The 72,089-nt window shown below is 39.3% G+C and overlaps 3 protein-coding genes across 3 annotated transcripts in view; all 3 read left to right on the top strand.

Moving 5' to 3' along the window:
• The window catches only part of LOC145390935 (phosphatidylserine lipase ABHD16A), a 24,257-nt gene extending 17,840 nt beyond the window's left edge, over positions 1-6,417 (top strand). The window contains exons 11-14 of the mRNA XM_080265670.1: positions 1,556-1,689; positions 2,433-2,578; positions 5,107-5,208; positions 6,337-6,417. Coding sequence (XP_080121796.1) covers positions 1,556-1,689; positions 2,433-2,578; positions 5,107-5,208; positions 6,337-6,345 — 391 coding nt within the window. The 3' untranslated portion in view covers positions 6,346-6,417. The remainder of the gene's footprint in view (positions 1-1,555; positions 1,690-2,432; positions 2,579-5,106; positions 5,209-6,336) is intronic.
• A 15,114-nt stretch (positions 6,418-21,531) lies between these two features.
• Positions 21,532-28,576, top strand: TM9SF4 (transmembrane 9 superfamily protein member 4). The gene is made up of 4 exons (XM_080265669.1): positions 21,532-21,951; positions 24,255-24,437; positions 25,559-25,818; positions 26,938-28,576. Exons 1-4 carry the CDS (start codon positions 21,532-21,534, stop codon positions 27,932-27,934), a joined length of 1,860 nt encoding a protein of 619 aa, XP_080121795.1. The 3' UTR covers positions 27,935-28,576.
• A 9,144-nt stretch (positions 28,577-37,720) lies between these two features.
• On the top strand, positions 37,721-60,508 carry IntS9 (integrator complex subunit 9). The gene is made up of 14 exons (XM_080265767.1): positions 37,721-37,729; positions 38,579-38,767; positions 42,158-42,360; positions 44,111-44,312; positions 45,956-46,045; positions 47,416-47,572; positions 49,156-49,336; positions 52,231-52,363; positions 54,197-54,299; positions 54,624-54,721; positions 55,501-55,608; positions 57,242-57,427; positions 58,944-59,096; positions 60,151-60,508. The coding sequence occupies exons 1-14, from the start codon at positions 37,721-37,723 to the stop codon at positions 60,265-60,267; spliced, it is 1,929 nt and encodes a 642-aa protein (XP_080121893.1). The 3' UTR covers positions 60,268-60,508.
• Positions 60,509-72,089: the final 11,581 nt, after the last annotated feature.

The following is a 72,089-nucleotide window of genomic DNA, read 5'->3' as shown; positions in this document are numbered from 1 at the left end:
TTCTTTTCCTTTAATTTCTCTTGTTGTATCTTCGAGTTATTAAAGTATTTATTAATTAATAATACTGTAAGTATATTTATAGACTGACAGGGAATAGTCCAGGGTGCGAATTGCCCTGATAGGAAATCGTCCATGTTTTGACGGGGAATTATCTGATGGCGAATTGACTTGATGGTGAATTGTCTTGGAATCATTATCATTGTGTGCTCCACATTTGAATAAATGATGTTGATTTTCATTCTATTCTTGACACATGCCACATATGACATTAGGTTAGGCTCATACTTTTTCTTATAATTTTCTTTCACTTCTAGCATTTTGGTTTGCATCAAAAATATTATCTTTGCTTGTTTTGGTCGGAGTCTGGCCTTGAGAGCACGTCACATACGATATTAAGTTAGGCTCATATTTTTTCTTATAATTTTCCTTCACTTCTAGCATTTTGGTTCGCATCAAAAATATTATCTTTGCTTGTTATGGTTGGAGTCTGGCCCTGAGAGCATCGAAATATGCGACTTTGCATTGAAAAGTGAGGTAGGCAGACCACTTCAAAATGCATCAAAATTTGATTCATCGAATTCTAAACTGTCGAAATTCGAGAATCCACTATTTATACAGTATATATATATATATATATATATATATATACACTCAATCCTCGTAAATCTCGTGTTCATAAATCACGGATTCGTAAATCACGGCTAGGTGGCCGTCAGACTGCTGGCAACCTTAAATCACTGTTAAGTCACGAAAATCGCAGCCTTTTCCAAGGAGAACTGTAAACCACGGCATTCAAACTGAAAATCATGACCCAACAACCAATCACCGTGCGTCCCTGGTGGCATATATGCATACTAATGCCGCCATGTTGCTGTTGTTCTTTTCCCGTCAGTCCGCACACTACAGACTGTCACCGTGGAGTACGAGAGTTACCTACCTTTTCTGTGCAACTTCCCCCCGTCTCCTACCTGCCATGGCCCCTTCCGACCCCCCAGTATGGCGTCAAGAAGCTGCCACAGTTGTCGTACAGTCAACGTTTGGAGCTCATTTGTCGTGTTGAGAGGGGAGAGAAGTTTTCAAAGCTGGTGAAAGAGTTTGGGAAGAACAAGTGCTGAGAGGTTCTAAGTTCTTCCCAACACCACCCCACTCCATTCACTTAAGCAATATCATCATAGGATTAAGGTGAGATCCCTTATTACAATCACTGAGTATTCCTAAATTTGTATGATTGTGTTTGATGGTGCCTAGATAGGTGTAGGGAGGGTGCTGTGGGGGCGAGTTGGCCAAAGTCCAGACCCAAATTAATATTTCACATAAGAGTTATTATTCATTAATCACGGAATTCATAAATCACGGCATTGGTCCAGACCCAAATTGCCGCGATTTACGAGGATTGACTGTATATACAATATATATACTGTATATGTATATATATATATATATATATATGCAGTACATTCATAAATACATAAATACATACATATATACTTATATACATACTTACATGCATATCATAATCCTTCTGCATTACGTGACCATAATGTCATGTTTTCAGTGACACTCAACTGCGATGTAACAGAGCCAACAACCTGATGTTGATGCTGATGGAGTCCCGCTACCCTCAGCTTATCACAACACAGTCCACAGAAGTCTTGCTGCATTGGTTGTCTGAGGACCCAGCATTCCAAGGTATTTGTTAAAATTATTCTTAATCCATTCTTTTGCAATAAACCATCCACAAATGCACAAGCATTTGCTTTATTTGTGCTTACATATGATGATGGTACAGTATGGCCTCATTATGTTTGCTCATTTTTCTGTTTTTGCTGACAGACTCCTTAAATATTTCTTCCATTTTCTGTTAGAATTCATTGCATTGTGTAATAAACAGAGTTGCCAAGGGAAGAAGAGTGGTTTTTACAACCTCTGAACAAAATGGAGCTCACAAAAATTTGAAATGCAGTTTAGAATTGAGAGAAATAAGACTGAAATGCAGATTATAGGTTGAAGGTGAGGTACATGAGGAGGAGGACTACTGTAAATGCTGGTACCTGTAGCTCAGATGTATGGGAGCAGTGTTATGAAAGCTTGGCATACTGGTATTTAAGTTTGAAGTTAAATGGTTCTTGCTTCCGGAGAGAAGAGCCCTTGGTAAACGTTGCAGTGTTTGAAGGCTAGTGTGGTTATTTTGGATATAAAGAGGGACCTTCCAGGGAGTGTACTGCTTACAGTGTTAAGAAAAGCTTTAGCATAAGCAGGATAAATAATGTAAGCAGTTGAGATTTATGGGAGCTTTGGAATGGAACAAAGGGTCTTAAAGAGTGAGATGCAGAACAGGAAAGTGCATGAAAGTAAATACACTTTTGCACATTGAAATAAGCTCACTTTTCTTCAGTATAGTAATGTACATAATTTCTTTTGACATGTTCCAGGATCAATCATGAGTGAATGGAATGTCGACAGTGATCTATGCTCCTCCCTTCTGGCATCATACACAACACAGCATGGTGAGAGTTATCCCATGACAATAGGGGAGGATATGAACGATGATGAGAAGACAAGATTACTTCTTTATTTGGTGAGTTTGTAGCACATTTGTTAGTTTTATTAAGGTGCTCCAACCAGATACAACCGATAAGAGTTTTCATCTGAGGCCAGCTTGGGGTTTACTGCTTATATAATACCACTCAGGGGATAGGTACAGGGTGACTGACCTTAAATGTCTGGACTGATTACCATAGCCTCAGGTCACTATGCATTATATGGGCAGTAAAGGAATGGATGACAGAGAGTTCAGATCTGCATATCAAAAATGATATTTCTATATGTAACCCCCTTCAGTCTGATGATGTATTTTATATATCATTCTTCATATCTCCAGAAGATTCCCTTTAGTTTGAACTAAATTTTTAGAACTGTGATAGTTAGATAATAGTATTCATTAACCCCATCACTACAAGAGATTGTGACTAAGCCTAATAAAATCATCTGATCTTGATTAAAATGAAAAATGTATCATTGGATTGATGAGGTTAATGGAGTAGACAGGAAGATATAAAGTCTAGTTGAGAGATGAGTATTGCTTTTAACCTCAACAGTCAGAAGATGTCCCATATTTTCTTGCTGTCTGCAGATGATTTTATTCACCCTGTGGAGAGACTTTTCAAACTGTGGAGGTTAACTGAAGCCTTCATTGACTCCTACATTAGCCTACATGATGATTCCTTTATAAATGAATAAAACAGTCTGGTACCAGCAAGAATGTAAAGAAAAAAATTACATCCTGGGACAGAAGTGGCTAATAGATTTGCATAATCTGAATATCAGTAGTTTCTTTGCATATTGACTCATAGTGCCAAATCTTAGCTATTGTTGTATCATAACCCAGGGACGAGGTTTTAGGGTGTGACCTTATGGATAAGAAACTGAATAGGGAGGCTGCGAGAGATTGAGCAGAGCGAGAGCCACCATAAGGTAATCAAGGCTGATGCAGTCAAGCATGTTGGAGCCTTTATAAACGAAACAAACAAAACGATAACCCCATATTCTGTCACATGGGGTGCAAGGGCTCTTAGAAACCAGAAGAGCAGACATATAGTAGTAATTATTAGCGGAGCAGTGAGTGTGGTGGAGTATACCAATAGTTCTTCCCACCATTTTGAGCTCTTAACTGAAGACCCAGAATGGAAACTATAAAGTTAGAAAAAAGCAGGTTCAGTCCTACCATACCCATCTTTTAAAGTTACTCCTTTCGGTACAGTAATTCATAAAGTCCTTATGAACAGAATAACAACAACAAATTTGGAAGAAAACCAAGCTCATGAACAGGCAGGATTCCAAAGTGGGTATTTGAGTATTGATCATCTACACACAATGAATATGCTAACTGAGAAAACTATAAAATATAATAACCCACTGTGTTTAGGTTTTGTTGATTACGAAAAGGGTTTTGACTCAGTGGAGTGCATAGCATTTAGAAACTCACTGGGAGAACAAAGAGTAAATGAGAACATTGTAAAACTGCTCGAAAACATTTATAAAAAGGGAACTGTTACAGTTAAATGACATAAAGACTCAGAAAAAATTAAGATTGAGAAGGGTGCACATCAAAGAGATACAATTTCTCCAAAATTATTTACAGCATGCCTAGAAAATATTTTCAGAAAGCTAGGCTGGGAGAACAAAGGAGTAAACATAGATGGAGAAAAGCTAAACCATTTAAGATTTGCAGATGACACTGTCCTAATCTCAGAAACAGCAGAGACATTTCAAGAAATGTTAAATGACCTGAACAGAGAAAGTCTCAGAGTGGGGCTAAAGATGAACCAGAATAAAACTAAAGTAATGTTTAATCCACATATGCCAAAGAGCGTCATCAGAATAAGCGAAAATTCTTGAACAAGTCAAGGAGTACAGTTACTTCGGGCAGGTACTAAAATTAACGAAAGCCCACGATAGTGAAATAAAAAGACGCATTACAATTGGATGGAAAGCTTTGGTAAACATAGAAACATTATGAAAAGTAGCTTGCCAATATGTATGAAACGAAAAGTACATAACGAATATATAATTCCGGCTATGACGTACAGTTGTGAGACCTGGAAATTAACAAAATCAGTGGAAAATAAACTAATCCATTCTCAGAGAGCAGTGGAAAGGCCAATGTTGGGAATATCTTTAAAAGACAGGAAAAGATCGGCATGGGTGAGAGGCAGACTAAAGTCAAAGACATTATAGAAGTTATAAAGGGACAGAAATGGAGGTGGGCAGGCCATGTAGCAAGAATAAGTGATAACTGATGGGGCAAGAGGCTGACTGACTGGACACCAGGAGATTGTGAGCTTAGCAGAAAAAGGCCAGACAGGAGGTGGAGAGATGCGATAGAGAAATTTTTGCAAGGAAAATGTGGTAGAGATTAGCTCAGTCAAGGAATTCTTGGAGAAGGTTGGGGGAGGCCATTGTTCAGCAGTGGACTTGTAATGGCTGATGATGATGATGATGATGATGATGAATTCATAAAAAATGACTTAAAATTGATGATTACTGTACAATGCTTGTTTGCTTTTCTACCCAGTGAAGGTGTTGATGTTATTTATGTTCCTGCAGGCCAGTAAATACCTAGTGGATTTCAATAGCACTCACAACAACCCGCTAGATCCTCATCTTTTCCGCAAGCCATGGAGACCTCTCACTGATTCTTATGTCCAGGTATGTAAATGATTATATTTTTGTTTTAGAATCATAGTAGCATAGTTTATAGAAATCAGTAGACAGTGTTCTATCCTGCCAGATAATGAGGGATTGATTATATACACATTTAGCAAATTTAGTATCCATCCAGATAATGAAATTTCTTATACAGCCCCATCGTAATTCTAAACTTCGTATGTATAACAGCACACACTAATATTGATCCATTCCTGTACATTAAATATTGAGGCAGTGAGCACTGACTTTTGAAGCAGTAATGTCTTAGACGTTGGGTCTGGTTAGTACTTGGATGGGTGACCGCCTGGGAACACCAGATGCTGTTGGCATCCCTACGTGTCAAGTGGGGTTGGTGGAGGATTAGTGCCCCTCCCTGTAAAACAATTAACTCTAAGCCCTTGGCCACCCCGTCTGGGATACATGGCGTCTGGCAATGAATGAATGAATGAATGTCTTAGAAGCCCAACAAACTTTTCAGTGTATTCATAAGACTTTCGCAGTTGTTTGACATAAAAGTGGAATGATTTAAGAATTATTGTCTGCAGCTGTAAAATACTGTACAGTACTTACATACTGTATCCTTACACAGGCCATTCATAGTTTCATAATCAGTATTGTCAATTTATATATATATATATATATATATATATATATATAAAATGCAGATATGTCTGAAGGTACAGTGAATTTCTTGTTATATTCAGTAAAATCCATCTTTATATTGTATTAATTGAAATATCAGGCATACATAATAAAGAAGTTAGCAAAGATGACATAGTATTTCAAATTTCATCCACTGTTTCTATATACAGAATGCAAAAATACTGTAAAAGGAATATACAAGTATATTGTAGGCATTGTACAACGTTGTTGTAATGATGTTGCTCTCTTTCTTTCTTTCTTTCTTTTTTTTTTTTTTTTTTAATAACAGTGTTCTGTGTCCATCTTTAAGTAATTACATTTTTTCTGTTTTTGGTTATACTATGATTTTTTTTTTTTTTTTAAACTAAGTATGACATTCTGTTTTTGGCTAAATCTAAGTACAGTGTTATTAAGTTTTTGGCTGTAACTAAGTTACAGTACAGTGTTGTACCATTTTTTGGTTGTAACTGATTGCTTTTTCTTCAGGTAGATTAATATGCTTCAGTGAGCTGAACTGAAGAAGATTCGGCCCAGCACGGTAGCAACTGGGACTGTCAAGAAAGAAAAGAATTGAGTGAAAATGTTGTTGTCCCACAGACTCTGCAGAGGTTGCTTTAAAAAGATGTTGATTCTGAAAAAGTTTGGTAAATTATCATTCAGAAACAGGTTTTCAGATTTATTACAGGACCCATTTTTCCCCTTGTTTTTCAGGTAGAATGGCATTTTTTTTTTTTTTCCTCTTAATACTCTATTCTGGCTATTTTCAGATATTATATTCAGAATGAGAAATTCTCTATTATGAAGGCATTAAAAAATAGTTTATATAACCCCTTTTTTGGCTGCTTTCATTATTATTATTATTATTATTATTCAGGTTAGAAGAGATTTGTCTTATGAGAGGGATTAGTGAAGACTATATGTAATGCCTCCCTTGTGAAAAATCTCTTCTGCACTTAAAAACAAGAAAGAATGCTCTAAAAATGGCAAGAATTATAAAATAAGACATCATCAGAGAGAAGCAGTTAATGAAAGTTGGCATAACACAAGAAACAGAATGGTACAAAGTACTGCTAAACAATCATAGTGTTGTGTAACAACCAGCAAAAATATTTAAGCATTGGAATTAAACGAGAATGATATCATGACCAGTAGCTAGTTAGAATAGTAAAAGATATTGATAAAAATATAAAGCTGTATATTTGATGTAAAGTTGTATGGAAAATTTTGATAGTGATAAAGAAAAGGTATATTAAAGTAGAATTAGATGTAAAACATAGAATGACATATGAGATTGTAGGAGGTAGTTAACTTATTACAGTAATATAGGCACTACTGTTTCCCTTCTTCAGCTTCTTAAAGCAAGTTGTTATTCAGTTTACAGTGGGCTTTAACCATTGAATGCAAGGATTTCTTTCTGCAGAAAAATTTTTTCTAGTGTTATCCTAATTAAAATTCCTACATGTTCCAGTAGCAGAGAAAGAGCTACTCAGGGTAACTGTAAGCCTCTGTCTGGTAGTATTTCTCACAGTTAAATCTTATGGTGTTTGCTGAATGAAGTACCCAAGTGCACCAACTGCAGCAAAATGATTAGTACCCATAGTTAGATGGTGTTCAGTGTCTTTGAGCTTAAATTTAACCCCATCAATCCAAGAACATGTTTCTGATATTATTCTTGTATTCTCTAGATGATTTTATTAAGCTTTGGGAAGGCTGTTCAATCTTGAGGAAATAGACATAGCATTAACTAACATTCCCTATGACAGATCCCCCCTAAGTAAATTGAAAGTTGTTTGGAGTGAACAAGAATAAAATTTTAAACAATACCTCATCCAAGTGAAGAGGCTAAAGGTTATTATGACAATGTACATACAGCCGTTTTATTTAAGTGCTCCATAGACTGTTGTATCCATTGGTCTGATGATTAGAATACCCCAGATGGAGTGGTGACTGCCATTCATGTGGGTTTATTTATTAATTTCATATTTTTTTTTTTATTTTTTTCTCCAGTGCCACCAAAGGAATCAGGCTGGTCATATAGTTAGTCCTTTTTGAAGTTCCTTCTTCACTTAAAGTTGCTTGTGATTCATATAAAGTTGTTTTGAAGGTAGCGCTGAATGTATTGTTGTGCTTTTAAACTCCCCAGTGGTAAACCAGAAATATTTCTCACCTGTTTCACTGAAAATAACATTTTGCCTGCACACATCCTAGGCTTGAACTGAAGACTGACTGTGCACTTAAAAATATTCTAGATTATGGTCCTAACTTCAGGGTACTAGTCAACAGAGGGTGTAATATGGAATAGACTTTATTAATCTATTTATTTTTGTTTTAAGAACAAGATTATTTCATACATTGTAGTCACACAGATAAAGTGCTTTGGGCTGTAATTTGAAAAATTAAGAGTACAAAGGTGTGGACAAACTGTCAGTTGTGGAAGAAAATATCTGAAGTATGTGATGGTGATAGAACATACCTAACCATTCCATATCATTACTGGTAATGCATTGTAAGGTGGAATACAGGGTGATCACATCTGGTAATTACAGGCATTCTGGAAATGGAAAGTCAGAAGTTACCATAGGAGCTTGTTTTACACCTTTGCATTCTTGGTTTTCATAATAGAGCTTTTGGTCTGTAGCCAGTGTAGGTCTGTTAACTTGTAAGAGGTAGTGGACTGTGTCACGTGCATCTGGCACTAAGGTTAGCTTCAGGTGAAGCTATGTAGTTAGGTGTATTTTTGAAATAGATTAATGCACAGGATTTTCAAAACCCAGATTCAGAAGTATTTTCATTTAAATATTTCATTAACTCTTTCGCCTTTACAGACCCATTAATTTGTTTTACTCAGGTTACCACAAGGTTGTTGTGTTTAACTGAGGGAAATTCTAATAGTTGATAGGTTGAAAATGTCTTGATTAACCCTTGGACTGCTTTCATTTCCCTCACTAGAAATTAATAGTGTAGACTTAGCATGAATGAAATACCCAAATGTATAGAAGCAAAATAACTAATAGGTAATAGAAGATATTATTTATGCTGATACAAGATTCTTTTAGTCTGTTTTGGAAGATGAGCAGTTTTATCAAATTTTTTGTTATCAACAAATCCTTATTACTGTATTTGGAAGTGAAATTAAGCCCATATATACTGATAATGCTTTTATGCAAGTGAGATGAAAGTGATGTTTTAGGAATTATGTTTTTCATAATTAACGAAATATATAAGGTTGAGATGTAAACCAAGTTATTTGTTTATCATCTTACCTCATGTGTAAAGAACAAACTTTTTAAGGTGGTGCTATCAGGTTACTTTCTACTCAGTAATGTCACAAAATGTATTAACCCAATTAGCAGGTGTCTTTTTAATGTACTGTTGCTGCTACCAGACAGTTTTATCATCCATCCATCCATCATCCAATCCTACATTGCCCCATGAGGAGCGTAGGAGCCTGAGGCTAGGCAGTTGGTCCCGACATTTAAGATGAGAGTGACCAGCCTCACTCATCCCTGAGTGGCATTACATGAGCAATCAACCCCAACCACCCCATAGATACAAACCTTCACCGGCTCAATCCGATTGGAGTGCAATAATTATTCATCATGGAAAAGGCTTCTCAAATAGAAGGGGTTATTCACCCCTCCACTTCGAGAAGTCTGTCCAAAATTAAATAAAGTCATCAGGAGATGCAAGAATGAAATAAAATACAATCTTGAGTTCAGTTGGTCAAGTGTGGTATACTGTGGTGTTTTAATTATTATCATGGGGCAGAAATTTCAACATAGGCTCCGTTAAACTCCTTCATTATGGTTACATCTTTTAGTTATCTTTATGTCCTTGAATTATTTTATTTAGATTAGGAAAGGCCTCTGGTACTGAAGAGGGTAATGAAACCTACCTCTAACCTCTCCAGTTTAAGAAGTTTCTCTCGTGGTGAATATAGCACTGTAGTCTTGCGTTGGGGAGAATAAGAGAAAATGTTTGTACATCATTTAATTATAGAGTCATATATATATCATCTAATTATAGAGTGATGCACATTTTGTAGAGAAACCACAGTCTTTGTAATCAAGTATAATTTAATAGTATGGAGAAACAAGTAATATTTTTTTTTTAGTTTCACTGTGGCTCATAATGTCTTGTTTTTCTACCAAAACTTTTCAAAGGATTATTTTTTCATGTGTAATTGAGTTACTGGTATGTGAAAACTAAATTGTATTTGACATCAATAGAATATCTCCATCTGTCCATTGATAGACACCTCAGTCCCATAAGGGTGACCACTAACAAATCACCTCCATATTGCTCTCTCTCCCTCCATTTCATTGCCCTCCCCCCAGCTCACACACCCCTCTCTCATATACCTCTCCACTCCATCCCTTCATCTCCTCCTCAGCCTCCCCCTCCTTCTTCCCCCTCCCCCTCCACCTCACTCACGTACACTCTCCGCGTTAGTCTCTCGCTTTCCATCCTTGCCGCATAAATAACTTACATTATTTGATTCTTTGGGAATACTAGAATGATGCTGTGTTATCATCATCATCTAATCCTGTGATGCCCCATGAGGAGCATAGGAGCCCGGGGCTAGGCAAGTTGGTCCTAGCATTTAAAATGAGAGTGATCAGCCTCACTCATCCCTGAGTGGCATTATTTGAGCAGTAAACCCCAGCTACCCCTTGGATATAAACCTGCATCGGCTCAATCAGACTGGAGTGCCTGAATTACCCACTCAACCACTAGGAACCATAATTTTGCTATGTTGTTACCATCAGGCATAGTAAATGGTTTCCTGGTTCACAGGAAATCATTTGGCATGTCACACAGTGTAGAGTCACCTGTAGACAGAAGCATGAGGAAAGAATGAAGGAAAGAAAGAGGATGGAAGGAAGGAAAAGAGGAAAGGACAAGGACCCGAGAACAGCACTACATTGAGTGAGTGGATGGTTAGCGCCCCCATCTACCACTATGCTGTGTTATACTATTATATTCATTGTCATTGATGAAGATTTTTAGACATACAGGAACCTCCTGATTATGTGTCATTATTCAGCCCAAGTCATGTTAGATAATGATTTTTTTATTTATTTATTTATTTATTTAATTTTTTTTTTTGCCATACTACCCACAGCCCCTCTATAGGGGAGTATAACCCCCTATTGAAACCCTATGTTTTACTTCATAACTATCCAAACATAGAAAAACAACCCCAACTAGAGTTTTTTTTTTATAAAGTATCATGATACAGTACTGCATATTATACACTATTACTGTACTGTACCTGCATTATACTGTACATTCAGTAATTTTTGCTTAAAAGATAGACTTGCAGTCATGCAGTAAATGAAAGACGTGCAGTATAGTACAGTGCAGTATTTTAAAGTAAAATATACAGCTACTGTAATTGTACTCACCATACTGTAGTACTGTAGAAGATTTTGGTGATTATTCCCAATTGGTTTGTGATGTAGGGGAGATGCTGTAGTGCATCATCATGTGAATCTGATAATCTCCCACTTCTTTTCAAGGGACAGAATGTTCCATGCACACTTAGTAGGAGGGGGAACCATACACACACATGTCAGCAGAAGGGCAAACAGCATAAGCCTTTGCAGAAGCTCTGGTGTGGCAACTAAGGGCACAAAGCCCGGTCTCGGCCATGGCCTTCCTAAGGGACTTGGAGCTGTTCGGCCAGACTGCCTAGGGAACAACTACTACTACTACTACTACTCTACAACAAACTTAGTGCTCACCTGCATTTGACGTCTGACTGTATATAACTGAGACGAAGCAAGTAGGCTGGGCTTTGTTTTGGTGGGCATTGTTGGTAATGCATGGGTGACAGGGAGTGGCAGACAGTTTGAAAATCTTGGTTTCCCTTTGCACTGTCAGTTAATGTTGTAAAGATTTGATATTTGTTTAATTCAGTCAGAATTTTTGTCTTTTTCAAATAATGACATTTGTTGATAATGTGGTGTCAGATAATTGAGGGATTACTGTATTTACTACAGTGAAGGGATGGGAGAGTAGAATAAGGGGAATTAAGCAGAAAAATCAGTTGTCTGAATTATGTGAGTATCAATTAAAGATAAAGGTGCAGTAAGTAATCTGGCTTGTTTGAATTAATAGATATGTATGTACCTTGATTAAGTAGCTAAGAATATTGATGTGTGCAGAGCTGAAATAAGACCAAAGAAAATTTTTTCAGTATTTTAAAAGTATGTTTGCTCATGATTCCTATTTTCCTATAGAAACCTTGAGCAGACTCAGAGAATTACATTGCTTCTGTTGGAGAACTGTCTAGCCATGTGCATAGGTTTAATTCCCATGAGGGAACTGGAGGTTTATCTGTCATGTACTGTAATGCTGTCAAGAAAGCAGGCTGGTCATTTACCTTTTAATGTACTGGACCATGGTTGCCTGGTCTCAATCCCATAAATTTCAAAAGGGGTAATATGGGACCACAGTTAATATGTATGATGAATCTGTAAATGAATGCCCCTCTCAAGCATTGGTTCAGTGGGTAATTAAAGACATTCATGTGGTACTGACATTAAAAAAAAAAAAAAAATAGTTGTAGTAGCATAGACTCCAGAAGTGGTTCAGCGCAAGAAAAATTAAAGATAATAGCTCAGAGACAGAAGCCAAAGTTGTGACAGTAAAAAACATGCAAGAATTCAGGAAGTACTTGTAAGATTTTCTATAGTTCATTTATGTGTTTATTTACTACGCTGGGTGGTAACCATATAGCCAAATTTTGGCACCTGGTGGGTTAGTGGGTAATTATTGCACTCCAGTCGGACTGAGCCGGTGAAGGTTTATATCCAAGGGGTGGTTGGGGTTGATCACTCATGTAATGCTACTCAGGGATGAGTGAGGCTGGTCACTCTCATCTTAAATGTCAAGACCAACTGCCTAGCACCGGGCTCCTACGTTCCTCATGGGGCAATGTAGGATTGGATGATGGATGGATTTATTAAAGTCTCAGTTGGTAATCCACAGTCCCTGAGTTTCAAGGAATAGCAGTGTGAGAAAGAGTGAAATTTTTGAAGTTAAAGGAGAGAATGTTGTAACTGTTCCTCTTCGAAATGTCCAGTACCTACAAAAAGTATCCTTGCACAGGTGGCTGATGCAAATACTGTACAATTTTTCTGAATGTACAGTTTATTCCATGTTAAATAACATTTCATCTTAATAATGTGTTAATAGAAATAGCAGGCATACTTATTAAGATGAAATTGTTGGAGAATATGCCTTTATAGTGCAATAGTAGAGCTATGGTAGAGGATGCAGTACACTAACATGCCATTTCAGATCTAAGAGGTTCCTAAAGGTTTTTAATTATGTAAATAGCTTCCAAGGATGTATGGTGGTCTCTGGCTGAAATTATCTAGACTACACTAGCCTAGTCTCAAGCTGCCATCTGTTTCAGAACATAAAGATTGAAAAAACTGGGATACTTTTTGTAGGTGTTGTGCAGTAACAATGTGATATTCCATTATGAGTGCATATTTAACTCCTTCATTAAGAGTTGTATCTCAAAGAAATTTTTGTTAGCATCAAGCCACTGTTCTGTGTAGTTATGATAGTAATGTACTGTATTTTTATTCCATTATTCTTTACATTTTTTCTTTTTTACATTTGGTGAAAGTAGGGTACTAGAGAATTTTCTTTGCTGCTATGAAGCTGATAATGAAGTGCATACCTGTGTTTTTATTCAAGGTATACCGTGTTATATAGTTAATCAAGAGTGGATATGTCTGAGGTGTTTTTGGTTAGGATTTATATTTTTATTGCATTGCCATGTAGAAGTACAGTGCTTGTTATGTATTAAGTATTGTTTGAGGAATTCTGTCGACAGTGATTTTGTGTTCCTTTAGGTCTGAAACATAGTCCTAGAAACATAAAAATACAAATTATTTGTAGTACACTCCTCCTGCATATTTAATTGGCAAAGTAGTGTAAGAAAACGTATTTCTATGCAATATAATGTACTGTGCTGTAAATTTGTTGCTATAAAATTAATGTACAGTACAGTTCCAGTTACCTGGGAACCAGATTATTGAGCATTTGTTGCAGTGGTAAGGAGATTTTTTTTTTCCCCCCTTGAATCTATTTTTTTTTTTTTTATTTTTTTTTTATTTTTTTTTTTTTTAATACCATTTCCTGACTTTGTTCAGTTTAAGTTAGACTTCAGTACATGACTTTAATACAAGATGTCTTTCGCAGGTTCAGTTAAAATGTCAGGTTGCAGCAATTAATACATACATACATACATACATCATCTAATCCTGTGTTCCCCCATGAGGAGCTTAGGAGCCTGGGGTTAGGCAAGTTGGTCCTGACATTTAAGATGAGAGTGACCAGCCTCAGTCATCCCCGAGTGTCATTACGTGAGCAGTAAAACCCAACCACCCCTTGGATATAAGTCGACACAGGCTCAATCTGGTTGGAGGGCCTTAATTACCCACAAAACCAGCAGGCATCATAGTTTGGTTTTATGGTTACTACCCAGCATGGTAAATGGTTTCCCGGTGTACAGGAAACCATTTGGCTTGTCACTCAGTGTAGGGTCACTCATAGACAGAAGGAAGAGGAAAGAAAGATGGAAAGAAAGACATTAGAGGATGAAAGGAAAGAAGGAAGGAAGAGAGGAAAGGGCAGCCTCCTGAGAGCACTACATTGAAAAAAATAAAAATAAAAAATCAAGGGGTTAGTGCAAAAATAAAGAATTAAAGGCACAAGGCATGCAAAATGTTATTCTTTCCGGAGGAAATTAAGCAATAGAGAGAGAAAGAGATTCAAGATTTGTGTATCTGTACTGTATTTTGAGATGCCTGGACACATTATATGTAAACATTTTCAAATCTTTTATTTGGTTGAGGATTTTTATTCTTTTTAGTTTAAGCATGTTATGTGTATTTTGCTATATAAGACATGATATATGAAAGAAAAAATCCCATAATGTCTTGCTCACTGTGAATTAACACTTTAACACTTTCAGTCACTTACATCTGTCTCCAGTATATTCCCATATGGATTCAGATTCCACAACAAACTTTTTCAGGGAAAATCCTGTGCTCATAGCATCCACTTCAGGTATCAAGCTGGCCTGGTCCACACACTGTTTTTATTACAGACAAACCTCTGAAAACCTTGAAATTGTGAGTTACAATGCTGCAATCACTGTGAATTTCACACTTACTGCAGATGAAATATCCACACTTATGCATTCCTAAGGCTGAAAGTTTTAATGTGTTATAAAAAGATGCAGGAAGCATTACAACAGATTGCAGACTTGATAAATCAAGCATTGTACTGCAGACTGATTGTGAAGGAAATTCTAGCTAAGAATCCATAATGATGTGAAAGAAGTTCAAGTTGAGAATCCCTGATTTGATAACTGTGCAGTATGGTAACTTGTATCAAGCTAAATACGTAACTTGTCTATAACTACAGGAACAATTTTTTTTTTTTCTCTTTTTTTTTTTATGAAGGCCTGATGTATTGAATATACCTCAGTTTAACTTATCCAGAGTTGATAATGACAGGGATTGGCCATAAACCTTTTTCACAGAATACTGCTCCTTTGTTGATAGTGATGTCTGTTTAACTCCGTGAATCCAGTTGCCATTCTTTATAGATTATTTTTTCAGTTGCCAGACAGCTGTTTGCAAGTAAGGAAAGGTCTCTTATAGTGAAGGGGTTTATTAAGGCTACCTTATATCTGACTCCACCAGTTTGGACATTCAATCCTGAGCTTAATGAACTAATCAGGAGATGGCAAGAATAAAATAAATATTTATGTATGGATGGATGTTCCTGGGGATTGGCAAGTTAAAATCGAGATGACCCATTCCCCATTGCGGTTGAATGTATGAAATTACAGTAGGATAGATAATGCTGTAATTCTTTGTTGTTTCATTTCATTACATTTGGCCTTTAGTGTCACTGTCAGTCTCACATTTCCCAGTCACAGTTCAGGATTCAAGTTTGGGACCTGGCTTAGTTTTGTCAGGTCATAGTAAATGAACTATAGTCGATTATGACATTTTCCAGCAAGGTTGGGAATTAACCCCTGAAGCTCAGTGTCCGTTCCAGAACGTTTAGACGCTCTTATTTCTCAGCCGCTCCTCTACAATATATAAAACGTAGCACATTAGAACACCACTCATTTTAATGCTAAAGAGTTGTACTTTGCTGGATATAAAGATGATTATGATAGGTTTAATAGTTTTCATAGAAGCAATTTTCGAAAAATATCCTTTGTGTGTGTGTGTGTGTGTGTGTGTGTGTGTGTGTGTGTGTGTGTGTGTGTGTGTGTGTGTGTGAAAAATGCCCGCTCCTGACGGTTGATTTTATAAACAATGCCTGATTCCAAGGGCTTAATTACGTGTTGCTGGTTGTGGTGCTTGGTTTAGCTGCTGGTCCATACAAAACATCAGCTTCATTGTGGCCAACCTTAATGTGGAAATTCCTTAAGAGAAGCATAGTGTGATTTTTTTTTTTTTTTTTTTTTTTTTTTTTTTTTTTTTTTTTACTACATATGAAGTGTATAAACAGGATTCTGCTATAAAGTTTTACAGCTAATTTTAGTTTCTTACCTTAGCGAACCGTCCATTAGTGCAGGCATTACACACTTGGTAATCCATGTACATCATTGATTTAAAGATAAAAGTAAGTGGTAACAAACTACACTGAAGGTATAAATTCACTTGGTAATCCATGTATTGATTTAAAGATAGAAGTGAGTTGTAACAAACTACGCTAAAGGTATAAATTCTGCTTTTGATGTTTTGCATTTCTTATTGAGATATAAAGGAAGTCTATGAACTGATCGATTACCTGTGTATCTAAATAGAGTAGACTGATTGTAAATATATAGAGGGTGGTACAGATACTGTATTCCCAAGTGTTATGTTTCTGGAGCCTTAATGAATTATGGAACTATGAAGAGCTAAGTGTTTGAAGGTGGTGTCAGTGCAATGGGGGACTTGGGTAAACAAGGGCTGGCATTAAATGCTGCTACTGTAGTTTGCTCACCAAACTCTGTCTCTTGTACATATTAAAAAGTTCTGCTGATTCACCAGCCACAGTCTGTAGAATTACTTATTGCAGTGTGAAATAGTACTTCCATCATTGAAATGGACTGGTGGCAGAGTTACAGTCCTTTGCTTAACCCCTTGAAACTGGATGAAATCCTTTTTAATTTATTCTTGCTGCTCCCAGACAATGTTATTCAGTTCAGGAAAGGTCTCTTTTTGTGCTGAAGGGGTTAACTGAGTATCTAAGCTGTCCAGTTTGAAAATCGTGTCCAAATATAAGTATAATTACTGAATCAGAAAATGGCAAACATAGAATGAAAATGGCATCCCTGGGTTCAGTGGGTTAAGTTCCCCAGTTTATGTAAATTAGGTAACAGTTTGATAGCTCCAACTGGAGCACCTGTACTGTCTTGTATTATGTTATGGTTGTATGTCTGAAGGAGGATGATTGATGATAATTATGGTTAACCCCTTAAATCTAGTGTCCCCGTGTGTGTGTGTGTGTGTGTGTGTGTGTGTGTGTGTGTGTGTGTGTGCATGCTTGCGTGCATGTGTTTTCCTTGCTGCTTCCAGACAATTTTATTCAACCTGTGGAAAAGTTTCTGGAATTGAAGGGATTATTGAAGGCTGTATCTAACTCCTTTGATTCAATATCTCCCTTAAGATGAATGAAAGTGTCTGAAAAAAGCAAAAGTAATGTATGAAATATGTCATCGGAATGAAGGAGTTAATAGCTGTAATGAACACATTACTGTATACTGTTCCATATATTTACAGTACTTGATGTATGGTGTCGTCTCATTTTTTAAACTGATATTTTTCTCTTTTATTTATATTTCTGTAATGACTTTAAAGTTTCATATTTCCCTGTAAAATGGTTGTCCTATTTATTATGCTTTATGCAGGTGTATAGTTTATCTTTATTGGACATTTGACAATAAAAGACTTTCAAGCTACTTGATACTGTAACTGGCAGTGGTCCTTGTACAACAGTGAATTTTTCACTTTCTGCTTATTTCATCATAACTGTAGAATTCAGCATGTTGTTCATTCATTTGTTGAAGAGGACTTAGACAAAGCTGTTAGTCTGTCTATCTGTCTGTCTATTGCCAGATGCCTCAAAGCTGTTAGACAACCAGTTAAATTAAAGAACTACATCTTGTCACATCCCATCAGCTCATAACCCCTAAGATATTGGGTGTCTTTCATATTTTGCTGGTTAGATTATTTTATTCAGTTTAAAAAGGACATCTATTAATGAAAGGGTCATAAAGACTACAGCTAACTCCTGCAGTTCCAAAATTTCTTCCAAACTCACATGTTGTTGTCGATCAACTCCAGTCCGTCTGGCTGAGCAGAACCATCAACTGCAGATGAGCAGCTGCCCCTGCAGGGCATTCCCTTGTAGTGAACTGATGATCCCCTGAAAAAAGCAAAAAAAAAAATGGTAGGCAAAATCACTGTAAAGCTGTAAATCTAATGCCAAAATTAATTTTGCTGTTTACAATATTGCACAAATTGAACATACTTACAAATACATGTACAGGTATTTATACTCTTGTATTTCCTTTTCTTGTGGTAGGTGAGGACACTTACCATCCACTCACTCGATGTAGTGATGCTATTGGGTCCTGCATTTATATTCTTTCCTTCCTTCCTCTTCTGTCTTTCTTTCCTTCATTCCTTCCTCTTCCTTCTGCCTGTGGGTGACTCTACACTGAGTGACAAGCCAAATGGTTTCCTGTACATCAGGAGACCATTTACTATGCTGGGTGGTAACCATATAACCAAATTATGCCGCCTGGTGGTTTAGTGGGTAATTAAGGTGCTCCAATCGGAGTGATCCAGTGCAGGTTTATATCCAAGGGGTGTTTGGGGTTGATTGCTCATGTAATGCCACTCAGGGATGAGTAAGGCTGGTCGTTCTCATCTTAAATGTCAGGACCAACTTGCCTAGCTGGGCTCTTACGCTTCTCATGGAGCAACACAGGATTAGATGATGGATGAATGGATTGTTATTATTATGCTCCTCTTGGGGCAACATAGGATTGGATGATGGATGGATGGATTATTATTAATGTAAAGTGGGGCAGCCATCATCCACTCACTTGATGTACAATAGTGTTGCCTTCAGGTGTCCCCACTACTGCAGCCTCATCATGGGGTTCATTGAGGATTCCATAGAAGAGCATCCTTCACTCCTACACAAGACCTCATCGCACTAGTAAAGTAAATTGAAAAACAAATACATAAATGTTGTGATAGGGTTTTGGGTGGGGTTGGAGGATGCTCATCACTGGAATCCTCATTGTAGGAGCTGATGATAGAGCAGCAGCAGGATGCAAGGAGGAGACCCCTCATCAAGAGAACCCAAAGACACATGAAGACCAAATGACCAATGGGATTACGAGAACCGAAAGATTGACAAGAACCTGAGGACAGAGAAGACAGAAGACATAAAAGAATTCAAAGGCAGACTGTCTGTCTATCTATAACCAGATGCCATAAACCCGAAAAGGGTGGCCATTTGACTCTGAGTTTTTTTTTTTTTTTTGTGGGGAGGGATACTAACCCCCCGCCAACCCTCTTGTTGACACGTAGGGAACACGTTTGGGGTGTTTATATGGTTTCCACCCAGTGATGTAAATGGTTTCTTGACTTACAGGAAACCATTAGGCTTGTTACTTAATGTAAAACCACCTGATAAGGAAAGAAGAGTAAAAAAGAGTGACAGGAAAGATAGGAGAAATAAGAAGAGAGGAGGGCAGACACAGAAAATGAATGATAAAGGTAAAGGAAGAAGCAGGCAGCACCAAATCAAGTGAGTGGATGATGATTGCCACCACCTACCACAACAAGAGTCCAAAAACATACAAAAACCCAGAGACAGACAAGAACCCACAGACAGACAAGAACCTAAAGACTGACAAGAACCAAAACAGAACCTAAAACTGACAAGAACCCAAAAACATACAAGAACCCCAAGACATACAAGAACCCCAAAACAGACAAGAACCCAAAGACATACAAGAACCCCAAAACAGACAAGAACCCAAAGACATACAAGAACCCCAAAACAGACAAGAACTCAGAGACTGACAAGAACCCAAAGACAGACAAGAAGACTCGAAAACAGATATGACCAGAAGTCAGTCACCCACCTGAAGAGAGAAAAAAAGACTAAAGACTGACGAGACCCTTAAGTCTGACCAAAAAGGATTGAAGACAGACGAGAATCCAAAGACAAACAAAACCCCAGCACACCACTCACAATACCTGAGAGGAAATACAGCCACTTAGAACCAAGACAATGTGAAGTGGTGTACTGTGCTACAACAAGACATGCAGGATATGGGTTTACAACCAGAACAGGCAATGGGAGAAACTTTTTTAACCACGACACAAATATTAACCAGCTAGAAGGAGAGAAACAACGAAATTCACTGGTAAATGGTAAAGTTGTGACATTCAGCATCCTTCCACGATGTAATGAGAGAGATCCAGAGGCCATTGAAGTTACTGGGCCTGAAGGTTGACCAGAAAAGAGCTTTGAATTTGTCCCCAGACGACTCCCCAAGAGGACCCAACATCCTAACATTGAAGCAGCACATGCCCTCCTCAGGAGAAATTACCAGTGGTGTAGCCCCATTAAAAAAAAAAAAAAAAAAAAGTGGGAGGGAGGGGTACAGTTCATCATACCTTTGATTTGTTTTCTTTGTCTCCTAGTCGTAGACTTGTCACACACTGACAGTAACAACCTAACATTGCCTAACTGCCATTCCCCACAACAGACACGTACAATACAGGAAATGTTGGGGGGGGGGGAGCGTTTCCATAACCCTTCTTGGAACGTGTCTCTTTCAAGCTTCAGTACTGTTATGACATATGTTTTTTTTCGCGAGGTGGGATAGTATAAGACTGTTATAAGAATGAAATATATTTTTATGCTGTGCCCTAGAATGAAATTGTATTATACGAGAAAGTAAGCATGAACCGCTTCCATATACATAGCGTCTGGTGACGCAGGTATTTGCAGTATAATAAAACTGGACAGTTTTTATTCGTGAATCGTGATCCTGCTACCTTTAGCAATATCCTGATATTTAACAAGAAACCATAAGCAATGCAAAAATATTTATTCGAAAACTCGCTCGTGGCCATTTCCACCACTGCCGCTATGGGGACTTAAACAGAAAATTCGGAGTAGTGTTGTAATTGGAGAAACTATAAACTTTATTACTTAAGTTATCAAACTAAAACATTTCCTGCAGTAGAGAAATATTTCAGTATTATATACGTTCTATAGCCATTGCGTAAAAATACAGCACATCTCTCATTTGCAAAATGCTAAGTGAACCGAATATAAGAAAATACGAATTTTCTTAAGCAAGAAAATTGTTCAAAATAAATCGCAACATTACGCATATATTGCGATTTTAATTGTTATATTAGCTAAGGCTAAGAATAAATTATATAATATCATTATAAAATTAGCATAATCGCTTAAACACACAGAGGAAATATAAAAATGATAGTTTCCGGGGACGACGGGCCTGCTGCCTGTGTTGTTGTGTTGGCAGAGCGACCCTGGAGCAGCGCTCTTATGTATAATTTACCCGTAGTTTAGTGTCTGACCAAGAAAATGTGGTGCAAATTAGTGTTATTAAGTGTACTGGTGCCGGCATCGTTGGGTTTCTACGTACCGGGAGTCGCACCAGTGGAGTTCCAGCAAAATTCCCCGGTGGAAGTTAAGGCTGTCAAGATGACCAGCTCACAAACCCAACTCCCTTACGAATATTACTCACTCCAGTTCTGCCGACCCAAAAATGGCATGATATACAAGTCTGAAAATTTGGGAGAAGTGCTACGAGGAGACAGGATTGTAAACACTCCTTATGATGTGAAAATGGGCGTTGACTCCCAGTGTAGGCTCCTGTGTCACGACCTGAACAAGCCAATTAGCTGGGATGCAGAACAGTCCAAGCAGGTGGCGGACAGGATAAAACACGAGTATTACGTTCACCTCTTGGTGGACAATCTGCCCTGTGCTACAAAGTTCCAGGTAAATCATATCATTTCTCAAAAGTTATTTCTCTGCCCTTAAACCCAGAGGGTGATATCTGCTGGTAGGCAACTTGACTGTGGTGTATTGCAGAAAATTTTATTCATCAATAGGAAATACTTTTGAGATCCACAGATTAAGAATATGTGGTATTGCAGAAAATTTTGTTCATCAATAGGAAATCCTTTTATGATCCACAGATTAAGAGTCTGTGATATCTGAAGGCCATATTCTTAAAAATAATTCCTTCCCTAAACTTTTCCTTCCCTTTGAAGGATTTTTCTTTCCCTTCGGTATGATTAAAGATTTCCCTGGAAGGGAAGGAAAAATGTTCAGGTTGGTAGCCCAGTTAAACTAAAATGACACATCCTGCTGATGTTTGATATGGTGGAGCGTTATATTTATAAACTAATACATCAAAACACGCATACCTCGTGCTGGATAATGAAAGCACAACACATTTGAGATGTGAGAGGTCGTCACCACATCCATACTGTTGGTTTGTATTCAGCCATAAATGCCATTCTGGCCATCACCGCAGCGGTGTTCACTCCTCAAGACAATATTTTGATAATAAATTATATTTGAGGAATATTAAATGTTGTTATTAGTAAGCGTAAGAATCACTTGTTAACGTCTGTCTCGTGTACTCGCATGGCGGCACTCACTTGTTTTTTTTCCAGCTGGAAGACATGAGCCGAACCACACGTGGGACCTCGATGACAGATTTACCTTTTTCAGGCTAATTAACAACCAAAATGTTTCTTGATAAGAATCATCGTGTTGCCCTGGCCATAATGTATAAGATTTGTCAGTGTCAGATCATATAAGACTGGATGAATATCGAAGGTAGTATGTCATCTGCTTTGTTTATGCCTGGCTAATTATCTCAGCCAACATGGGTAACACTTTTAAAGAGATACAAATAGCACTTAAACATTAGTACTGCATCAATTAAATTATACAGTATCTTCCATTAGCATTATAAATATTTGTAAGACAATGAATCACAACAGAAAGCACAAAACTTATGAAGGAATTTTTGAAGAGACGGGTCAAGGAATTCCTTCAAGTTCCAATAATTTCTGCTGCCCAGAGGAAAAGTCTTTCCCTTCGAGTGGCTCAGGAAGAGAAGGAATTTTTTAAGAACACCAGTTCAGCTAAAGATTTCCTTCCCATGCTTCTACAAGGGAAGGAATTGTTTAAGAATACGGCTGTTAGTTTTGCCCATAAACCACGTGGAACAGTTTGAATATTTTATATGGCATGGACATGTGTCATGGTTTTACATGGCAGTGATAAACCTCCAAGGGTTTGGAAGTTAAGCAAATACCAGGTACTCAATAAATTGCAAGTAGTCAGTAGTATGCAGATCTGCTGTTAAATATAAAGGCAAATAAAGTTCTGAAGCAGAGCCTTTTCAGCTGTCATTTATGAAGAAGTGTTAGTAACTTTAAAATATTGTTTCCAAAAGTAGGTGTATTAATGTTATAATTTCAGTATTGCTTGTTGTGTCAAAATTATTTTTTTTTTATTAGGCTTGAGAATATCATATTGGTTAGTGTTGGTTTGTTACCTTACAGTGTAGTTGTAGTACACATTGGATTTATTAGACTGCACAGCATTACCGGTACCAGTTTTTTTTTTTTTTTTTACTTCCAGAATTTCCTTCTCTGTTTTGAGTAATCTTAAAGGATATCACATGCAGAATCAGAGACTGAATGAACTAGTACCAGGTACTCAAAGAAGAATTATGCCTACACTGTGAAATTGTCTTAAAGTACAACAGTCTCTTACTTGGATTGTTGTAAAGGTGGTCAAAGTTGGGGCAAATGAACTGTATGCTTATAAACACAAGTTCATTATGGGTTTAATTCTTCATTTGAACAGTTCATGGCACTGTGAAATCAAGGCACACATTAGACATTGCTCTTATTAAAGATGCCTGATGGTCTAGTGGGTTTAAGTCCTCCAGCCAGATGTGGCCTATAATGGTTTAAATCCAAAGGATAGTTTGGGTTTTTTTCCTCTGTTAATGTCTGTCAGGCAGATGAATGGTCATTCGCCATTAATGTCTAGACGGAGTTCCGTAGCCCAGTTGTGGGCCCCTGTGTTCGTGATGAAGAGTGTGTATATTTCCTGTTATGGTATATGTATGTGCTGTACTGATATTTGTGTATAATAATACTACTACTACTAGCTAGTAATATGTAGAATGTACTGGTATTTGTGTATAATAATAATAATACTACTAGCTAGTAATATGTAGATACTGTAATACCGATAATATTTTCAAATTTCAGACGATCGACACTGATGAAAGTGTGTACGAACGAGGTTACAAGCTGGGCTACATGTCCAACAACAAAGTGTACATCAACAACCACTTGCGCCTCATTCTGTCCTACCACACCGATGATGACACTAACTTCCGTGTGGTCAGGTTCGAGGTGGAGGCTTCCAGTGTAGATCTATCTGAACTGAAGGTACATCAATTTACATACATTACTGTATCATCATCATTCTTTTCACCTTCACCCTCACCCTCTGTTAATGGCACAGCTAACTGCTGTTGGTAGTGTGTGCATTTGCCAGTCTTGATTTTTTTTCCACCCATAGGTAGACATTATCTCAGTACAGTATGGTACTGTTTTGTGGTACCTATACCACACAAAAAAAATGTCCATGGCATGCTGCAGAAACTGATCATGGTGAAGCATCGTACAAGTGTACCATGTTATTCAGTTGATGTGTTGGAGGCAACTCTGAGTGCAGGATTGTGCCCTTATCATACCCTCTCATCAGCATCAGCACCAGTGCCGCAGAAGAATACAATGACATCATGATGCACTACAATAAAGAAGGGGTTCAGAGGATGTCTGTAGCGGTGTTTACACATGTTTGCACCCTGATGATGTTCCACTATGGCCTATACAGACCAGCTTAAAAATGCAGCCATTCCAACAGCACACATTATCACATGCGCTTCTCACCCAGCACTCAGATACAGTACCCTTCACACCTACATCTGTTTGTGAAGCACTGGGTGGGAATGGGTCACGATTCTAGTGAAAGTGATGATCCTCAATCCTACAGATGTACTTCCCTTTAGAACCTGTAAAATGCAGCTTGAATGTTTAAAGCTGCCCGCCTGTGTCAGGCCTGTGCAAACCTGCTGCAATAATATATACTGTACCATATGTACATCACTAGCTACTGTATGAATGTTATATCATGACTTAAATCCTTGACTCAAAGGGCAGAATTTTTATTTAGTACAGTATTGCTGGTGCAGCCCGTATTACATTATACAGTACTGTATCCTATTCCTCTTGTAGGAGAACCATGTATTATATTTCCATCTCTGTTTTTAAAAATACTGTATTGATTTTCTTAAGACACTAGGAAATTTCTAGATGAGTGATGTAAAGAAGCTTAAATTAGGGACAAAGCTTTATTTCTGACTGGTTTCGTCAATGAATTAACACACAGTATTAGCAAAAACAGTCAAAAATAAAGTTTTGTCCTTAATTAGTGTTTTGATCACTCTTAATACAGTATTGAGCATGTTAAAAAATTATGGCAATCCCTTTTGGAAATTTTTCAGGGTACAGCTGACCATTGTTCCTTCCCTGAAAAGCATGTGCCACAGGAGGTCAAAGAAACTGGAACAGAAGTGCTCTTCACATACTCAGTGGAATGGCATCCGTCAAATGTGCGATGGGCCTCACGCTGGGATATTTACCTTCAAATGACTGATGTTCAGATTCACTGGTTCTCAATTGTCAACTCTCTTGTAGTGGTTTTCTTCCTCTCAGGCATCCTAACCATGATAATGATTCGAACTCTGCGACGGGACATTGCCAGGTACAGTATGTGCAAACCTGTGTGAATTAAATAATATTTCTTCAGTTTTACATCAGCTGGTTTTGGTAGTCTACTTGGTATACCTTGCAGTCCATAGAAAAAATTACCGGTAGCTGTCCTGTGATAGACCTCATTCTGGGGTTTCCTGAAGAGGGGAACATGGTTTGATTGTATTTATTTATGCTTTTATTTTATCATATAAAGCATAAATTTTGTGTACTAATTAGGCTAGCAGTGAGTTTATGCACTTTTTATTGGCAAAATTTTTCCACCTTTTTAAACTTGGCAGCTGTATTCAGCCAGCTTGCTGAGAGTTAGCTGTGGGAAAAGGGATGTACTGCATGGTGCTGACAGGTACTCCCTTTTTAAAGAGGCTTCGTTATTAAGTTGCTGATAATTTAACACATGTTCTTCACGGAAGTTGCCCTTGATTCAGTATAAGATTGATTGACATCAAGAGTGTGTGTTTATTTGCACTTTTAACCCCCTGATCATGAACTGAAAGCATGTTTTACTGTAATTGGTTTTGCATAAGGTAGTGTTTTACCTGCAGACAGACTAGGCTTCAAGTGAGGTCTGATTTTAGTTCTCTCATTATTTTAATAACTTTTTTTTAACACAGTACAAAGAAATGAAATGAAACAAGAAAAAACCAAAGGCTAGAGGCTTGCAAAAAAGTGTATGGTATCTTTTCAAGAAACACCAAGTTAAATATCTACAGTTTGAGCTATAGCAAAGAAACCAGATTAGGAAACTGTGCATAGTGAAATTATCAAGATAACTGCAGAAGAAGACAGGGCCAAATCTAGTGAAATCTGAGGCTGACTGATGTATTTTTTCTTAATTGAGGAGTGTTAGCAGATAAAGTGGAGATCAACAGGCCTGGTAATTTAATGGAAGAAATTTTACCCACATTTGCAGCTGTGGCTCTTGTAAAGATATAGCCATTTTGACCCAGTGTGGACCTTCATATGTAGGTATTTTTTCTTCCATTTAAATGTCTAGCCATAGACAGACTGTGAAATATAACCTTGTAGTTTTCTCTCTTATTTGTCAACTTGATATATAGTGTAACCTCTTATTTACGAACTTACCATATCACTTATTCCATTTCCACAGGTACAATGCTGATGAGAGCCTGGAAGAGACTCTGGAAGAGAGCGGATGGAAGCTTGTGCACGGTGATGTCTTCCGTCCGCCGCGCTACCCCAAGCTCTTCGCTGCTATGGTGGGTTCTGGAGTCCAGATATTCTGCATGGCTTTGGTCACAATTGTCCTGGCCATGTTTGGCATGTTGTCACCAGCTTCAAGAGGTGCACTTATGACTGCTGGGATCCTGTTATATGTCTTCATGGGTCTCATTGCTGGGTACATGTCTGGCAGACTCTACCGCACACTACGAGGACAGCAATGGAAATCTGCGGCATTCTGGACAGCCACACTCTACCCTGCCTTTGTCTTCAGTACCTGTTTTTTCCTCAACTTCTTCATCTGGGGTAAACAGTCAAGTGGAGCTGTTCCATTCACCACTATGATGGCACTTTTCTCCCTCTGGATCTGTGTCTCGGTGCCTCTGACATTCATTGGTTGCTACTTCGGTTTCCGCAAGCAGCCCTACGAACACCCAGTCCGCACAAATCAAATCCCCAGACAGGTACCCGAACAAGTTTGGTACATGCATCCAGTCTTGTGTCTCCTGATGGCTGGTGTTCTCCCCTTCGGTGCCATGTTCATTGAGCTTTTCTTCATCCTGTCAGCCATATGGGAAAACCAGTTTTACTATCTCTTTGGCTTCCTCTTCCTGGTGTTTGTGATTCTTGTGATCTCTTGTGGGCAGATCAGTGTGGTTATGGTTTATTTCCAGCTGTGTGGTGAGGACTATCACTGGTGGTGGCGGAGCCTTATAACATCTGGAGGTTCTGCTGTTTACATTGCCCTCTACTCCATCTTTTACCTCACCACCAAACTGGAGATCACAGAATTTGTGCCTCTCCTCCTGTACTTTGGCTATACTACCATTATGGTCATGACTTTCTGGTTGCTCACGGGTACCATTGGTTTTTATGCTGCATACCTCTTCATTAGGAATATATATGGGGCAGTCAAGATTGACTGATGTGTTTGAACACATTTTCAGGTTACTTTTATGTGGCTATACATATGGCTACTGCAAACTTCTATACTGATATCTTGGTAGCTCTAAGCAAGTTAACAGACTTCTAACATGGTAATGCAATGCATTAGAGCATCTCCTTGATAAGCCATTGTTGTAAGAAGTCAGTATTGTTTCCCAATACCACTGAACAAGATGAAGCAATGAGCCTTGAATAGTATAGCTTGGAAAAGTAGACTAGTTTTATTTATTTATCATTTGAGTTTTCTACAATACACATCATACTGTTACAGCTTAATGAGCCAGGTCATTATTTAATGGTGGTGACACCCTAAGACAATAACTTTCTACTTCTTGTAGAGTGCATGCTTTTTTCATACATATTTTGAATCAGAAATTTCACATTTTTGTGTCCGATTTGCAGCACTAGCCGTTTATTATTTTCATATTCATATATGTCTGTGGGTGCTTTCAGTATATCAGAGCAGTTCTAATGCTACCCAGTGATACATGTGCTTGGCCAGGGCAGGAAACTAATACATGTACTGTATATGGTATATTCTTTTAAGTTAGACAAGTTTAATGTCATAAAGATACAGCTTAAGAATCAATATTAGACAAAAGAGGAACAGCAAGATTGTTCTATTTTTGTGATACAAAATTAAGTCATAAGATGTATACCATTTGCTGCAAAAATCTGTATCATAGTGTACAGGTATACTGATACTTCTGCTTCATTATACAGAAAATCTTTGTTATTAGTTGTTGTTGTTTTTTTTGTCCATTCATTTTTGCTGTTTAGTCCACAGTAAGTTACAGAGAAAGCTGCGTGATAAAGTTCCATTGTTTCGTATGAAAGTAATTAGCCAGTTTCTCCCAATTCTTCAGTTTATGGGAGGGGAAAAAGAAAATGTCATTTTGGAACACATCCGTGAGGGGTAACAAGGATTTTATGTACCGGTAGTACGGTTTAACTAATATTTATAATCAGCTGTGTGCAGTTGGCATGGTTGCAGTAGATGACTGCAGGTTTTCTGGAATTATTATAGGTATTATGTAAATTTTTATAATGGAAGTTTTTTTTTTTTTTTTTTTTTTTTTTTTTTTTTTTTTTAATATACAATATGTATCACTTCACGATGATGATCTATATATTATTTTTCCTACCTGTAGATTGCTTCATTCAGCTTTGGAGAAACTTTTTAAAGTGAAGGGGTTAGATGTACTGTACTTCGCTAATCCCTTTTTTGAGAGGTCTTTCCAAAGTTGAGTAAAATTATTTGGAAGTAGTGACAACAAAGTTGAAAAGCACATCATCAGATTGAAGGAGTGAATTACTTGATTTATTGGGAAGTTTTTGGATAGAAAGTGTGTACTGGTATTACCCATGATTTCTGTGGGAGGCTTTTGGATAGGAAGTGTTTATCTGTGAATGCTAGTTTATTGTGATTATTTAGTGACTATACATTAGCAGACTGACACACACATTTTAAAAGATCTGTGGTGTCTGGATCTGTGGACTTTGCACTTACTGTTGCTGATGACAGTGCTTTTCAGATTACAAAGACAGCAGTTTTTTTTTTTTTTTCTTTCTTTTTTTTTTTTTTTTTTTAAGATTACCCTTGAATGTGGGTGATGTCTCCCCACTTTTAGTATTATTATTATTGATATTATTATTATTATTATTATTATTATTATTATTTTTGCTGTTACCAGATGATTTTACTCAACTTGAGAAAGGCCTCTTGTATTGAAGGGGTGTATTTAGGCTGTAGCTGTCTGCTCCATATTGAAAGATGTATCAAAGCTGAATAAAATCATCATGAAATAGCAAAAATAAGAATGGAAAGCATATCCCAGGGCTACATTTGTTCATAATCCTCAAGTTTTCCTGTAAACTTTTTGGTGGTCTGATTTTTTATTTTTGAATTCTGCTGTATGTACATAGAATGACATTAGAACAGCTGTGTAGTTCTCTAAACATCACATGCATATGTACCAGTTTTGAGTTATTCAGTTAGCCTGTATATCATAACAGAGCCTTAACTCAGTAATGTGAAGACAGTGATATTTGAAAATGTGCAAGTGTTTGTTGCATGATAAATGAATTTTAAAGGTAAATTTCCTGAAAGAATGAATGTCCGAAAGGCAACCCACATTTTTACGACATTCCATGATTAAGCATTCTTTGTTCTTTGTAAATTGTTCTCAAAGCTGCACTTGTTATTGAGGATGAAACCCTCATTGCTTCACAACCATTGCCACCTTTCAATCCACTGCAGTAAACTTGACCCACAAAATAAGCACATTATTCATTCAGTTCAGGACACTATGAGGATTGTTGAAGTAGTGAGAAGTTGAATGAAGAGAGGGGATATACACATACAAGAATGAGGTTAGTCACAGATAGTTTTAAAGAGAGAAAAAAAAAAAGTGTGGTAACCTTATATCAAAAATGCAGTCTTATGGGTTTTGAGGATCTCAAGTACAGTTTTCATACCATCTTATTTATTTATCAAGTGTTACAATTTTCTTTTTTGTAATTTATCCAGTCTGTGTCTGTATAAAGCACTATAATTAACCCATTCAGTGCAGCGATACAAGGTATACTGTCGATGGTTGTCTTGCTAGTATCAGACAGTTCATTTTCATCTCAACAGAGACTTCAAAGTCAATAGATAAGACATAACATTCATTAATCCCTTTACAACAAGCAGTTTTCCCTAAGTTCAAGAAAATCACCTGGACAGTGTAAGAATATAACATAAAATGCATCATTAGATTGAATTGGTTAACACATAAAATAATCATACGGTTTACAGTAATGTGCAAAAATAAAAATATAAAAGTTCAGAAAGAGGAGCTAGAAAGCCTTATAAGCCCATCAGGATAGGCCCAAAGCCATTTTGTGTTGGTGAGCAAAGAATGTGAGCTCAGGAGTGCAAAGATAGGTTTTATCAAAGGACCAAGTTGTGATAGGCAAAGGTGGCTTCTTAGTTCATCTTCCATAGCAATTAATTTTGAATATTTTACCTAACATTATATTGTATGCAACAGTATCGTTTCATTTCATTTATAAAGGCTTCACCATGGCTACAAGCATCAGCCTTGTTCACATAATGGCAGCTTTCCATGCTGTTCAGTTTCCAGTAGTTGGTCTGTTTAGTCCCTTATCCCTAAGGTCATACTCTACAACCACATCCCTGGTCTTTTTCTGTCTCTTGCAACCCTACCCTCAATGTTCACACCTCTCACCTCCACACCCAGTTGTCATCCTGCATCATTAGCCTTATCCACACTAAGGGTCATGATGCGCACCCTGTTGTGTGTCATGTTGCCCAGCTCATGTTACTGAGGCCGGTGATGTCCACATTAGCACAGTGGGCAGTGCATGCCAGTTAGGAAAGGAGTGGGATAGATACCAACACCTCAGCCGTTCAAGAGACTGTGCTGTGGAGCATTGTGGCACTGTGTTGTGCCAAAAAGAAAAAGAATAGGAAAAAGATGACGTGGTGCAAGAATTAACTACTTTCATCAGAAGCCAGGCGGCAGTTGAGGGCATCGCGGTGCATGCTGTCACCACGATGACCCTCAGCCAGATTTGAGAAAAGCACATTTCACCAACCCTTCGCGGCATGAAAACCTGAGTTGGGCAATATGACGCCCAACAGAACTCGCTGCATGACCCCTGGTGTGGACGGGGCTTTGGACTATCCTTGCTCGTCTTTGCTTGGGCTACATCCTCCTTATTTGTGGTCATTTAAAGAGTCATGACTCTCAGCCTCTCTGTTCATGCTGTAACTGCCTTATGACTGTTCATCACCTTTTTTTATTTTATTGGACTTCTTCGTTCCAACACCATCTCTAACCTTTCCCCCTCCTTCCCTCACTGTCAGCCCATACAGCTTGCTGATTTCCTAGGTGACTCACCCACTGATTCTGTTTCTAATATTATCACTTTTCTTATTGCTCTTCCCATCATAGATTTAATATAATTATTTTCCCTGCTCCCTTGTGCCCTAGTGCCATATAGCCATATTATGGCTTTGTGCTAGTTCTTCATTAATCCTTCTTTCTTTCCACCAGTTTACCTCCTCATCATCACAACACTAATACACTGTATGGTGTTAAAATCAACATAATTTACATCAGTAAATACAAGAGCATATGGAAATATACCAGGTTGAATAAATCATTGAGCAAGAGGTGTTACTGTACAAAGTCTTCAGTGCCACTTAGAATACAACCCAAAGTGTCATTATTGTTGGTGAGTTACGGCTGCATTCTTAAGGGAGCCAAAAAATTTAGACAAGCCACTAGTTCTTGATAGTCATTTGTGGAATGCTTATTGCTAGTTTGATCAGCTTGCATCCCATGTTGACTATCAGGCTGGAGTTTATGAAGCACATCCATAAGGAAAAATCATTAATTTCATTTATTCATCATCTGATCCTGTGTTGCCCCTTGAGGAATGTAGGAGTTCGAGGCTAGGCGAGTTGGTCCTGACATTTAAGATGAGTAACCAGCGTCACTCATCCCTGAGTGGCATTACATGAGCAATAAACCCCAACCTCTTCTTGGATATAAACCTGCACAGGCTCAATCCGATTGGAGCGCCATAATTACCCACTAAACCACCAGGTGCCATGATCTGGTTATATGGTTACCCCCCAGCACTGCAAAGGGTTTCCTGGTGTACAGGAAACCATTTGACTTGTCACCCAGTGTAGAGTTGCCCATAGACAGAAGGAAGAGGAAAGGCTGAAGAAAAGAAAGACGAGGAAGGAAGGAAAGGGCAGTCACCTGAGAGCAGCATTACATCAGGTGAGTAGATGATGAGCATTCCCACCTTCCACAAAAGAAAAATTGCCAGAAAGATATGTGATAGAGCCAGGATTTGAGGGGCTTGAATGGTGTGTGAATGATTGTCTTGCTTATTTCATTGGGCATGCTGTTGATAGTTCATTTGTACTTTCTTTTTTCCTGCTCTCTGGACCCTGTCTCATTATCTCCTTTGGCAGGAAGAAATGTCAGGATGATGATGATGATGAGTTAGGGAATGCTTACAGCTAATTTATTCTAGTTACCTCCAGATCATTTTATTCAGTTTATGCAAGATATGCCAATGGGGATGAATGGAGTTTGTTTCCAATCACTTCACTGCCAGCCAACTCTCCAAAGCTAAAGAATATTGCCTGATAGTAGCATGTGACCCATAATCTGTTCAGTCTGATGTATTTCATTGTACTCCTGCTACCACCACATGATTTTATTCAACTTAAGGACAGGTCTTAGTAGTGAAGTGATAAATGAAAGCTGTATCTTATTCATCATCTAATCCTGTGTTGCCCCATGAGGAGTGTAGGAGCATGGGGCTAGGCAAGTTGGTCGTGACTTTTAACCTGCCCTGTACTGACTGATTTATTACAAACCCACCCCCCAAAACCCAGCATTTTTTTTTTTTTTTTTCCCTCAAACCTCCGCTTTTTATGAGAAACATCAAAAATTCGTAGAGAAATCTCTCACCTGAGCTTTAAAATGCTGGTACAGGTAACAGTACCTTCACTTGGCTGTTTTTCCTATGGGGCCTGGCTCCAGAGAAAAACATGTTCCATGGGAGGGGTACCTATTCCAAACCACTCATAATAGGTATTTATTTTTTTATTTGGTACAAATTTATATGTAGTACAAGAGTATATTGGTTTTCACACAGTTTCACTCACCAGACGTATCAACATACTGCACCTTTTTTGGCGACATTACCTGATCGTCATTTCTGACTGTTTCTTCCCCTAACTCTACGAAAACTTTGTCCTCCGCATTGTCATCGATTGGGGAATCACTCTGGCCTTGAATTTCGTACCATGACGCAACATTTCTTTACTGGCCAGGTCATTGGTAACAGGTGAGTTGCCGAGACAGTGTGGGGGGAGGGGGGAGGTCATGCTGGGTAAGGCATTGTCCCCGCCTGGCATCGAGTAGAGGAAGGTGTCCTGTGTATACGTACCAAAAATAATGCGTGAAATTTGAAAAATGTACAAACGATGGGCCTTGCAGTAGTAAAACGTTCATTGTACGTTGTGGGGACTGAGTGTGAGAAAAGTTGCAACATGCAACATACGTTGTGGGTATGGGGCGGGTTAAGATGAGTGTGACCAGTCTCACTCATCTCTGACTGGCATTATGTGAGCAGTAAAAAAAAAAAAAATCCAAAGCTGAGGAAAATACCTGGTGGTAGCAAACATAATATGCACAGTGTATTATTGGATTGAAGAGGTTAATTTTACACCATACATGGCAGTTTTGACTGAGGTTGCAATTGAAAATGATTGTAGTGGGATCTTGGAATGCTCATATTGTTTTGGGCTTTGAATAAGAGTATGAAATTTGCTCAGACTTTAGCCTACTTTCATACTCTGATGGCTGAAAATTCTCATCTTTCCATCTTGAATGCCAGCTTGTAACAAAATATTGACACTAGACTGTGATGCTCTATGAAGTGCTATGGAAATGATGTAGGGTACAGCCATAGCATTGTCTTTTTCCACAACTGAGCTATGTAAAATGAACTACAGTAGAACAAAAATCCCCATGTTAACGGTAAGGACTGTAGTGTGCTGTACTGTATTTTCTGGGATCAGCAGTTACTGTACAAGACTGATTGACCAGGTATTACCAGAGCTGGATCTTTAAATGCTGGTTTGAATAAGGATGTGAAACTTGTGCAGAGCATGATATGAATGAGGAGTTGAAATTTCCACTGAGAATAATGTGTTACTGTGTATGGTCTTGGGTCAGTAACAGCTTCAATACTGATTAACCAGGCATTATTTTTTTCTGTATATATGGAATGTGTATAACACAGCTGTTTAGCCTATTCAGTACTGAGTTTATAGATTAGGAATTGATAGCTACAGGTGATTTATTTTTTACCTTATCCAGTTACTTATGTAGAAGTATGTGTCCTGAGTTTTGGTTGATAGTTTAGTTAGAATATGTAACTACCAGATGTGGTCTGATGGGTAGAATACCCCAGCTGGAGCGACAACCTTCCATTAGTTTGATCCCCAAGAGGTAACTGAAGGCTTTTTGATCATGTCATTCCACCATTGGAAGTAGACTGGTCATCTACCCATACATGTACTGGACTGCAGTAGCCCATCCTGGGGCCCCTACGCCTCAAAGGAGGTAAAATGGGATTGGCTCTTTGTTTTAATTTTTGCATTTCATGGTAGGTTGGTATGAATGAACTTAATAATATTTGCATTGAATATGTTGATGTGAGAATTGCTTCCTTTTTGTAGACACAGGGTTTGCCTAATTTTCCTGTATTTATTTGTATTATCTGTATAAAACAAATTTTGTGAGACCTTTTTATGAAGAAACTATATGAAGTACTGTACTGTCTATCCATTAATGTTAGAGAAATGGGCTAGGACACTTCTGTTGGTTGATTTCCATTGCACTTTGTGATATTAAAATGGAAGACTAATACGTGTGATTTTCTTGTGCACACCTTAAGTAATTATAGTTTAAACAAGGTACAGGGTCTAGAAAAACACCAATCTAGAGAAGGGACTTGTTTTATTCATTGTTTCACCAAGCAGGTTTCATTCCTGAAGAAGCGTGCTTTGCAAAACTTTGAACAAAATGGGTCCTTTCTCTGCATTTGTTTTTCTACATACAGCATACAGTGACATAGCTAGACACTGGGGGGGCTCAGGGGCCGTGCTTCTTGAGGGGCCTTCCAAAATTTGGCAAGGTTTGATGCAGAATTTGTTATTATTGCCTTTATATCCATAATGTGAATAACTTAACAATAATTAAAACACTGTAAACAACACATTAACTAAAATAAACAATGAAAGCATGAAACTTCATCATGGTGTAAAGGAACAAATTGTTACAAGCAAATAAAACAACTTTCTTTGTCTCCTGAAACCACAGTAGCCGCGAAGAGCATTCTGGAAACTTCCCCAAATTTTCACTCTCATCCATTACGCCAAATTTTTCCAGGCATGACAATATTTACAGCATGAAAGTGTAAAATTGTCACTTAGTCAAGTACTATACAGTATATATATATATATATATATATATATATATATGGAAGATTCTTAGTAAAATCCACAGAAAAGTTAGAAAATTAGCGAGTTATAAAAAAAAATTATATCCATCCATCCATCCATCCATCCATCATCCAATCCTACATTTCTCCATGAGGAGAAGAGGAGCCCGGGGCTAGGCAGTTGGCTCCGACATTTAAGATGAGAGTGACCAGCCTCACTCATCCCTGAGTGGCATTACATGAGCAATCAACCCCAACCACCCCTTGGATATAAACCTTCACCGGCTCAATCTGATTGGAGCGCAATAGTTACCCACTAAACCACCAGGTGCCAAAATTTGGTTATATGGTTACCACCCAGCATAGTAAATGGTTTCCTGGTGCACAGGAAACCATTTGGCTTGTCACTCAGTGTAGAGTCACCCACAGGCTGAAGGAAGTGGAAAGAATGAAGGAAAGACAGAAGAGGGAGTGTAAAGTCACCCGTAGGCAGAAGGACAAGGAAAGACAGAAGAGAATGGAAGAAAAGAAGGATGGAGAGGAAAGGGCAGACACCCGAGAGCACCATTACATCGAGTGAGTGGATGGTGAGCGCCCCCATCTAAAAAAATTATAAATGTACCAATACCTGTTTGACCAGCCAAATGGTTTCCTGTACACCAGGAAGCAATTAACTATGCTGGGTGGTAACCATTTAACCAAATTATGGCGCCTGGTGGTTTAATGGGTAATTACGGCACTCCAATTGGATTGAGCTGGTGTGTAGGTTTATATCCAAGGGGTAGTTGGGGTTTATTGCTCACATAATACCACTCTGGGATGGGTGAGGCTTGTCACTCGCATCTTAAATGTAAGGACTAATTTGCCTACCCGCGGGCTCCTACGCTTCTCATGGGGCTACACAGGATTGGATGATGGATGGACAAATACCTGTGCAGATACCCTGTTTCTTTTGATTTTTTGTGTAAATATATATTCCTTTCCTTCATTCCTTCCTCTTATGACCATCTTTCCTTTCTTTCCTCTTCCTTCTGTCTATGGGTGACTCTACACAGACTGATAAGCTAAATAGTGTCCAGTACACCAGGAAACCATTTGCTATGCTGGTTGGTAACCATATAAGCAAACTATGGTGCATAGTGGTTTAGGCACTTCGGTGCATAGTGGTTTAGGCACTTCAGCCAGATTGGGTTTGTGTTGATGTCCCAGGACGTCCTGGGACAACAAACATCCATCAAAATCCCAAACATCCTGGCCCAAAGTTAGTAACGCTGTGTCGCTATCATTATCTCTAGACACTATAGTTCCTCATAATCCCATTATTTAACAGTCTTTAGGTAAGTTGTATTAGGATTTCGCGTTAAGTGTTGCCAGTTTAGCATTTTCCGCTTGATTTAATTCATCCCCATTAAACGGTAATTTTTTACATATGGCGACAAATATCTATTTATATTATAGAGATTTAAATAAAGTTTCTGGATGATTCTAAACAGTTCGTATTTTTAGCTTTTTTAAATTGACAATCAAACGCTTTATGAGAGCAAGTTTAGCGGTATCTGTGGTTGTGTATTTGACAACGCTCGTGTAATGTTGTCAACGCCCTTGAACGAAGCGATGTAAACAAACTTTGGTGTGAGGTTTTAAAGAAATTTGCCGCGAAGTTAAATTGCCAAGAGAACTGCCAGCAGAGGTGGGAGAACGGAAAAACATTGAAATAAAAGATGAAACTGGTAAGTCTAGTTGTCATCACAATAAAAACTCACACCGTACAGGATGAATGATGTTAGACCTACCAAGTAGTGTAACGTTAACTGTCGGTAAGATAAATGTAATTGCATCACTGCAGAGTGATTAATTCTATAGATAGATAGCATCACTGCAGAGTGATTAATTACGGGTTTGAATACATGAGAGACTCCTTAATCAGAATAATTGTTCACCTCCTAATACTTACTATTTTTCTGTGCAGCTACAAACTTTTGTGCCATGTTAATGTTCAGGTTACACTGTGATAATCTTAGCAGGTTACACTATGATAATCTATCAGGTTACACTGTGATAGTTTCAGGTTACACTATGATAGTGTCTATTCTTCTTTCACACTTTCCTGTAAAATGTCCACGCCAGTTTTTCTATACTGCGTGGTGTCCTTTCTGACATTTTCCTGCTGGCTTCGGCTGGAGGGTTTGGAGGGTGGGGGAAAGCCTTCTTCTTTGCTATCCTTATCTGATTCTAGTAGTTCAGTTACTCTTCTAGGAGCTGCCTAGCATGGGCCAACCGGCCTACTGCAGTTATCCTCTCTTCTTATGTTCTTATGTACTCCTGGTATTAATTTATTAGACACCAGGGCAAGCTAATGGAGTCGTCGTTGAGTAAGTGTTGCCGGGAAGTGTTGATATTGAGAAACGGCCAGACACCAGGCTGAGCTGCCTGGAGTCTCTGTTGAATAAGTGTTGATACTGAGAAGCTGCTTAATCTAACCTGACTAAACCAAGAGGTGTGACTGTCCAAAACTGCAAAAGTGCCCTTATTTGTACCCAGCAGTTTAACATTTACTTTATACAGTATTGTCATTTCAGTACTGCTTGAGTGGACATCCCAACAAGCCATGCAATGTCATCACCTTCAAGTCATGTACTCTTATGCTGGATTGTGGACTTGACATGAGCAGTGTGAGCCACTTTCTTCCGCTGCCTCTTGTCTCATCACCGCGGCTGAATAACCTCAGTACGTGGGTTCCTCGTGATGCCGATTCACAGTTGGAAGGGGTATGTTCAACCATATGTATACAGTGTTAGTGGATTGTTTATTATCATGATTAATTGGTTAAGAGAGCAGTGGAGGAAAAGAGGAAGAAGTGGCTAGAGTGGTTACAAGACAGGGGCCCAGTTGAGATAAGAACTGAATATATTGAGAGCAAGAAGCACACAGATAGACTAGTAAAGAGGAAAGTGGAGGTAAATGATGATATAGGAAGAAAATGGTTGCAAATTACTTTAAAAATAGAAAGTTGTTCTGGAAAGAGGTGCGGAAATGTAGATGCGATAATGGAAAGAAGTGTGGAAGTGTGATGGATGTAAGTGGTAGATTATTAACCCATGGGGATGAAATAAGGACTAGATGGAAAGGATATTTTAAAAGACTGATGAATGGAAATAGAGAGAGCAGAGCTGCTGTAAACATGATTATTTTTGGGGGTGTGCAGAGAAGGAATGCAGTGCCAGAAAATGTGACACTCATGCAGGTGAAGAACAATGTGAAGTGGCTGAAAAATGAGAAAGGAGCAGGGGTTGATGCCGTGGATGCAGAGATGATTAAGTGTAGTGAAGAGAGTGGAATGAAGAGCTTATTGGGGATATGTAAGAAGGCATGGATGAGTGAAACTGTGCCAGCAGAGTGGTAAAAGGCTGTGATTGTACCCCTGTACAAAAATAAGGTGAGCGAAGTGAGTGCAAGAATTATCGTGGCATAAGTTTATTGAGTGTGGTAGGGAAGCTATATGGAAGAATTATTATAGAGAAAATAAGAGAGATATAAGATGTCCTAGTGAGTGATGAACAGGGTGGCTTCAGGAGTGGCAGAGGATGTGTGGATCAAATACCGGTATTTGCGGTGAGACAGATAGTGGAGAAGGCTTGTGCGAAGGACTGTAAGGTGCTTGTGGCATTTATGGATCAGGAAAAAGCATACAACAAAATAGACAGAAAAGGATTTTAGAAGGTTTTGCTCATGTATGGTGTAAATGGTAAGCTTCTATGGAAGGACAAATCTAAACTTGCGGCCAGGGTGTGGCGCGACCCTCTGTACAGTGGTGCTATGTTTCCCAAACTCGCGATATGAAACGGCTGTTATATATGTAAAAGGCATGACAAATACTATAAACACATATGAATACAATGTTAACGTGTGTATTATAATATATGAAAGAACAGTAAACTTATTATGCATGAAATATTTATACGGCAATACAGAAACGTGGCATAAATATTTTACGTGTTGCTAAAAAAAAAAAAAGTAATCACTTTTATTGGCTTTTACCGTATTTCTGGGGTGGGTAATAATGTCACAATTGCTAATTTCTTAGTTAAAGAAAAAATAATTCATTAAACCCTCGTGAGCGGCAACACTCACACAGACCCAGACTAACCCAGCGAGACCCTCCTCGTGTCACTTTACTTTGTGCCCTTACTGCCTGGCAGGTGTGAAAATAAAGTCAAATTTACAATATGTACAATATAATGTTAAAGAAAATAACCAAAATGTATCCTAAAACACCATAGATGAGAGAGAGAGAGAGAAGGGGGGGGGGAAGAAGGCAGGCCAGAGGAGGTGCTGAGGGATGGAGGAAGGGAGGGAAGGAAGGAGGGAGAGAGTGATTGAATGAAAAATCATGGCGCCGCACCAGCGAGGTCATCTGGCAACATATGCAAAACAATAATAAATATTTTTAAATATAATTAGATATAATAAAAAAATAAAGAAGTGAAAGTCACTCTTCCTCAGGAGAGAGAGAGAGAGAGAGGGGGGGGGTGGCATCGCGCTATGGAAAACGTGGCAACACTGTACAGAGCTTCGTGCCCCACCCTAGCCGCAAATTTAGATTTGGCCTACTATAGGTGCCATCAAGTATTTTTATGATGGTAGTGAGGCATGTGTAAGGGTAAATGGGCATCTAAGTGAATGGTTCATGAACAGTATGGTGTGTGACAAGGTTGCTTGATGTCCCTATGGTTGTTCAGTATATATATGGATGGGATGATGAGAGAAGTAAAAACACGAATAATGGAGAGAGATGGCTTTGGTAATGAATGGTGATGGATGGAATATCTCAATTTTATTGTATGCTGATGATGCAGCGCTACATGCAAATACCAGGCAAGAACTTGGTAAACTAATAAAGAGTTTTGCTGATGTCTGTGTGTCGTGTCTTGAGAATAATGTAGATAAGAGTAAAGTGATGGTTATCGAGAGAGAAGTTGACTTTCAGTGTGATGTTACAGTGAATGGAGAGAGACTGGAATTGGGGAGAGAGTTCAAATACTTGGGTACAGTGACAGAAAAGAGAGGAAAATGTGCAAAAGAATTGGAAAATAGAATTACACAAGGAAAGAAAGTAGCTGGTGTTATGAAGGCCTTGATAAGAAACAGGGGCTTGAGTGTTGCTGCTGCGTGAGGCTTACATGAAGGAGTGTTAGTGCTAACTTTAACATGTGGATGTGAGACTATGGTGTGACATGAAAATGAAAAGTCAAGAGTAAGAGCAGTGGAGATGAGACTGCCGAGGAATGTATGTGAAGTACAGAGAGTGGATAGGATATGAGGTAATGTGATTCGTGAAAGATGTGAAATGAGGAAGTCTGTGGACACCAGAATCAAAGAGAGTGTACTGAGATGGTATGGTCATGTGGAGGGAATGGACAACAATAGAGTGGTGAAAAAGGTATATCTGATTGAATTTGAAGGAGGGAGGAGGTGAGGTAGGTCAAGAAGGTGGAGGGATATGGTGGATGAGTGTGTGAGGAAGAGAGGTATGGAAGTCGGTGAGGCCAGGGGATGAGATCGAGCTGTCTGGATGAATGTTGTGAGAAGAAGTGCATGATCAAGGATTTGGCACCCCTTTTTAACATGACAGCATCCAAATTGACTCAATCGGTTACATTTATGTGAAGCTACAGAATATGGTGAATGTCTTTGGCATATCCAATAGAGCCAGGATTCCTGGGGCTTGAATTTTGAGTGAATGGAAGATGGCCCATTGGATTGGGCAAATTTGGGCTGTCTGGATATTGCTACTCCTCACGCTGCCCTAGGGTGGGAAAGGAGGTCCAGATGATGATGATGATGATGTACTGTGCCATATATAGTTTACCAATACTGTATGTAATGGGCAGTATGCTGGTTTTCACTGTCTTGTTTTTTAATTCTAGCATACGGTACCCTATCTTTAGGTGGGAAATAGAATAATGATGATGATGATGATGATGATGTAATGCTCATATGGCCTTGATGTAATTTTTCGTACAGTACCGTATCATACATGTACTGTATACTGCCTTCTTTTGATATTACGGTACTTGTCATTGATGTTGAGATTAAGTATTGAAGTGAGATTAACATTTTGTTTTACCTTAATCTAATGACAAAACAAATGTCCCCAGGAACTGCGAGAATGTATGAGCCGAATCTTCATCGACTCACCTCCTGAATTCGTCCCTCCCACCTCCAGCCTGGTAGACTTTTCTGAGGTTGATGCGATATTAGTGTCAAACTACCACAGCATGTTGGCTCTACCATTTATCACCAACGGGACAGGATTCAAAGGGGTCGTTTATATGACAGAGCCCACTATGCAGATAGGAAGGTGCAAATAGTCTGTCAGTCGGTATATCTATCTATCTCTGTCTATCTGTCTGTCTGTCTATCTATGTCTGTCTACCTATCCATCAGTCTGTCTATATGTCTGTCTATCTGTTTGTCTAGCTATCTTTCTTCCTATCTATGTCTGTCTACCTATCCATCAATATGTCTATATATCTGTCTATCTGTTTGTCTATCTATCTATCTTCCTATCTGTGTCTGTCTACCTATCCATCAGTCTCTCTGTATATCTGTCTATCTGTTTGTCTGTCTGTCTGTCTGTTGATCAATAGCCAGACACCTCAATCCTGGAGCTGGTGATGCCAACAAGCCACTTCTGTGTCACCATGTCCTCTGCTATCAGACTGCCCCTCCTCCAGCTCGAACCACTTTCATTTATATACCTGTCCATTTCATCCCACCACTTCATCTTTGGTCTCCCTCTTGTCGTTTCCTTTTGTGGTGTTATAATTCCATATTTCAATTAATTTTTTATTACAGCTCTAGTTGTTCTGTCTGAATACTACTTCATCTATCATCCAATCCTGTGTCTCCCCATGAGGAATGTAGGAGCCAAGGGCTACGCAATTTGGTCCTGACATTAGGGATGTGCCGATAGTATTGGTATCGGCAGTATCGCCCCCCCCCCCCTTTTTTTTTTTTTTTTTTAGTATTGGTATCGGCAAGGTAGAAATATGGCCAGTACTCCGATACTTTTCTGGTTTATTATGTGATTCAAGACACTCATGTTTCATGACACTGATAAACAGATGGTTGTGATATTATATTACATTATAATTACATGCATGATGTAACATTATCATATATTAATATTATATATCGATTACTATCTTGCTTCTGCATTAACAACACTCATGTTACTGGCATCAAATAAATCAAAATAAAATAAAAATAAAAAAGCATCAGTGTCGGTATTGGCAAAGTATCAGCCATTTGTTAGTATCGGTATCGGTATCGGCTGAAAAGTGGGTATCCATACCGGTATCGGTATCAGCCAACATCTTGGTATCGGCACATCTCTACATGACATTTAAGATGAGAGTGACCAGCCTAGCTCATCCCTGAGTGGCATTATGTGAGAAATAAACCCCAGCCATTCCTTGGATATAAACCTACACAGGTTTAGTCCAATTGGAGCACCTTAATTACCCACTAAACCACCAGGCTCCATAATTTGGTTATATGGTTACCACCCAGCATAGCAAATGCTTTCCTGGTGTAAAGGAAACCATTCAGCTTGCCACTCAGTGCAGTCACCCATAGGCAGAAGGAAGAGGAAAGAATGAAGGAAAGAAAGACAGAAGAGGTAGTGTAAAGTCACCCATAGGCACAAGGAAGAGGAAAGAAAGACAGAAGAGGAAGTACAAAGTCACCCATAGGCAGAGGAAAGGAAAGAATGGAGGAAAGAAGAGAAGAAAGGGCAGACACCCAAAGCAGCACTACATCGACCACTTTATAAATAATTTTTTCGTATTGTAATTGAAAGAGCCTGGAGGTGATAGAGTTTGGTGAAGGTTTGCTTTATGTAAGTCCATGAATTTGGGTAACAAGTCTTTATCAAGCCCCTTCAGCTAGAAGAATCTATTGTAAGTGGAAAAAATTATCAGGAGATGAACGAATATAATGAAAAAGAGACCTTCTTGCACACTGGGATAAGTAACAGTGTACAGTCTCCAACTGTCCAGCCTCACACTCCTGTTACATGCATTCTTCTCATATACAGTCAATTTCAGAATATTTATGGAGGAGCTGGTGGAATACATAGAACGTACCCCCAAGGCTCGCCATGCTCATCGCTGGAAGAACTACCTTAGATCTTTTCCTCAGCCACTGTCAGATGTCAAATCTCCAAAAATGTGGCAGCCTGCATACTCCCACAAATCTATCAGCTCGGCTCTTTCACATGTCAGGATACTTGCATACAAGGAGAAAGTGGTGAGGAGTTGGCTGCATCTGGCCCACTTGGGATCATATTGTTTTACTAAGTTTTTCAGGAAATTTGTGTGGCATATTTTAAATATTTCTAGTAGTTCTGTCTTTGTGATTTCCGATGTTTTCTAGCAGCCCTTCTGTGATGATTCCTATAGTTTTATAGCTACACTTCCCTGGTTATTTATTTTGAGTTTTCTAGCAGCTCTGACTTGGCAATTTTTTAAGTTTTCTAGCAGCTTTTCCTTTGCAGATTATAAAGTTTTCTAGTAGGTCTTCCTCAGCAATGTAAAAAGTTTTGTAGCAGGTCTTCCTTGGGAGTTCCTAAAGTTTTCTAGCTAGTTCTTCTTGGGCAATTTATAAAGTTTTGTAGCATTTCTTCCTTGGAAATCCATAAATTTTTTTAGTAGATATTTCATGGCAGTTTAAAAATTTTTCAGGCTGATCATCCTTTTGCAGTTTATAAAGTGTTTCAGCAGGTTGTCCCTTGGTGATTTATAAGTTTTCTAGCAGCTCTCCCTTGGCAATTTATCAGGTTTCCTAGCAGGAAATTATCAAGTTTTTTACTAGATATTTCATGGCAATTTAAAAATTTTTCTGGCTGGTCATCCTTTGCAGTTTATAAAGTTTTTCAGCAGGTTGTCCCTTGGTAATTTATAAGTTTTCTAGCAGCTCTTCCTTGGCAATTTATCAGGTTTCCTAGCAGGAAATTATAAAGTTTTTTACTAGATATTTCATGGTGATTTTAAAATTTTTCTGGCTGATCATCCTTTTCCATTTATAAAGTTTTTCAGCAGGTCGTCCCTTGGTGATTTATAAGTTTTCTAGTACCTCTTCCTTAGCATTTTATCAGGTTTCCTAGCAGGGTTTCCTTGACATTTTATAAAGTTTTCTAGCAGGTCTTTCTTGACAATTTAGAAAGAGTTTTCTAGCAGTTGTTCCTTGGCATTTTATAAAATTCTTTAGTTACTCCTCCCAGATATAGCAGCTTTTCCTTAGAAATATATTTTACATGCTGTGCATCTTACTATTCTCTTGTATATTATTTATGTCATTTTAGTATCAGTATAGAGCACCTTACATAAATAACATAGCTAAAAGAAAATATTAACATGTTATATGCAAATAGAAACTGGAAGGGAAGAGATGTTAGAAAGTCGTCAAAGCTGAAGAGAATAAGGGCCATTGAGTATAGAATGCTTACCTCATATTTTGATGAAGATATGAAGAATATCATATCATCTTCATATACTTCAGACCACATATTGTTTTTTACAGTTCCTTTCCTGTTTTTCGTTGTTTAATCTTAGTGTCTGTGAGAATCTTTTTGGTGATAATCTCAGTGGCAAATGTGATTAATAAGGTACGGTAACCAAAAATACTCCTTCATTGATTAACATTATTCTGTACTCTATTTGTGGCTTGACCACAGCAATCAGATACTAGTGTGTTCTATTTATCTGTAGCCAGATGCCTTAGTCCTGGGAGAAGTGTCCACATACAAATTCCCTCCATATCACTGTGTCGTCTACCATCAAACTGTCTTTCATCCAACTCACACCATCCTCATTTATGTACCCATCAGCCCCTTTCCTCCACCTCATCCTCAGTTTTCCCCAAGCATTAGTGAAAAATAATTTGCTTTGCAGGACATATGTGGAGCACTGAAGGTTACAGCTGTCAGTTCTGGGTATTGTCTGGGTAGCTGCAATTGGTTGATATGTTCGGATCATGAAAAGGTTGGTGGTATTTTTTTAAGGATAGTATTACTGTTACTTGCTTGTGTGTGTGTGTGTGTGTGTGTGTGTGTGTGTGTGTGTGTGTGTGTGTATTTCTTAATTTTAATAATACATTTCTTAAATAATAAATATTGATTAATATTTGTAGTCAGTTCCTTTGCTCATATCATGGAAGGTCTGGTGATATTTATTAAAGTACAATACCGTACTCTGTCTTTTCTGTGAATTTCTTGAATTTTTAATTGTTAGTGTATTCTTTAAGCAGTAAGTAACAATTAACAATGTCTCATGTCTTGTACATGTTTCATGGAATTTTGTTTCTGTATGGTATAGCTGTAACATTTTTTTCTGTGTAAGCTATGGCAAAATTGTGAAAAGTTTTAGCAGTGTAATATTGTGTTGTCAATCCATCCATCCATCCATCATCCAATCCTACATTGCCCCATGAGGAGCGTAGGAGCCCTGTGCTAGGCAGTTGGTTCCCAACATTTAAGATGAGAGTGACCAGCCTCATTCATCCCTGAGTGGCATTACATGAGCAATCAACCCCAATCACCCCTTGGATATAAACCTTCACCGGCTCAATCCGATTGGAGAGCAATAATCACCCACTAAACCACCAGGCACCAAACTGTGGTTATATGGTTACCACCCAGCATAGTAAATGGTTTTCTGGTGTGCAGGAAACCATTTGACTTGTCACTCAGTGTAGAGTTACCCACTGGCAGAAGGAAGAGGAAAGAATGAAGGAAAGAAAGAGAGAAGAGGGAGTGTAAAGTCACCTGTAGGCAGATGGACAAGGAAAGAATGAAGGAAAGAAAGACAGAAGAGGATGGAAGGAAAGAAGGATGGAGGAGAGGAAAGGGCAGACACCCGAGAGCAGCGCTATATCGAGTGAGTGGATGGTGAGCGCCCCCACCTACCACCCCTAACTTATGGTGTAGAATTATATTCTTGAGATGAAGATCTAATATCTATCATTGAGAATACAGATAATCCAAAGTTCATAGCCAGAATGATTAATTATTTTTAAGTGTATTTATATGTTTATGCTGTATCAGCTCTCATGAAGAGGATACCTTCCAGTGGTGGCATTTATATAACTGGACATCTCTGCTGCTCAGCTATATAAACATCCCACATTTCCCTTCCTGTCCCATGAAGGAAGGATGGTGGGCTGCAAACAGGGAATTTCAGCCTACAGTCCACCCAGAATCATGTTCAGATCAGCCTGGGGACACATTAACAAATGTAGTTTCATATCTTGCATTTCATTAGATAACATGTATGCTTTAATCGTTTTACCACGCTCGAAATGTTATTCAATACTTGAAAAACTACAGCAGCTTAATCATTGTTCCCATTTCCAGCTTGCATATCTCAGTGGGTCATCCACACTCACCACACACCCACGCCCCATTGATCAAGCGGCACTGAAGAATGCTGACGTCCTGATCATGACAGCACTCAACCACACGCCCATATTCAACCCTGATTCCATGTTAGGTGAATTCTGTGTTGCTGTGGGTAAGTGTCTTATAATGTAGCACACCCTTGTTTTACAATGAGGATTCATTTGAATAAAGTCATTGCATAATGATTTATCATATATCAAGTCAGTTATGACATGGGTTCACTGAGGATATGTTTATGGCGATGGGTCACTCACCCAACAAAGTTTAAAACAAATTTCCAACGTACCTAAACTGGTAGTTATTTCACCACACTGTACTTTCTTGGAAAGTACCTGGGCACAGTGATTAAAAAGGGAGGAAAATGTGCAAATAAGTGGAAAGTAGAATGAACAAGGAAGGTAAGTAGCTGGTGCTATGAAGGCCTTGATAAGAAACAGAGGCTTGAGTGTTGCAGCTGTGTGAGGTTTACATGAAGGAGTGATAGTACCAACTTTAACATATGGATGTGACTATAGTGTGGCATGAAAATGAGAAGTCAGGAGTAAGAGCAGTGAAGATGGGACTGCTGAAGAATGTATGTGAAGTACAGAGAGTGGATAGGATACGGAATAATGTGATCCATAAAAGATGCGGAGTGAGGAAGTCCGTGGACACCAGAATCAGAGAGAGTGTACAGAGATGATATGGTCATGTGGAGAGAATGGATGACAATAGAATGATGGAAAAGGTACATGTATATCTGAGCGAATTTGGAGGGAGGAGGCGAGGTTGGCCAAGAAATTGGTGAGGCTAAGGACTGACAAGAGGTCGAGCTGGCTGGATGAATTTTGTGTGGAGAAGTGCGTGACCATGGATTTAGCAACCTTTTTCAACATGACATTATTCAGATTGGCTCTGTCAGATAGGTATATACAGAACGTGGTGAAATTTTTTTGGCCTGTCAGATGGAGCCAGGAGTTCGAGGGCCTGAATGATGAGTGAATGGAAGAGTAGCCCAATGAATTGGGTAAACTTTGGCTGTCTAGTTGTTGCTACTCCTTACCCTGCCCTGGGGTGGAAAGGAGGTCCGGATGATGATGATGTTGATAATGTACTTTCTTGTTGCTTGCCACCAAAAATAAGTCAAAACGCAAGTTTCCAGCTCACCTAAGCTGGTAGTTATTTCACTTTACTGCACTCCACTTGTTGCTTGAACTTGTACCATGCTGCCGTGACTAATATAGCCAAGAGTGACGAGTTGAAAGGCCATCTTGGATCAAACATGCTACTGGAAGCTTGCGTGTTGGTGATCATGTGAGTGAAAATATTGATCGTACATGACCCAGTAAGGCTTAATGCAGGATCACAATGCTTGTACAGTATGAGCAAAAACTCTCATACAGCATATTGAAAAAAGGTCATAGCTTTTTCATCACTGAACAAGCAGTTAAGTAAATTTTTAGTAAGACAAGGCTGGTATATACCGGAATGAGGAATATTATGAACTTAGAAATTTCTGCAGGTGTCATTGTTGCTTTAATGCGATAAATTTTCCACATTTTCAGCACAGATGGTGCATAATGGTGGTGATGCTCTGGTTCCCTGTTACCTCAGAGGCATAGTTTGGAACCTAGTTGAGTGCCATATTAACCTTATGAGCTCATGAATTTTTATATCAGTATTGTTCTAATACTCTTATTTTGTTCACTTTTTCAGCCCAGACAGTGCGTAATGGAGGTAATGCTTTGGTGCCCTGTTACCCCAGTGGTGTAGTGTATGACCTATTTGAATGCCTTTCCAATCATCTGGATAACCTGGGTCTCTCACTTATCCCCATGTACTTTGTTTCACCTAGAGCAGAGAATTCCCTTGCATACTCCAACATATTCTCAGAGTGGTAAGTTGATGTCAGTGTTTTTCTCACGCTTTTCATCAGTATGTATGTCAGGTTTTATTTTTGATACCATCAGACAGTTATATTTAGTTTAGGATAGATTGTTTAATCAGGAAGGGTTAAAGTAATGCCAGGATTAACCCATGCTGTAATGAATGTCCATCCTTTGAGATGGAACAGTGTTAAGAGTTCTTTACCACTAACTACAATGTCCAGCTGCTGGCATTTTGTGAGTAAAATGTGAAATGTAGTAATGGGTATAGGTCTCTGAATCTCCTCTCGTCCCAAATGCTGTCTTGTCTCTGTGTCCTGTGTATCTCATATTCCTGCACTTTTTCCATCCCCACATTGTAATGATCATTTTAGAATAAAATTTTTGTTTTCTTTTATACAAGGAGTAAGAGCTCTTTTCTAAGTTGTCCCTGTTGACAATGAAGGATCTTCCTCCATGTTTTAAAAGGAAACTTATGGCTTCTTGTGTAAGGAAAATGGTGCGCAGTGGCGGTGAAACATGGGTAGAGAAATAGTAAGAACTCAGATTTAAGTGTACTGAAATGAGAATGGTGAGATGGATGTATTGTATATTGCCACTCTGAGGGACTGAAAGTTTGCAGATTAAGTTGGACACTTAGATGCCAAAAATGTTTATAAAGTGATGCTTATTAGCCTTGTGAAATGGTTTGAACATTTGGAGAAAGTGTGTGAAAGTAACAGGGTGAAACTGTGTACAGCCATGAATGTTGATGAAAGTGCCTGTGTATATATATATATTTTTTATCTATATGTGCATATAGAACCTTCAGTCTGATTACAATACTGCATCAGAGGTTGCTTTGTCATCTGTGTGTTTACTGCAGAGCTGGGCATGCAGTCACCTCCGCAACCCACAAATTCTGCAATTGTGTAAGTGTGATTTTGTTTGCGGATTTGCATTTGCGACAAATTTTACCCAATTAGTGGTTTTACAAACACTGAAGTAATCTTGCAAATGCAAACCTGCCCACAAAGCAGCCTGACCACTGAGAACTTTGAGCAGTTTGTTTTTATGAAGGGCAACATGGACCTGCTCGAGATAAAGTTGTCTCTGTTGTTGGAGGAGTCTGATTGTGACTAAGGATGAAGACTGAGGAGGTTGGAGCTGAGGAATTGAGGTGCAATGGTGTGTCAACTTGTCAGGTGTGAGCTGTGAAGTGTAATTATTTAATTCATTTATCTACAATAGTTAATGATTTACCCCTTTTTTGTAGTAAAAACGGTCTAATATACAGTACTAGTATAATAATATTTGAAATATGTATTTTAGTTTTACTATGAATATAATTTTTCATATCCCATTCAGTACTACAGACATTTCTAAACTTCATAAAGCCTCATATTGTTAGTCGGAATAGAGTAAATAAAGCTATAATTGCAGTGGATGAGTAACTAGAGATGATTGAGAACCCCTTGATTACGAAAAATATCATCCTAAACTTAATAAAATCCTCTAATGGTATCTAGAATAAAGTGCAATTCATGCTGTGGTGCTGAAAGAGATACAAATGATGTGTTTGCGTTTGCATTTACGGAACTGCAAATATCAAGAAGTTTGTGGATTATCAGTTGTGGAAGGTAATGGTTTGAGTTTGCAGAATTGCATTTACTGAAGTAAATATTCGTTTGCGGTGCCCAGCTCTGGTTTACTGTGTACTGTTTACAAAGAACTAATTGCATTCCAAAATGCAGCAAACTCTTGACATACCAAACCGTCTTTTAACGAATTTTGGTCTTAACAACCACCTTGAGCAGGCCGAATGTTATGTTTATATAATGAATTTTGATCAGTAAAATAATGAGTGCCCCAGAAACACTGACCAGCGTGGCATCCCTACACACACACATGCACGCACGCACGCACACGCACACACATACACACACACACGGGCTACTTGCAGTCTTTATTTGCAGTGCAATTATTTTGTGAAAATTAAGAATAAACACATAAGTTAGTAAATCATCACCATCACCATCATCATCTTCATCATCACCATCATCATCATCATCATCATCTAATCCTGTGTTGCCCCATGAGGAGCATAGGAGCCTGGCGCAAGGCAAGTTGGTCCTGACATTGAAGACGAGAGTGACCAGCCTCACTCATCTCTGAGTGGCATTACATGAGCAGTAAACCCCAACCACGCCTTGGATAGAAACCTGCACTGGCTCAGTCTGATTGGAGTCCCTTAATTGCCCACTAAACCACCAGGCACCATGATTTGTTTATATGGTTACCACCCAGCATAGTAAATGGGTTCCTGGTGTACAGGAAACCATTTGGCTCATCACACAGTGTAGAGTCACCCAAAGGCAGAAGTAGAGGAAAGAATGAAGGAAAGAAAGACAGAATAGAGAGTGTAAAGTCACCCGTAGGGAGAAGGAAGAGGAAAGAATGAAAGAAGAAAAGACAGAAGATGAAGGAAGGAAGGAAGAGAGGAAAGGGCAGTCACCTGAGGGCAGCACTATGTCGAGTGAGTGGATGGTGAGCGCCCCCACCTACCAGCATTTATTGAGAAAAAGAGCCACTTAGAACTAGCTGCATGTTATTGTGTACAAGTGTACAGCTGAACGATGCTCTGTATTTAATGATCTTTGTTCGGTTAAAGTCGTGATGTCTGGGGAATTACTGAACAGCATTGTGTTAGCCTTTAACAAACTTTTGGCTTTAACGTCAAGGGTCTGGCACCAGTTAGTTTGTTATATCGAGAGTTTACTGTGTTCAGCTGCTCTGTGAACAGTTTACTGTATATGTCAAGAAGAACTAGTGCTATTCCTAAATATTGTGCTGCAGTGTGAAAAGTATTTAGTTTTCTGTCGTTAGTTGCTTGATGAACTAAATCTTAATGTTCTCTGTTGCTTAGGTTGTCAGCGAGTAAGCAGGGTAAAGTGTACAACCTTGATGACCCATTCCCTCATGCTCATCTCACACGCCATGGCAGACTTAAACCTTTCAAGTGTCTCCATGCTGAGGGCTTCAGCAGCGAGTACAGGCAGGTAGGAAATCATCAGTGTCATTATCCCAACCTTTTTTTCCCATCAGAAGAGCATCTGGTATATTCTAGGGTAGAAGTTGAACTATTCCATTGTGTCTGTTTCACAATTAGGGCATGTCTGTCATTCTGCTCCTTTTCATACTAAATAAAATCATACTGTTCCATTGTGTCTAGTTCACAATTAGGGCATGTCTATCACTCTGCTCCCTTACATGCCAAATAGGATCATTAATGGGCAGAAACAGATACCAGGTCTCTCTCAGCCTAGAAATATCAGCTGGTGGGGAGTGAGAAGTAGTATAGGTGAAATTTTAGGCACGCATTTGTTCAGTCTGTATATGGATGGGGTTATAAGAGATACAAGATAAGGCAGTGGATGTTGGAGTGGCCCTAATGAGGGAGGGCAGTGTTTGGAATCTCACTGTACTGTTGTTTGGAGATGATACTGTATTGTTAAAAGAACATGAAGAGGAACTGCAAGGCTTGTGGTGACTGAGTTTAGGAGAGTGCTTAAGAAACGGAATCTAAAGACAAATGAAAGGAAGAGTAAAGTTATGGTCTTCAAGAGAAATGAAGTCACTGGATGTACAGTGAAGTTGCATGATGAAGGAATGGAAAATGTGGGTGCATTTAAGTATTTGGGTATGGTAGTGTGATGAGTAAGGATGGAAGTTTGGAGGGTGAAGTGCTTGAAAGGCTACAACAAGGAAGAAAGGTTGCTGGTTCTCTGAAAGCAGTGATAAGGAACATGGAAGTGAGCAGGGAAGTAAAACAGTTGCTGCATGACAGTGTTGTGATTCCAGCTCTAATGTATGGAAGTGAAGCTTGGGCCTTGTTGGAAGGACACAAGTCAAGAGTGAGAGCAGTGGAAATTAGTTATTTGAGAGAAGCATGTGGAATTACATGGAAAGACAGACTGCGATGTGAGGAAGTGAAGGAGCGTTGTGGTGTGGATGTGGATGTGATAGGAAGTGTTAGGGGAAATACATTGAGGTGGTTTGGCCATGTGGAGAAGATAGAAAGCAAGAGACCAACGGGGAGAGTGTGTGTGAGTGAGGTGGGGGGGAGGTGAGAGGGAAAGGGAGGCCAAGGATTAGGTGGAGGGGTGGAGTGGAGAGGTATATGAGAGAGGGGTGTGTGAGCAAGGAGCAGGGCAGTGAAGTGGCGGGGGACATGGCTACGTGGAGGTGATTTGTTTGTGGCAATTTCTTACAAGATTAAAGTGTCTGGCAGTAGATAGATTGATAGACAATTGTTCCCAACTGTATCTGACTACATTTTCATCTTGGTCATAAAACAGCACAATGGTATGGCCTGGCATGTAATATATTGTACTGTGATATTGTCCTGCATGTAGCATGAAGACATTTCTGGCGAGAGGTAATATATGGGGGAAAAAAAAAAGAAAAAAAAAGCTACTCTCACATTATCTCCTTAAGATGTAGAGGCCAAAAACTAGGCTACCATAATTCAAAGCATTTAATCCTTGGATGTCAGTTTTATGTCCTCTCTTTGCTACATCTTCCTTTTGCATTTCTTCATTATTTCGCAGACCTTAGAACAAACACAGAAAAGTTTCAAGACTGATAATACGGCCAGATCCAAGAACAGAAGAACAGTGCTATCGCCGAAACCACTGTAACAGAGGTTGCTTAGATATTAGACTGTAAGAAATGGTGCTACAGAGGGACGCCTTCATGTGGTGCCATCTCCTGACAATTTTATGTTGCCTGGGATATACTTTTTGAAATGGAGGAGTAAGCACAGCCTTAGTAAGCCCCGTCAGTGCAAGAAATTAAGTTACATTGAAGGTTATTGTGTTCTCTTTCCTCAGCCGTGCATTGTCTTCTGTGGCCATCCTAGCCTGAGGTTTGGGGATGCAGTTCATTTTATTGACATGTGGGGCAGCAGTCCACTCAATGCCATCCTCTTTACTGGTATGATAACAGTTGGATTTGTAAATTGCTGTGGTGGTTCTTAACCTTTTTATCAACATGGTGTGTTTGTATTCAGTATTTCATTCTTGATACCTCTAGACAGTTACATTCAGCTGAGGTTGAAAAGTTTGAGTGGAGGAGTAAAGTATTTTTATCTCATGTTATATGATATAGTGTATTTCTCAGTTGTAATTTCCCATTTTCTTAACTACGGTACCTATATTTTTTTTTACTGTTGACTAGCATTTTTTTCTTGTGATCTTTATTACCTCATGTTATATGAACTTCTGACCATTGTTATTATTTTTTCTCACCATTTTTCAGAGCCAGAATTTGATTTTGTCGAGGCCTTAGCACCTTTCCAGCCACTGGCAATGCGTCCAGTTTACTGTCCGATAGACACCAGTCTTGACTTTACACAGGTATGCCGTTTTTTTTTGTTCCTTGAATTAGATAAATGGTGTTAGTTGGAGGAAGGGCAGCCTGATGGTGGAGGACCAAATGATATCCAAGCCATCCGTTCATGGCCACTCTTTCCAGAATTATTATTGTTTTTAATTTTTATTTATTTATTTATATTTTAATGAAGCTTGTGTACGAATGCATGAATATTGGAGCAGCTGCATCCAAAATGGTGAGTTTACCATATACATATCGGAAACCATGATATCATTTAGCATGATGACATTTTTGTAAGTTTTCCTGTGGCTCTCATTTGACAGTTTAGTTGCCTCAGGTGTGACATCTTGTAATGAAGGTGTTAGCCAGAAACTATCTTTACTGTATGATGGTATCTGTTTTAATGTTGGTGCCTCCTTAGTATTTTATTCAGCTTAGGAGAGAACCATTGTGATGCAGGGATTAACCATTGTAAATATAGCACTGTGGAATGTGTAAGCTTGAATGTTGTGATATGTAAGTTTGAAACATATGGGAAAGCCCATTCAGTACAGCACTGAAACTGATTGGGGGAGACTGAAAAATACTGTATATGGAAGAAAAAAGTGGAGGTGTATATGTTGTTAAATGGGTTTTGATGTAATTAAAGGTTGCTGAATTTTAGGAATATATTGATCCCTTAAATTTAAAGTAACTTTAAAGTAATATACCATGGGACTATACTGAAATTAAGTCAGATGCATCACATATGTCATTGATTAGATGATAAAAATTTATATATTTTTTCACTGATCTTTTCCAGGCTAGAAAATTGATAAATGAATTGAAACCAGGGAAACTTGTGGTACCAGAAGTGTACCTGAAGCCTCCTGTTAATGCACCACACCGCACCGATCTGACACTCACATTGGTTAGTGCTGTATTTTATTTTGTCCATGATGTGAGGTTGACCAAGAGAATGTACATGAAAGACATGGAGGGAGAGGGGGAGACTGAGAATGAGGTAAAAGGATGGAGTGGAGAGTTACATGAATGAGGGTGGTATGAGTTGGAGGGAGGACAGCCTAAAGACAGTGGAAAGGGTGTTAGGATATGGACACAGTTTGTTCATTGCAACCCCTCCTAGTATTGATACATCTGGCTATACAGTATGTACACAGACAGGAAGATATGCCTTTTAGCTGTTAGACTTGGGATCTGGTAGTGAAAATCTAATGTGTATTTTTCTGAAAATCTTTTCCTGTTTTGTTCCATTGGTAATAAATTTTGCCAGTTGCTGTAAAATTTGGTTTGGGTGATCCAGTCTGGTCAGTGTTTTCTGGTAAAATTTCATAATGTTCTGGCTTTGTATAGCTAGCTGTATCTATCTATCTATCTATTGCCAGACGCCTCAATCCCGTTTGGGGTGGCCACAAACAAATCACCTCCAAGTCGCCCTGTCCCCCGCCATTTCACTGCCCTGCTCCCAACTCACACCCCCCTCTCTCATATACATCTCCACCCCATCTCCACATAGTCTGTGCTCACTGTAGTTAAGTTAAATAGATGCTATTAGCCATTCCAAGCAAGGTTTATTTCTCCATTTATTGTAAGTATCTTTCTTGTCAGCCATTATTGTATCATCACAAGCTTTCTCAAGCTTCCCTCCTCCTTTCCCCCCCCCCCCCTTTTTTTTTAATAAGGTGACGTGATGAGAACATAATACTGTTAATGTGTGGGGGTACTAGGGAGTCATGCAAGAAAGATGATGATGATCATCATCATCATCCAATCCTACATTGCCCCAAGAGGAGCGTAGGAGCCCGGGGCTAGGTAGTTGGTCTCGACATTTAAGATGAGAGTGACCAGCCTCACTCATCCCTGAGTGGCATTACATGAGCAATCAACCCCAACCATCCCTTGGATATAAACCTTCACCGGTTCAATCCGACTGGAGCGCAATAATTACCCACTAAACCACCAGGTGCCAAAATTTGGTTATATGGTTACTTATTCTGCTTAAATTTTAATGTTCACCCTATAAGTGAGGGTGTTGTGAGTTTGAGAAAGGACAGCCTGATGGGAGAGGACAGGATGGCATGGAGATGATTTGTTCAGTGGCCCCTTCCATGATTAAGGCATCTGGCCATAGATAGATACATAAATATATAGACATCTATCCATGAATCCGGTTACTATAATCTGTTTGCTCTCCTAACAGTCCCTATACTGTACATTGCTTGGTTTCAGATAATTTGTTTCCCAGATCTTTTCTCTGATTAACAGGGATAAGAAAGGAAGAAGATAGGTAGGGAGGGAGAGAGAGAGTAAGGTTTGTTATTGTTTTTGGTATTGTTCTAGGCTCATCTAGATGTGAACCTTTTAGACAGACTAGGCTAAAGTTGCCCTTGTCCTGCAGTCTATCATCTTCATTTTGAGGAACAAGTAGGGAGTTGAGAGACATTTCAGTAACTGAGTAGCCACCGAGCCATATCGATGCCACTGCAGAAGGACATCCCTCTCCCTCTCCAGCACCAGAGTAAGGGCTTGCTTTAAAATTACAGGATGAAGAGCCGATAACATACCAGTGGGGCGGGGTGGTGAGTGTTGGAGCGGGGCGGGGACTGGGGAAGGTGAGTGTAGACCCCCAGCTGGCCCTTTCTTTGGCCCCAACCCTCATTCGACCTGGCCTCAACACCATAACACTCACCGCAGCACTTCATGTTCAGGACAATAAATATGTTCTCAAGGTAATTTGTGTGTGAGTGTGTGTGCGTGTGTGCATGTGTGTGGTAATCATGTTGGTTAAGGCACTCCAACCAAAGGTAGCCCATAAGGCTCAGTCATGAGGATGGTTGGGGTTAATTGTTCATGGTTCATAATACTGCTCAGGGGAAAATTATTGATTCTCTAGCCTTAAATGTCTGGACTTAGTATCCTAGATCTGAGTCCCTGAGTGGGTCAAAATAAAAGTGGATGATTTTCTTTAAAATTATTATTATTTTTTTTTTGTGTGTGGGGTACTACATTATGTTTGTAGTGTTTTTCTTGACAGATGGAAGATTGATGTGAACTTATATGTATTCCTGGTGACCATTAGTTTGTTTAATATTTTTGGCCATATCATTCTAATGTCATTATTAATTTATTTAATGGCAGTCAGTAGAATTCAAGTACTATTGTAAAGCAAGTACAGTAATCCCTCGATTATCCGGACATTCATTATCCGAATGATGCATTACCCGGACACTGTGATCTGGCATTATTAAGCCGTCATATGTACATTTTTCCATTTTATCTTGTCGAAATGCTTGCATCTGGGAAGAAATTGTGGCCGTGCAAATATTTTCGCCTGCCCAGCAGGGAATAACCCGGTTGCACCACGCTGTCTGGCTCTGTAGTTCACCCAGCATCTGCTGGGGACCCCCCCTTCCCCCTCGGTCGTTCCCAGTTCCCACCCAACGAGCATGTAGTGAACAGCTCTTCTCGGACAGTTGTTATGGCGGTGCACGTGGTGGCTATTGTGGTTGTTCCCTGCCTGTTTCAGGCCTTGCTGTTCCATGCATGCCTCCTCCAGGGGTGTGTGATGATGACTCCTCCAGCAAGGAAAAGGAAGAGGGTAGTGCCGACTTTGGAGAAGTGGGAGATCCTGGGTAAGACTGATGAGGGATGGTCGACTTCCTGCATTTTAAAAGAGTATTATTTTCCATGCATGGCCATGGTAATTGCATGGCTTTGGTTTATAGGTCTGCTTGACCAGATAGGGTAGTGTCAAACAACAGGAACAAGTGTTGTATGATGCACTGTAGTGGCCTTTTACATTGGCTTTCAAAGGTTACCATACGTACAAAGAGGGGCCAGAGGAGAAGTCCATTTTCTGGACGGATCCACTTTCCGAACATGCCTTTGGCTCTGTTACGTTGGATAATTGAGGGATTACTGTAATCTGGATCTCTTCTGTTAGTACGGCCTGTATCAGATAAGAACTATTAGTACCTCCAGAAGAGCAATTATTGTCAGCTGAATGAAGTTGTCTGATATTAGCCAGGATGAAATAAGTATGTGAGGGCCTAACTTGCACATGGCAAATTAAGGTAAAATCTAGCCATGTAAAAGACAGGGATTTCCTTCAGTCTAATAGTATTAAGTATTGGTAGTCAGAATAGAATATACAATTGGTACTTTGCCTTATAAAGAATAATATGCCATTTATGTTTTTAATAGTTCTTGTATTGCTGTATAAGCATTAGTGAATCTTACTTGCAGCCTCTAGAAGATAGTGATGATGATGGTAACTCAGTGCCACACTGTTATCCTTATGGGAACTTAAATGTGGATGACCTGCTGCAGCGATTGGCTCAGGCTGGCCTTGCTGATGCCAGAGTGGAAGAACATCCTGGTGTCTATATCATCACACTGGTAAGATCTTTCACTGGGGGTGGTGATGTAATTGGAAGCATACAGGTTATATGTTCCAAAAAACAGTTAGTCCTCATTATATTGCTACTCTGTATGTTTTAGATGTATTACAGATTATCACAACTTTTTCCATACACCTGGTATAGCATGTTGGGGCAAATAACAAATCAGCTTTATAAGTAGCAATGGGACTTTAACCCTATTACTAGGTGATCTGTCTGTTTTTGACACCTCCACCAGAGGTTTCTGTGCAAAATTTTTATTCAGCCCCATGAATGAAGGAGTAGATTGAAGTCATAGCTAACCCTTCCAGTTAGAAAATTCCAAACTTAATAAAATTGTGATTAGTTCTATCTATCTATCTATTGCTAGACGCCATAATCCCGTAAGGGGTGGCCATTTGACTTTGAGTTATTTACCATGAATAAATTTACAGTAAAATGACATCACCAGATTGAAGGGGATGGTCGACCATATTTCTGTAAATTCTTATGGACTTAATATTAGAAAGGAATGTGAAAAAAGGTGGAATAAACCAAGAACTTTCTGTACAGGAAATAGAACTGTTGGTTATGTACTTAAAGCTTCAGTTGTGAAGAAAAATGCAAGCATGTTACGTGAAGACCGTGCTGTATTTGCTTGGATTCTTTCTTCTTTTTCTTCCAAACTCTTTTCATTTTGGTGCCATTCCTTTATTTCATCCCCAGTTCACATCAGGCTTGGTACAGTTGTTCCTAGGAGAAATACACAGTATTTTTTTTTTTTTTTTTTTTTTTTAATGGGGTTTAATGGGTCAAAAATAGTCATACAAACACATACATTTAGTGAAATGAGGCAGCTGAATCCATACAGTTTACCATCATTTGTGAGGAGGGATGTAATGTAGCTGTTGTTGAACAACCCCAGTCTGTGGCCAAGCAGAACCATGAGCTGCAGGCAAGCAATTGCCTCTGCAGGGCTGTCCCATAGCTGAATGAAAACCATCTACACTCCCATGGAAAGTTTGCAGTGTTTATTTTAATAATTTGCTTTTGCATGTTTTTCCTTTTTTCAGGGAAATGAGGACATGATTATAAAAATCAGTGATGCTTCGACCCACATCATATCAGCCAACAGTAAACTTCGTGAGAAGCTGCGGGACATACTGTTGGAATGCCTTGGTCATTTCTGAAGACAGATTACTACAGGTATAATTAAACTTTTACCTGAACTAATAATTACTGTCTTCAACCAGAGTATGTCATTTACAGATTATTCTTTCTGCTGCTACATTATTTTGTGCTGCTTATGAGTGCATCCTAGTACAGTTGTGAAAGAGTTAATGAAGGCTGTATCTTACTCCTGCTCAGAAAATCTTCCATGAGTTGAATATACAGTACTTGGAGAGAGCAAGAATACTACATGAAGGCATACTCAGGCTCAAGAAGTTACAGTAATGCAGTGTAAATTTTTTTATCTGAGGTAGATTGTAAGGTGAGAACAAGTACAGTAGGAATTTGTCAGTGAACTAATTTAACATGTCATTGTGCAACTTTAATTGAGTATGAGCGAATTTGAAGGAGGATGGAGGTGAGGTAGGCCAAAGAGAAGGAGGAGAGATATGGTGGATGAATGTGTGAGGAAGAGAGGATTGGAAGTCGGTGAGGCTAGGGAACTGACGAGATTGAGCTGGCTGGATGAATTTTGTGAGGAGAAGTGCGTGATCAGTGATTTTGGCATCCCTTGTGAGCATGGCAGCGTCCGTATTGACTCAGTCGGTTATGCGGTGTAAAGCTGCAGAATGTGGTGAATGTTTCTGGCATATCCGGCAGAGCCAGGATTCCGGGGGCTTGAATAATGAGTGAATGGAAGTGTGGCCTATTTGGATTGGGCAAGTTTATGCTGTCTGGACATTGCTACTTCTCACCCTGGGTGGGAAAGAAGGTCTGGATGATGATGATGATGATTTTGAACCATTCTGTGTATGTTATTTTAAAGATTCTATATATATATATATATATATATATATATATATATATATATACATATATATACATATATACAGTAAGACCTCACTATAACGGACTAGTTGGGGCTCAAACCATTCCGAAAAATGCAAAATTCCGATAACAGCGACATCCGGACTTCCCCCTGCTAACCCGGACTTTTTCCGATATATCAGACATTAGTCCAGATCGCATGAATGGTTTTTAAACTGTTTTGACTCCCACTGCAGTACTGTACTGTGTTATAACTTCACTACATTAATCAAATGGTATAGTGTATATAATAATACTGTACTGTACTGTACACTGATAAACGTGTCTTTTATTTATCTTATTGTGGTGAACATAGCTGAAGTGGTCAGGCAGTCTGGACTGCTTCTGGCTTTGTTGGACTTTTTCTGATATATAGGAATTTAGTCCGGTAGCTCCTTGAGTCTGATAAAAGCAAATTCCGGTCTATTGAAGTCCATTGTATCGAGGTTTTACTGTGTATATATATATATATATATACAGTAGAACCTCTCTCATTCGGACTATATGGGGGGAAGGGTTGTCCGAATTAGCAGATTGTCCGGACCATCAGGGTAATCTCCAGTTCATAGCAAAAACTATCTACATATGGTATGTTTGTTAATTATTATCATATGTGGCATATGTCAACCCTACGTAACTGCAAAAGATGAAAGGATACTAAAATAACCAAACTAATCATGTACAATGTATTGCATAATTTACAGGTAAGGCCATGACAAGAAACTAGCCTACATTTTAAATTGTAGTAAGTGACTAAGGCCCGTGTAGGCAAAAAAATAAATTAATTAATTAACTGAAATATTTGGAATAAAAATAAAACTTATGTAGGCAAAAAATACATTGTCATCTTTGGCATATTGATAATGCCCATATGGGCAAGAAGCTAATGTTTAATGTACAAGTAAAGCACATTTAAGTACAAAAAATAACCTACAGTAATCACTAAACACTGCAGAATATTCTGAACCATTTTTGTGTAAGCAAACTCCTCCTTTTAACACCTTTATTCATTGCAGAAGCTACACTTACATTAAGGGGTATAGTAAGGAGGATTAACTTTTGAAATACAGCGCAAAAATATAAATGGTTGGTGAACTAGTTCATGGAACGAATGCTAGCGTGTGTATAAACAGGCGCCTATGTTGCAACCTAGTGTGATCCGAGACTAAACGAATGATGATCGCTTTCCGCGCCGATACTGAAAATGACTTTAGAATTACTTTCAACATATTTTTGGAGCTTATTATTTTTAAATTTTGTCCGAATTAACAGAAATCCGGATTAAAGGGGTCCGGACCAAAGAGGTTCTACTGTATATATATATACATACAGTCATTACTCGTTTTACGATGGGGTTATGTCAAGTCATTCCTTATCGTATACCGATTTTATCGTAAATCGGTACATTGAAATCCATTAAAAAAGGGGGGTTACGTCAACTCAACTTCCCAAAGTCACCTAACCAAGAGTGAACCATAAATGACAACCCACCATCATTCTTTCCTGTGTTGGTCCAAGTCGTCTCCAAGTTGTCCCCCCTGAGGCGGGGGACAGCCTGTGCTTACAGGTACTAGTGGTCAGCCTCTGAGTCAGACAGGAACAGGTTAGGGGGAGGGAAATCCGGCCCATACCTGCACCAGCCTTAGCACTGGGACCCATACCTGCACCAACCATAGCACTGGGCCTACATTGGCACTGACCTTACCACTGGGCACACAAATCCACAGTACTGTAGTACAATGTTTGGCTGAGAGGTGATGATAACAGGGGGGCACACATGAACAAGTTGAAAAGACAGGGCTTTGAAGGGGTGGCAGGACCCGAACCATAACAATGCCTGCATGCTGGGGCCACCATCTTGCCTAAGACAAACAATGGTCACCTTGCGTGTGCCTGGCACTTTCCGATGGCAAAATCATTATAGCGGGAAATTTATTGTATATCGAATTTTGGGGTGGAACTTTTCTATTATCATTGTAGTGAAATATCATAAACCGAAACATCGTAAAACGAGTAATAATAGTATTTGTACATACACACACACACACACACACACAGTAAACTCTCAATTATCTGCCATAATTCAGCCAAGCCGTACGCCAGATATCGCATAGTACCCTCCATCGGTTCAATATTCAGCGCTGAGCCGAATATTGCATTATTATCTGTCTCAACCCTCTATCCTAAAAACTTTCCCATGAGTAGAAAATGAAAATTTAGCATAAAATACAGTAAAATAAGGATAAAATTAAGTAATACAGTACCGATTGGCTACTGTTGACAAGCCAGTTGATGCACCTCGATGGTGGATATTGCATACAGTAGTACTGCCAGTTACGCCCCCATTCAACGCCAGATATTGCATTAATAGAGCCGAGCTAGCAGCACTGGATACTGCATTTGGCTGGATATTGCGACGATGGATAACTGAGAGTGTACTGTATATATATTTGTTTATTTATTAAAGGAATGCTCCAATTTTTTTAGTATGTATAGAGCGACATTGTAATTGCTGTAAATAATTAATAATTTTCACGTGTTACTGTATATGCAGTAGCATCAACACATTACTGTATTTCTACCTATCTATCTATCTATTGCCAGATGCCTCAAACCCGTGGGGGTGGCCACAAACAAAATGCCTCCACATCGCCTTGTCCCCCTCCATTTCACTGCCCTGCTCCCAACTCATCCCCCTCTCTCATATACCTCTCCACCCCATCCCTCCTTCTCATCCTTGACCTCCCCCTCCACCTCACTGACATACACTCTTCCCATCAGTCTCTCACCCTCCATCCTCTCCACATGGCCAAACCACCTCAGTGTGTTCCTCCTAACGCTTCCTATCACATCCACATCCACACCACAACGCTCCTTTCTGTATTTCAAGTAAATAATTTGGAAAGCTGTTACAGGAGGTACCTCAGGATTTATATTGACATATTTTTCACACAAGGTGTTGTGTGTTATGTGAGATGATCATGCAGGGACCTTTATACTCTGAAGAAATTTCCTCTATTCTTTTACCTTGGTGTATAGTTTATATATGTATACCGTATATGGATGTATTTATGTTGGTGCATGGTGGTCTTTGGCACCTGCTGGTTTTGGGGTTAAGGCCATGCTTTATGGATAGTAGTTCAGACCCGCCAGAGGTGACTGGAAAGTTTTCCATAATTTAAGTGAGTCTGAAAGTGAGAGGCATGAGTGGTGAGGAAGTGGATGGATAGAGTGAATGAGTGTTTGAGGTAGTGAAATATATAGTTGTATAAGTATAGGAAAACATATGGGATTGATATGTGTGGATGAAGTGTGTATGGAGAAGTATGTGACCTGGATTAACCTGGTAGTTGATGGAATGACAGTTTGACATGTATGTGAAACAGCTGTAAAAAAAAAAAAAAAATGATGCCAGGGGAACAGTTGGGTCTCTTATGCTTAAATGATCTGGACTGGTAACCTACCCTCTTCCCCACCCCCCCTTCCCCTCAGCACATCCTGGAAGAAGTATAATGGGACTGATTTATGTATGTATCTTTTTTATAAAATGATACACGACAGTCGTATGTTTTCTTTCATTCATTAGTCCTCTGCGCATGTTGTGTGATAATTGCTGTACAATAATAACTGTCTTCCATTTAGAAAGGTATTTTGAATGCTGGGGTGATCCCAATTTTTAACATTGGATTACTGTATTCCACAGCTGTTTGTGAAGTGCATATGTAAAAAACAAAACAAAACAAAAAGAAAAGAAAAAAGAAAGAAAAAAAAAAGTTCAGATGGCTTATACTCTTGAGGTGGAACTAAGATTAGTCTGAATGGGTTGTAAATGAATGGGTTATAAATGATTGTGTGGCCTATCTCCCTGGGATTGTTGAATGATAGTTCTCTTTGTGCTGTCTTTTCCTTTTTTTGCAGAAAGCACCTGACCTCATATCTTCGGTGGGAATTTGCATTCGGATAATGATGTAAATGAATGTGGATTGGGGAAATTTTATTGAGTATTTTAACCCTGGTAAACATTAAATTTTTTCTTGTACACTACCACATTCGTGGTCACTATTGTGTACCAATTAAAAAAAAAAAATACCTGGAGTTGTTTTTATTAAACTTACAAGGTATGGCTATTTAAGAGGAGCCTGTGGAATCACATGGAGAGACAGGCTGACAAATAAGGATATAAAGGAGCGTTGTGGTAATTCACCGGGTCGGTCAGGATCACTTGATGGTCGTGATCATCAGCTTTTACCCTCCCGGAAGGGATATGAGAGCTCATATAGTCCGATCTAAGGGCAAGGCTGTGACCTTCACACACGCACACACCCATCCCCTTGCTCAAGGGGGACAGTAACCACCCACTTCGTCAGTGAAACTTTTCGCAACCTGAGCGAGGCACGAACTCCCGTCCACCAGTTGGCAAGCGGGAACGTTACCACAGCACCAGCGAGGTGTGGATGTGATAGGAAGCGTTAGGAGGAATACACTGAGGTGGTTTGGCCATGTGGAAAGGATGGAGGATGAAAGACTGACGAAGAGAGTGTACTGTATGTGAGTGAGGTGGAGGGAGGAAGGGGGAGGGGGAGGCCGAGGATGAGATGTAGGGATGGGGTGGAGAGGTATATGAGGGAGGGGGGTGTGAGTTGGGAGCGGGTCAATGAAATGGCAGGGGACAGGGCGGCGTGGAGGCGATTTGTTTGTGGCCACCCCGAATGTGATTGAGGGGTCTGGCAATAGATAGACAAGGTATGGACTTAAAATGTACTCTTAACACTACAGTCTGACAGAAAAGAAAAAAAAGTGTAATCGTCCAGGGGTAACTAAAGACAATTTTTAAAAAATTAAGTACAGTAAAGACTATAGGCACGAGTATAATGAATGGATCCCGATGTCCGTTGACCAGTGGGCAGTGGGGGGGTTTGGGGGACAGCTGGCCGATTCCCAGTCTCCTGGCAGAAAAACATCGATTTTGTCCATGCACTAAATGTCTGGTACTGTAACACATTCGTGGACACATAGCCCACACCTGTGTTATATGAAAAACCTAGCGAAGAGGCGCGCACCAACTACCTTCACCCAACACAGTGCATCATTTTAGGAAGCTACTGAGAACACCACCGACTTGGGCCAATAGGAAGCAAGGGCCATGTGGCCAAAGTTTGCTTTGGTCACAATAGTGTCCTCGAATGCATTCCAGGGTTTAAAGAAACGGTGAAAATGTAAAACTATGAGTGATGAAATAGACATAATGCTAACAAATGGAATAGTAGTAAAGGTGAGAAGGAAAGATGATTTTGAAAAACTGTTGAATGGAACAGAGCCCACTTAGAGCTGGTGAGAAAGATGGATGCAAAAGCTGTCATATTGCTGCCTGATGGTGGCCATAAATGGTAGGTATGTCTGAAACATTGGTAAAAAAAGAAAAAGAAATGCAGGATGGGGGCTTCAAAAGTTTCACTGACGAAGTGGGTGGTTACTGCCCCCCTGGAGCAAGGGGACGGGTGTGTGCGTGTGTGAAGGTCACGGCCTTGCCCTTAGATCGGACTAAATGAGCTCTCAGCTCCCTTCCGGGAGGGTAAAAGCTGACGATCACGACCATCAAGTGATCCTGACCGACCCGGTGAATTACACACACACACACACACCATCCATAGGTAGGGGAAAAGTCAGCTTATGAAGATAATGATGTTGGTGGCTTGGGGACTGGAAGACACAGTGATTTGAGAGTGGTCATTCGATGAACAAGGCTGATCAGTGCCATCAAGAGTAGCCCTTCTGCAAGTAGAGAAAATTGAAATATTATTATCTATAATAACCCAACCGTTATAAATAAACTACTACTCCTACAGGTAAGAAGGAACGTTGCCCCCCTTGCATTATTTTAGATATTTTTATGGCAAATCCTTAGACGAAATTGTGTCCATGGTGCCACTTCTCCATGCCTTCCCTCGTGCTAGGGGGGCGCGGTAGCACAGTGGTAGCGCGCCGGACTCGTAATCGGGGGATTGCGAGTTCGAGCCTCGTCCGGGCTGCCGTGCCGGGAGTGGTAGCTCGCTCCTGTAACCCTAGCGGGGCTATATAGTCCAATACAGGGCTTAGCTCGGGGGAACTCCATTTCTCCCATTTTCCCTCGTGCTACAAAGGCATCGGGTTGCGCTAATGACTGGAATGTTACTCAGCCATATTGCAGAACTTCTGCCAATTAGAATTCTTTTGTTCCTCGACCTGCATCTCTCTGGAACTCCCTTTCCCGGAGTTGTTTCCCCCCGAACTTCAACATACAGCTGTTCAAGTCCAACTGTTACGGATAGGGCCTATTTTATGATTGGAAGATGCCAGTAATCTGATGTATGGATTATTTTTTTTATTTGTTTTTCCTTCCTTTGTTCTGTTATTTAAAAAAAAAAAAAGAGAAGTTAAGCATAGTACTCTTTGTAATAATAGGTAGGTATGAAAGTACTGTTTAGAGAAACATCAAGCACGGTTGGTGTTTCTCTAGAGTCAGAGTGTTACAGCCAATGCTGGATTCAGTCATAAGAAAGTACATTTTGAATACTGCAATATCTTCCATGTTAGTTGGGTGCATATACATATACACACACAAAACTTAGTGGAAATAGTGATTACTGATATAACTAACAGTGGTCAAACTTAGCTGGTATGCACTTACTTTAAGGTAGAACATCATCATCATTTATCATCTAACTTAGTTTCTCACTATATTTAGGTTGGTGGGGTGCTTAGGCTTCAGGAAGAAGTAAAGGAAAAATCAAAAGTAGGAGAGGTCATCAAAAGTGCCCAGTGAAATTTACCACACATCGATACACTTGACATTCAAGTCTTCAAGGATCTCTGCACTGTCATACAGGTAATGCCAGCTATAGTACGTTGTTGTTTCATCTTCATTAAGTAACTTTACTAACACTCATTGGTAGGTCTCTTCCACTTACATAATTGTACTTTAGCCATCAAGTGCTGACAAGGAGCCTACACATGGTGCTGCTTTGGATCCTTGGTGAAGCAAAGCAGCTGCAGCATCCATCCAGGAAGGCGTGCTTCCTCATATTTCCCTACACCTCTCTTTCGTACTGTATTATTTCCTGAGTTGAAACATTCTCATGTGGATCATTCTGAGGAAACAAAGTTGAAAATGTGTCAGTGGAAAACCAGACTCCATGGGTACTGCATAGGAGTTCAGTTCTTTTTTTGGTGAGTAACACTGATATGTCTGGCAGAGCAGACTCCTCAACCACAGGCAAGCAACCACCTCTGCAGAGGCATGAAGGGTTATTAAGCAAGGACAGCTCTGTGGTGAGGCATAGCTTATAATATACCCACACAGGCCCTCACACCTACCAATACAGCTTTCATTATCTCATCTACTGTAGATGAGGGAAATGCCCACAGAAAACCTTTCAGCTGTAACAGGCACCTTCGGTATGTGGTCAGTTCAAAATGACCTAGAGAGAAACTGTACAAGCTAAAAATACCTCCATTGCCAAAAAAAAGTTGTCATTGATCATGAACCTGTAATTTTTAAATTGAAAAAAAAGTAAATCTAGGCTGAGAGCCTGCAGTATATAGCTGTCCTTTAAGAGAAAGGGGAAAAAAAGAAAGCCATCATCAAGATCCATTCATTAATTGAGAAATGGCTGGACATGTTGTGTTTTAATGGACAGGAGGGCATTGACAGTTGGAATCAGGAAGATAGTTCCAGAGTTGTCACGTAACTTGACGAAGATTTTCGTCCTTTTGCAGCATATTTCCCATAGCTCAGTGGCAGAATAATAAGTGGTTTACATCCTGTCCTCAGCACTGCACGATGGGTACTATATTTTAGCGCTAATCTCTTGTTCAAGCTCAGGATTTAAGATGTAGAGATGCCAGTTTTATCCCTAATTAAAATAAACGGAGTACTGAATAGTTGTGTACATGAAGGACTGAAAGAGAAGGAAAGAATAGCACAAACAACCAAACAAATGGGGGAAAGAGTAAAAGTTAAATGAAACAGAGAGGTGGCAAAAGAGAAGGAAGTAAGAGTTAAATGAAGGAAAATGGTTGGTGAAAGAAAAGACAAGGAAGCAGAGAAATAGAAAGAGAGGGAGGTAGAAAAGGGAAAGACGTTTATGAGGGAAGCTGCTAAATAAAGGAGAGACTGGAAAAGAGAGGAGGGTGAGGAAATGGAAGCAAAACAGTGGAGAAACACTGACAAAGAGGAAGGAGGGGAGGTAAGGATAAGAAAAACAAGTACAGTAATGGAGAAGAGAAAAGAAGGAAGCGAGATAGGGAAAACAGACAAACAAAAGAGAATATTAAAGCTATGTGGAGAATAACTGTTGAAAGAGAAGAAGGGAGAGTGAGGGAAGAAGGGAGAGAAAGGAAGTACAAAATAGAAAAGAGACTAGCAAAAACGAAGGAAAGCAGAATGGAGGTGAGTCTAAAGATAGGATAGTAAAAGAGAAGGAGGCAGAAAGAAAGGAAGGTAGACACGAAAGATAAGCAAGAGAAAATATAGCTTAAATAAGGGGGGAAAATACTGTATAAGCAAAATGGAGAGAGAGAAGGAAAAGAAGGTGGGGGAAAAGAGAGTTTACAGAAAGGCTAATGAATGAGAAGAAAGGAGAGAGAAAGGAAGATGGGCGAAAAAGATGAGCGAGAGAAAATATAAGCTAAATGAAAAAGAGAGAGAGAAGAGAGAAAGGAATGGAGAGAGGGATAAGAAGGATGCACAATAAATAAAAACAAAATGGGGGAAACAGGCGAAAAAGAAGGAAGGAAGAAGGCGTGGAGAGAGAGGGAAGAAGAGAAAGGAAAGAAACGAAAGAAAAAATTAGCTGAAGTAGGGAACCGGTGAAAGGGGAGGAACGGTGCAATGGAAGGTGAATTGAGGGAACCGAAGAAAGAAGTGGAAGGCGAGGGAGCAGAAGAAGTAGGGTGCAACAGAAAGAAAGGCAAGCATGAGCGAAATTTAGAGCTAAATGGCGAAGATAGGTCGGCGAAAGAGAAGTAAGACACGAGGAGATGGGGAGGGAGGCAGGGAAAGGAGGAGAGACGGACCATAATAAATACTTAAGAGAAAATGAAAGACCGATGGAAGGAAATGAAGGAAAAGAAGTGGGAAGACCAATAAAGCTATGTGGTGGAAAATAAAAACCAGGTGGAGAAGAGGGTGAATCCCCTGAGCTAGGACCAGCGGACCATATAACTCTGCAGGGCAAGGAGAGATCCTTGGAGAGACCGCACACATCTCTCACCAGAAATACGTTACCCTGCTGCGGGCTCGAACTACCAATCCTTCAGTGACATAAAACAAGTGGAAAGGAGGCTCACGAAAGAGAAGGAATGTTTGACAGGGCTAGCAATAAAGAAAAGGGAATGAAGATGGAGACAAAAAATAAAAATAAAGAGAAAACGAACTGAGATCGGCGAAAATGGAAGAGAGAAAAGGAAGTAGTGACAAGAAAGTCATTAAAAGAAAGTTAACTTGAGAGAATAAATTGGTGGAAAGGAAGTAGAGAGGTGGAGTAGGAGGAAGGCGACAGAAAACAAAACTCAAAACTGAAAGAGACTGAAAAGAAAAGAAAAGAGGTAAAAAGAAAAACGCAAGGAAGAATAAAAGAGCCAACTAGTGGAGAGAATAAGCCGGCAAGAGAGAGGGAATGAGACTCAGAGGGGGAGGGAGGACAGAGGTAAGAGGGGTGAGAGACGGATCACTTTGGAGACTGCACCCAGTGATGTGGCCGCGGTCGAGACGGCAACACGACTCTCAGCCATCATTTACTTTCTTTTAAGATTTTTATTTTCCAGTGACGCTTTTTCACAGACTTTTTCCTCACGCGATTACATGCAGTTTAGTTCCACCAAGGAGGCTATTAGATGATCATTCGAGTTTACTTATTTTAGTGGATTTATTGGAGTTCCATAAGAATCGCCATATTGGATAACGACGGCATCTTAGTACTCGCGAACAAAGTGTTTAAAAATCTCGTTTGCTTTGAGAACTTTAACCTTGAATCACTAAAACAGACAGTCACTAACTGGACCTATCTAAGTCTGAAATAATATTACGATACTTTGAAATACCAATACGTAATTGCATAAGCGTGAAGTTCGATTTCTAAAAATCTCCATTAAAACAACATCTGCATTCTTAAGTAACTCGGGTGACTGTTTCTGTTGCTAATAATTCAAGTGGCGATTTTAGGGATTATAGACTTTCTTCGTAGAAAATGTGGAGGTTGCAAGAATGACGACGACTGTAAGCTGATTGTGGCACAGCATTTTAACAGGTAAAGTATAAAGTTTGGATGAGAGAGAGAGAGAGAACGATGACGTCTTTTTTTTTTTCTTTCTTTCTTTTTGCTGACTCCAGACGTTTTTGTTAATATTAGGAGAGGATTTTGGACTGGACAGCTTAGGCACAGCCACCATTAGTTCCTCCAGTACAAGACATCTCCACAAAGGTGAATTTAATCGTCTGGTAAAGCGCCTTTGTTCTAACAGGACGAAGATTCCAAACCTCTTTTCGTTTAGTGATGACCAAGCGTAGTCAGGCTGGACAGCTGATTTGAGCATAATCGTTTACCTTAACCTGACCCAGACTTTCGTCCTTTTGCAGCTGATTTCACGTAGGTCAGTTATGTAAAGGACAAAACTACAATTCTACATCCTTTGCATGACACTTTATCTTGACGAGCATCGTGTTAATCTGTTTTTACAACTCGGCATTCAAGATGGAGAGATGGCAATTTTAGGCGAAAGTAGAGAAAAACGGGTATAGTATCAAAGGGACTGATTCCTTTCTCACAAGTAAGGCTTATCGATTTCAGGCAGCTATGATTTCAGAGCCAGAAAAAACGTCGAAAATGGATGGGCGCGGTTACTATCAGAAATGCTATTTCATAAAGTCATACAACCAAAAACTTAAACCTCACCGTTATTTTAGAGGTTTAAATAATCGGGAGTGCAATGTTATAGG

This window comes from Coenobita brevimanus, chromosome 16 (genome assembly GCF_032717465.1).
Source record: "Coenobita brevimanus isolate Jiangsu-jjx chromosome 16, ASM3271746v2, whole genome shotgun sequence".
NCBI lineage: Eukaryota > Metazoa > Arthropoda > Malacostraca > Decapoda > Coenobitidae > Coenobita > Coenobita brevimanus.
Note: the sequence above shows the minus strand (reverse complement) of the source record. Positions and strands in the feature narration are given on the sequence as shown.

What these genes read in the sequence shown, in the direction of transcription:
- IntS9 (XM_080265767.1), top strand. An exon ending in TTGCATACAAGGAGAAAGTG is followed by an intron (nt 44,313 to 45,955) that starts GTGAGGAGTTGG and finishes TTTGCTTTGCAG; the next exon opens with GACATATGTGGAGCACTGAA. An exon ending in ACAATAAATATGTTCTCAAG is followed by an intron (nt 57,428 to 58,943) that starts GTAATTTGTGTG and finishes TCTTACTTGCAG; the next exon opens with CCTCTAGAAGATAGTGATGA.
- TM9SF4 (XM_080265669.1), top strand. Translation starts at nt 21,532, where the DNA reads ATGTGGTGCAAATTAGTGTTATTAAGTGTACTGGTGCCGGCATCGTTG. An exon ending in CCTGTGCTACAAAGTTCCAG is followed by an intron (nt 21,952 to 24,254) that starts GTAAATCATATC and finishes TTCAAATTTCAG; the next exon opens with ACGATCGACACTGATGAAAG. An exon ending in CTGCGACGGGACATTGCCAG is followed by an intron (nt 25,819 to 26,937) that starts GTACAGTATGTG and finishes CCATTTCCACAG; the next exon opens with GTACAATGCTGATGAGAGCC.